At 40.0% G+C, this 72,089-nt stretch overlaps 2 protein-coding genes across 2 annotated transcripts; both read left to right on the top strand.

Annotated features, from left to right (window-relative positions):
- Positions 1–40,925: 40,925 nt before the first annotated feature.
- Positions 40,926–41,756, top strand: LOC149028984 (uncharacterized). The gene is made up of 2 exons (XM_089138525.1): positions 40,926–41,547; positions 41,653–41,756. The coding sequence occupies exons 1-2, from the start codon at positions 40,926–40,928 to the stop codon at positions 41,754–41,756; spliced, it is 726 nt and encodes a 241-aa protein (XP_088994651.1).
- Positions 41,662–71,613, top strand: URH2 (uridine-ribohydrolase 2). Its single transcript, XM_089139886.1, has 9 exons — positions 41,662–42,085; positions 42,301–42,416; positions 42,560–42,619; positions 57,534–57,719; positions 57,802–57,906; positions 62,163–62,259; positions 70,575–70,682; positions 70,769–70,904; positions 71,334–71,613. Exons 1-9 carry the CDS (start codon positions 42,034–42,036, stop codon positions 71,440–71,442), a joined length of 969 nt encoding a protein of 322 aa, XP_088996012.1. The 5' UTR covers positions 41,662–42,033; the 3' UTR covers positions 71,443–71,613.
- Positions 71,614–72,089: the final 476 nt, after the last annotated feature.

Raw genomic sequence — 72,089 nt, 5'->3', positions numbered from 1 at the left:
TTTCGATCGATTTTCATCAAACTAACATCATAGACATGAAATTCCAAGTATTGCGCACATGCTAGTATGTTCAAATCAAATTTCCCCCAAATTTGAAATTTTCCGAAAAATTACGAAAATACCCTTTTGGCTCAAATCTTAAAATAGCACTAATTGGAATTGTCTCTTGTCTCTTTCACAGATACACTATGCAAAGGGGAGGGCGAGGACAAGGTAGAGGTCGTGGTCGCATCGTAGGTGCTCTTAGGGGCAGAGGTCAGGTTCCTTTCGAGCCTAGACGGGAGGTTAGGAGACCGGACATGTTTGACACACCTCGGGCCGAGTTCTGTCCGAGGCCTACTTCGATTCTTGCAACATCGAGATGGGACGTCTACTTCACTTACGCCAGCTCGAGCCTTTAGGATTCGGCGGAGGTTCGACACATTGCGGTGGACTCATCTCTTCACCGAGGATCTGCCGGTATACCGGAACTAGTGAGGTTGTTCTTCAGCAACCTTACTTACACGAGAGGAGGCTCGAGGCCAAGGACATCCACTTAGACTTGTCCTCGGGAGCGGGGTCTTCTAGACTCGGATTCGCTTCTCTACCCGGACACCGGCTGAGATCTTGCGGGTTCCTTACTATCCACGAGCGGTGTGTGTGGATACCTGCGGAGCAGATCCGGACAGCCATCCGATGCCGTACGAGCTTCGCGAGATATGCTCTACGCTATGGGATAGCCGTCGATGCTTCACACCGTGGACTAGCGGACGGATGACGGGTTCTGCACGTATTATCGGTCGCATAGTCGGCCGAAACATCATGCCGAAAGCCGGACATCACCATCGGGTCACGGTGATGGAGGCCTTAGTCATCTACCGCATCTACATGGGCTTCGAGATCGATCTCTCCTACATCATTCAGCGGGTCATGCTTGGACTTAGTTCTGCGGCCTAGCATGCGGAACCTTTGCTATGGGAGGCTTCGACTTTGATCTTCGGGCATTTCGGGGTGAGTTTCGAGGATACACCGGTGGACACTAGATCACGGGGATACCCTATTGGGACTCGGACCATTCGTCGGATGAGACTACAGCGATCGAGAGAGATCTCCTGGTCCGGAGGGTGAGGATGATGATGAATCGGAGGATGAGGATCGGGGGTCGAGAGGATGGAGGAGAGGATATCGGTCCCGATAGTGATGATCAGGCCGGAGATGATGCAGATATGCGCGAGGCTGAGCACGTGCATCACGAGTTTCCTTCATCACACTTCGAGGTGGGTGGCCCTTCGCATGCGGTTCCGGAGACTTCGGATCTTGGTGCACGAGATGAGATCGATGACTTCCATGCTAGAGAGAATGGAGGTCGGACAGGAGTAGATGTATGAGAGGATGGAGTCACTACGGGATAGGATAGAGCATCGGGTGACTCGGCTAGCGAGAGGAGTTCGAGCATACGAGAGATCGGAGCGGATCACCTAGATAGACCGTACCTTAGGATTTCCATTTATGCATTTCAGATGTAATCGTTGTAAAAACTTTTGAAATTAATGAAGTTCATTTTGTTCCTCTTTAATTATTGTATGTTATGCAACTTTCTTTTCCTTGCATTAGTGACATTTGTTCAAGTATAATTATGGTATGTTATTCGAAATGTTCTGTTATGCCTCAAAGGTCAAGTTTCTAATTCGGTGTTCTATTATTCACTTCTAAGAGTAGAAGAGTCATTTCAGATCAATGACTCGGGAATGTTCGGTTGTTGTCTTTTGTGGTTAGGATCTCCTCGAACCTTGGGCTCGATACCAATCATCACGCCCTCCCGGCCGGTACCCTATCCGGCATACCCGAGAGTGTGATCCACAGCCCGAAGATCAGGTATTGAGTGATCAACCTCCCACATAAACAATAACATAATCATGAACAATCATAACATGAGTGCGGAAGATAAATCATAGATCCAATAAAGAAAGAATGAATCATAAATGAATCAGAATACTAAATATAATCAGAGTATCAAACAGATAAGTAAAGCGAGGCAAAAATCCCACTTTACAACCAGCGGAAAAGTAGCTCTAAAAGAATAAACTAGACAAAACCTAATCCCGATAACAAGTACATTGGGTAACTAAATTGTTCTCCACTTTATAGACAACATCCTTGTAAGTGTAAATCTCATAAATAGCACAAGGACGCTTCCACTCAATGGTCGGACTAAGCATCGTACGGAGCATAACCACTCGCGGAATCTTCAGAGTAATTGTGGTAACCGCAATCACCTTCCTGGAGATATGTCTCTTCGCCTTGCGCTTCTTCGTAGGGACCGTCATAGTACTCAGTACATGCAGGATAGTCTAACAACATTGTACAATAAAGGAATGAGTTTCAAAGAAACTCAGTAAGGCAGTTAAAATCCATAATAACATAAATGGCAGAATTCCAAAACAAACATAAATGCAATATGATATGAGACAAACAATGAATGAATGAATCTAACTCTATGTATGCTTTGGTCTCTATTGGCGGACATGCTTTAAGTCATAGCACCGTACTTCTTTAGGAAAGTCCACTCACATCCTCAACCATTTAAGATATCTTGGATTCTCTCACGGATCATTTCACCGGTCTTGAGCAGCCGATTGGTAATGGGTCCTTCATCCCTCGGGACAAACCTTGGCGGGGGTTAAGTCAACACACTCTCTCACAACCATTTGGCATAAGTACTTGGCGCATGTCGGGGTAAAACCTAGCCAAATGCAAGTCTTCTACTTAGTTACATCAAGTCGAGATCCAGATACTTCCATTCCTCGTCCCCGACGATCCTTTCCGGTATCCTTCACACTAGAGTCGGCGTATCCTATGGCACCGACCAACTCGGACTACGGACTCATCAACCCTATTGATCATCCACATATGGTAAACGGGAAGCTCTCACGTCCTCTCACGGGTTGGTTACCGGTCTTAAGCGCCCGTGAGCCCAAGTCTAATCATATGCAACCCTACCAATAAATGGCCCCCACAATGTGATTCCTGTCCTCTCACGGGTTGGTTACCGGTCTTAAGCGCCCATGAATCCCCATTGCTACCACGGGTCGTTCGGTCTCAATACCCCTCCGATTAGGGTCTGACATAACAGGACATCCTAGCCAAACACTACTAGACAATTCTAGATATGTCATCCAACAGTTTAGGAAGGTGTCCAGAGGGCATCTCCGAAAACATCCCATAATATTCCCGTAGTAGTCCAAGGACAGAAGTGTCGAAAGGACACCTCTCCTTTCCAAACCATACTTAAGCATACACATGCATCAATTCATATCATCACATATATGGTAACTTCATATATGGAAAGAAATCAGTAATTACAATCACTTGTATAACATTGGTAAGTAAATCATACATGAATCAATTTAATATGAATAAGTAATGCTACTGTAATCAAAGTTATGCAACAGTAGAATATCATTGTAAGAATCTAATTTAGGAATCATATCTATGATATTCAAATATAGAAACTAGATTCATGCTATCTATGTAATTAAGGAAATAACCATCCTTACCTTTTATAACTCGCAAAGGAATCCTAAGAAATCAAGTAAGATCTCGGCAAACTTGAGAAGAAGGTCCTAAACAAGTATATACAACATATTAGGAAAGATCCCTAACAGAAAAGATATCAAAACATCCGAAACAGACCAAATCTGGAGTTGCTGTACTCATTGGTCGAGTGGATTGGTCGAGTGGTCCGATCGACCAATCAGTCGACCAATGCGACGATAACCTATAAAATCAGAGTTTTAAGATATGAAATCCGAATTTGGTGGTTCAAAAGGGTACTAATCAAGGGGTAGACTACATCAGTAGTATTCTAACAAATAGGGGACCTCAAAACACTAATCCAATCAAGGTATCAAGATCCAAATTAGGAAACAAAAAGTTACCATAATTAAATCAACCATGGATCTTGATGAATTTGAAATAGAAAACAAAGACAAGAACAATAGGAGGATGGATCATTGCTTTCGGTAATGGTATCATGAAAACATACATAGATCTTCATGGAATAAGGCTTAGAAGTATAAATCTAAATAAGGAAATAAAACCTACCATATATGTAACTACCATGCATCATGAAGAACACATAGTATGGTAGAAGAGAACAACTAGAAATCTATAGATTATGGATCATGGAAAGAAAACACAGTAATTAACTACTAACATGATCAATATCGAAGATCCAAAGAGATCAGAATTCAAATCAGAAGTTTAACAAGATTAGATCATGGTTTGATCATGATTCCTTCAAAAGCTTGCAATGATCATGGTTAAGATCATTGTTCTAGCCTCAAATCCTTAGGATGATCATGAGAACATGTTCGAGAGATGTTTGCAACGAGAGAATGCAGCATCTCTTCTCTTGTCTCAACTCAAAAAGGAAAGAAAAACAAAGGTGGAGGAGAAGAAGAGAGAGTAGACATACCTTTCGATGCAAAAAGAAGAGTTTTGACGAAGATCCGTCAAGAAAACACCAAGGATGCAAAAGAGATGACTTGCAGAGGTCTTTGGTTCGTTCCAGAGAGTTTGGAGGCAGCAAATACGAAGTGGACTCGAGATTGGACTTAAATAGAGCAAGAACAACCTAATTGCCAAAGACAGCACTCATTGGTCGAGTGGATTGGTCGATCGGCCCATCGACCAATCAGTCGACCAATGCTTGACAAACAAGACCAAAACAGGGAATTGAAGGTCCAGATCAAATCCAATCTTAAAGGGGTTTTGCACACAAGTCAAGTGACTTACCTAATAGGTAGAAATGCCTTCAAACCAAGATAGAGAGCACTCCAAGTCCATCAACTAATTAGATCTTCATCAGGATTCAGTTTCCATAAATAGAACCTCATCATCAACTTTCATGGATTCAAAGCCAGACACCAAGTCCTCTACTGGGATGGCCCAAAGCTGACTTCTTACTTTACTTCGGGTTATCGGACCTACAAATAACAAGGTTTCCGGGTCAAGGTTAGGGCTGGGTTTTACAATGACCCTAAAGTGAAGAGGATGAAGACTGAAGAAGTAGAAGAGCCGACTGAAGATGTGGATTAGATTCTCTTGTTTCTTCTAGACTTTTATTTTACTTGTATTAGCTTAGAGCTTGCTTTAGATTTCGATCTACCTTCCGCGTATGTTGTGGGGTATATTTCCGCTATACTCTACAGTTGTCTTTTGATTTGGCATCTTTTTATTCCGCACTTTGATATTCTTTAGTGATCCTTCTGTGATCCTTTATTGACTTTTATTGTTAACTTATTAGAATACAATGATTTGTTCTTGCTTTTCATTATGTTATTGTGCTAAATGGATATGATCGTTCCTAAACTTGATCTTTTGGGTTGTGGATCACTCCCTCGGGTAACCCAGATAGGGTATAGGCTGGGTGTATTTGGGCGGGATGTGACAGTAGGTATTGGTAGTTGGTACTAATTTTAAGCTTTTTTAATTATGCAGCATATTTTCTAAACCCTAAGTATCAATATAGTCAACATTTAGGGTTGGACACAAACCTACTGGATGCCCTGCTACAGGTGATAACGTAGTTGGAGCCAGATGAGATGCTCCAATCATTTTGCCACAATGAGGTGAGACATTGGGAATTTCAAACGATTAGTGAGTTGTATTTATTGTTTAAATAATTTAGATAACCAATCAATACTAATGATTGTATTATTGCAAATCAAATTGTTTAGGGATGCATTTGGGTCTTTTAGTGGAGCTACTGTTGTACGGGGCAGAGAAACCAGTGATCCAGGTTAGATACTTATATAGTTAGATCCTTAGATGCATAAATGTTTTGAGTCTTTTGACTTTTGAGTTTCTAACTTAATGTTTTTGTGATAATGCAGCTGAATGGTGGTTTCTCTATGGCAACAGTGCATCAAACTTGCGAAGATTGGCAATCAGGATCTTGTCTCAGACTTGGTCTGCCTCTGGATGTGAGAGGAATTGGAGTACATTCAGCATGATCCACTCCAAGAGGAGGAACCGGTTGGGAAGCCAGCGTCTAAATGACCTCGTATTTATTCACTATAATATGAGGTTGAAGCTGCAATATGCCAGGGAGCAGGCTCAGAATGATAGGCAATACATCAATCTCGATGATATATTTGATGCGGCCGAAGATGAGCAAGATCCCCTCACTCAGTGGATGTTGGACAGGGGTGAACCGGTATTGGACCAACCTGGAGGGAGGCCTGACCCAGAACTAGCTCAAGCTGCAGGGGTTAATATTGATGAGTATATGGCCACTCAAGAGGGTCAGGCACATGCAGAGGTAGCTGCCACTACTGATGAGGATTGGATGATGGCACCAGGCACAGAGGAGCGGCAGGACGACAATCCCGATGACACACTCCCGCCTAGTCAGACTGGTCGAGATGATGATGATGATGGTGGTGGTGGTGGTGGAGGCATTGGAGAGCGTCTACATGTTCCATTACCAGAGACACAGCAGCCCCCACCCAGATACACTGGGGAGAGTCATTTCGATCATGCCACCCAAGATTATGATCATAGTGGTGATTATCAGCGTGGTCGTCAATATCCTGATACGAGGCCGAGCCACCATCAGAGGGGGGCTGGCCATGACGGCCAGCAACAGCACAGAGGTGGTTAAGATTATGTTAATCCTTGGGATGCGGCAATTGCATCAATGGGGTCCATGAGCTTGGATGAGTCCGTAGGCTCCACAGCAGGTTATTGGCCTACCGGTAATTATGGTGTCCCTCTCCCTCCTTCACATGGACACTATGATATGGGAATTAGTAACCCCTCTAGTTCTTCATATCATGGGAGCTATGGTGTCCCCTCTAGTTCTTCGTATCATGGAAGCTATGGTGTCCCTCTCCCTCCTTCACAATCAGAGTCATTCGTACCAACAAGGGCATCTGATGGCATGCGGAACGTCCTTGGCCCTATTCTCACTTCCCTCAAATTGGAGTTCTCATGGGGGCGGAAGATGACCGCTATAGAACTACAGTTAATGATTACTTAGACAATTTTCAATATCGTATGAGATGGGATGAGTATGTGAATTTGTTGGGGGGGCATCACTGGAGACAGTCTGAGTCACAGGAGTTCGATCCACCTAGGCACAGTACTTGGTACTGAGAGTTCCAGATTTTATATGGTTGGATGAATCTATGTATTTCAGTATTTGTACAATGAATTGTAGACTTTATATGATTTGGTTTTTATGAGTTTTTAGGTTTTTAGTTTCGAGGCTTTCGTCTGCGTATAGTAGGACATGGGTCGATTAAGAACATTAGTTTAGGTAATGTTTTGGGTCAAAATAACACTCCCAATGTGTTTATTGGCCTCAAATTAGGTTACACATAAAATTTCAGGTCAAAATGACCTAAAATACCCATCGAAACAGGGGTTCGATTTTTCATCAAACCCCAACCAAAAGTCATCGACTTTCGGCGATATGTCGATCATGTCGCCGTGTCGCCAAGGTCCGACAAGGCGACATGGGTCGACATATCGAACCTTGGTCCCAACTGAACACAATTCATGCAATTCAATCATTTAAATACGAGAGTATGATAATTCCACATTTAATAAGCATAAGCATCATTTCAAATTCATAATTAACAGTTCAAGAATACTATCAGCATTCCAATTCAAATAGTTTAATCAAGTCATTAAGCTGTCACCCAATCCCATGCATTTTTGTTCAATACACAAAGACATCTATCATGCACTTTACATAAATTGCGTCAACAAATAAATACAATAGATTATGTAATCAAGTGAACGGTACACATCTATAAAAGGGAATCATCCACTTAACATACATAGGTTGGTCAGTATCACTTACTTGTTCCCATTCTATAGGTGTGTGTGTCTTGACCCTGGTTCCGTTAAAATTCGCTCTCTCACATCACCATTGGTCTAAGTATTGGCGCATGTCAAGGTAAAGCCTAGCCAAATGCAAGTCATCTACTTGGTTATATCAACTCAGGTTCAGATATGTCCATTCCTCGCCCCAGTCGATCCGTTTCCGATATCCTTTTCACTAGATTCAGCGCAGTCCCGAACTACGGACTCATCAACCCTATTGGTCATCCACAAATATATACAGGAAGCTCTCATGTCCTCTCACGAGTTGGTTACCGGTCTTGAGCGCCCATGAGCCCAAGTCTACTATTTGCAACTCTACCAACAAATGGCCCCCACAATGTGATTTATGTCGTCTCACGGGTTGGTTATCGGTCTTGAGCGCCCACAAATCCCCATTGCTACCACTGGTTGTTTGGTTTCAATACCCTTCTAAATCGGGTCTGATATAACAGGGACATCCTAGCCAAACACTGCTAGACAAGCCCTATGTATGACAATCAATAATTCGGGAAAGTGTCAAAGGGCACCATCGAAAATGTCCCATACTATTCCCACTGATGTCCAAGGACAGAAATGTCAAAAGGACACTCCCCAATCCCAAATCATACCTATTCAATTACATTTCCAATTAAATCATAACATACAAAACTGATATCTCATCATATAAGAAAGATGCATATAAACATGATCAATCGCATATGTAGATGACAAGAATAAGTATTCATAATAACAGAAGAATACATGAACATGGTACTACTGTACTTGAAGTACTACAACAGTAATATAATATTAAGAAAATACAATAATGGTAGTGAATCTAAGAAATTCCCAAAATAGAAACTAAGATTCACGCAATCTATGTAATTATGGAAACAATTGTCCTAACCTTAAATAGATTCGAAGATATTCCGGAGATCAAAGAAATCAAGTCCAAAGTTAGCTAATCAACCCTAGACAGGCATAGATACAACATTAGGAGAAAACCTAGAAAATCAAAAGTCGAACGGATCAAATCAGACGAAAGCATCAATGCTGTCCACAGCTGGTTGACTGGCTAGTTGACTAATCCAGTCGACCAGGCAGTCAACCAAGTGAATAGTAACCGAAGCCAAAACTGAAATTTTGATTCGAAACCATACTTCTGGGATTCAAAACACTCCGAAATTCTAAAGGAATCTGAAGAACAGTAAACTAAGACTATCTAGAAAAGATTAAGCATCAAACAAGGATCAAAACATGGACTTTCTATTTTGATCAACATCATGGTATTCAATGAAAACCACCATGAATGCAAAGAGAATGAAGGATTATGTCAAGAGGATCATAATCAAAAGATCAGAGATGAATACTAACATATAATCAGATCTAGTATACTAGAGAAATCAGATTAGAAGAATGATCACACTTTAATGAAGAAAATCATATAATCATGGCTAGAATCAAGTATGTGAATCATAGCATTCATAGAATGAATGGAGATTCATTCTAACTTGAAGAAGACAATAGAAGAGGTGTTTGCAAGGTTACCTACTTCACAATCACAGTAGCAAGAACAAGATCAAACATGAGTAAATCAAAGAGAAAACAAGAGATTACTAACCTTGAAGATGAACTTGAGGAAAGAAACTATTGATCTTCAAAGAGTCCTTCACAATCACCAAGGAGAGGCTTTGGAGGAGGTTTCCCACGTCCACAATAGGTTATGGCAGCAAGGGAGACTTTAGAATACAAAGTGTACTTAAATAGAATAGCAAAAGACCTAAAAGCAATATTTTCTCGGATCTTATAAATTAGATGGCTGACTGGCTGGTTCACTTGCCAATCGACCATGCAGTCGACCAGGCTAGGAAAGCAAGCTAAGTCAGGGATTTTGGAGGCCTAGATCAACTCAAATTCAAGTGGGCTTCTTCCTACATCTCAATTGACAAGTCTAGGATAGAAAAATACTTTCAAATCATGATCAAGAGTGCATTAGGTCCATTAACTAATCTCTCCTTCTTCAAGGTGCAGTTTCTTACCAAACACTACCAAAGCTTCCAAGTATGGAGCACCATCATCATTGTCCATGGGTTCGGGGTCAAACACCATGTCTTCTATTGAGAGGGCCCATACTTGTCTTCTTCCTTTTCGGGTCTTCAAACCTACAAACAACAGGGATTCCGGGTCAAGGTTAGGGCTGGATTTCACACTGTCAACCAATCTATTCCTAGAATAATATCAAAGTTTTTCATATCAAGGAGCACTAAATTGGCTTTCAGATTCTTTCCACAAACAAAGATAGAGCATTCTTCTAACACTTTATCTAGTTTCACAACAAATATAGTAGGGGTACTAATCATCAAATAACTAGATAAGTTCTTTGGTGTCATGCCAATCTTTCTAACAAATGCAGATGAGATGAACGAATGAGATGCACCCGTATCAAATAATACAAATGCAAGTATAGAATCGACTAGTAATGTACCTGTCACAACATCATGATTCCCATCTTGTTCAATACTAGATATATTGAAAACTCTTCCTAACAGAGGGGCTAGAGCACTCTTTGCTCTAGGGGTAGGTGGCTGATTTGTCTTCCGGGGGCAAGTATAGGCAAAGTGTCCGGTCTGCTTACAGAAAAAGCAAACGGGATCCTTTGGCATAACTGGAGGCACTACCATTGGAGGCTTTTGATTCACTAGTCTAGGATTCGCATACACCGGTCTAGCAGCTGGAATATTTACTACTTGTCTATTCCCACTGAACTGGCTTTGCTATCTAGCCTGTGCACTTCCTAACCTCTATCCTACACTCCTAGGCTAAATGTAGGAGTAGGATAGGGTGTAGGTCTAATTAATCTTTGTCAGATCTATCAACCAAACCAAGGTTTCTATTCTGCCACGATCTCTACACACAAGCACTTTCTTTCTCAACTTCTTCCAACTTCTTCAAGTTCTGCACATCTGAGCATAGCTCTCTATAGGAAGAACAGTGAGGTAAGCCCTGATTGCAGGTCACAATCCTTTGAAGAATTTCTTTGCCTTAGCTCGGTCTGGTCTCATAGAATTAGCGGCAAAGAAGAGGAGTTCTTCAAACTTCTACTGGTATTCTAGCACAGAAAGAGGTCCTTGAGCAAGAGCCATGAACTCGGCTTCCTTCGCATCTTTCACAGCTCCCGGGAAATAGTTCTTACAAAATGCTTCTTTAAATATTTCCCAAGTAACAACACCAACATGCAGGTCTTCAAGAGTAGGATGAGTGGAGTTCCACCAGGCATCAGCTTCATGCTGGAGCTTCTACTCAGAAAACAAGATCTTTGCATTGAAGATTCCGAAAAGCTTTCTCCAATTCCCGCAACCACTTATTCGAAAATAGAGTGTTTTTCGAAACTCCAGTGAAAGTTGGCACTTGCAACTTAAGGAAGCTCTCCATCAGTCTAGTATGGGGAGTTCCTGCCAATCTTTCAACATTTGGCACAGTGGCTTAAGGATTTCCATGTGCAACAGTATGGGTCTCATTATGCAAGGTCATAAACCCGTCATCATCTGATTGAACTAGGTAGCTTCCTGCTACATGATATTACCCATGATGTTGGTAATATCCTGGAAATTTCATTTTCTTTCCTTGTTGAATTTTCTTTTGTAGACCAAGTTTTTTAGGGATTTTTCTCAAACAAACCACCCTAACATGTTATTCCAAGTATTATTCACATGCTAAATTTTTCTACAAAAAGCACTAACTCAAGTTTCTTTGTCTTCTTAATAGATACTACCATTATGCCACCACATGGATGGTGCTTAGGTGCTAGGAGAGGCAGGGGTGGAGGTCAGGCACCACTCCTAGAGCCACGAGATGAGGTCATACACGGGGATCTGTTCTTCTTACCACAGGCTGAGTTCCTGTACGAGGCATACTTTGAGCATTCTCCCATAGAGTACGGCTGCATCTTATAGTTACGTCAACTGAGCACATTCCGGATCCATTAGAGATTCAACACGATGCAGTGGACACATCTCTTTACCGAGGATCTACCAGTTTATCCAAATCTAGTGAGACAGTTCTTCAACAACTTGTCTTACTTCTGGCGAGGGCGAGGTCGGGGTACTTTTCGGCTAGTCATTGAGGGTCAAGTTCGGGACACTTGGATCAGATTCTCCACGAAGATACTGGCACGCATTCTTTAGGTGCCATACTATCCAGATGAGTGCAGATGGATACTTGTAGATGCCAAGGTAGACTCATTTCTTCTTCCATATGAGCTTCACGAGATCTGTTCCACACTCTGGGACAACACTAGGTGTTACAGTCCATGGAATAGTGCTAGGATGACCCCTTCTGCTAGATTCAACCGTCGCATTGTAGGCCGAAAAATCATACCAAAGGCCAGGCATCATCATAGGGTGTTAGTGATGGAGGCCTTGGTAATCTATCACATCTACATGGGATTCCAAATCGACTTGTCCTACATTATCCAGAACGTCATGATTGATGTTATTAAGCATCCTAGAGTTTGGAACCTTTGCTTTGGTCGGCTTGAGACACTTGTCTTCAGGCACTTCAAGGTGAGCCTGGAGAACACAGAGATGCTAAAGATCTGGGTTACGACATCGTGGCCAAGACCATCGGACAGATGCAGCTTAGTCATGCTGAGAGGTCTGAGAGCGAGGATGATAATGAGGATGAATCTGAGGTTGATCATGCTACAGAGGATGAGGAGGATGCTGGTCTAGATAGATGACCAAGAAGGAGAGGATGCGGAGATCCGCGAGGTTGATCCAGGTCATGATGAGATTCCTGCACCACCACACTTCAAGATTGGGGGTCCTTCTTATACAGCTCCTGAGGCACCAGATATGTAAGCTTAGATGCTAGCTATGACTTCCATTCTGGAGAGGATGGAGGTCAGACAAGAGCAGATACATAGCAGACAGGAGATGTGAAATCTAGCCCTAACCCTAACCCGAAAACGCTGTTGTTTGTAGGACCTAAGACCCGAAGTGAAAAGGAAACTATGGGCCATCTCAGTAGGAGACATGGTGTCTGATCTAGAACCCATAGATATTGATGATGGTGTTCTGTATTTAAAAACCCTGTCTAAGTTGGAGAAGAAGCTGCATAGTGATGAACTAGATGTTGGACCTAAAGCCTATCTGGACATGGTTTGAAGACATCCCTCAGTGCTAGGTATGTTGTTTGAGGTGTTGTATGAAGCCCATGCAAAAATATTGAAGTCTCTACCTTCATTTCCCTATTCTGGAGTTGTTGTCCTAGTTGGTCGACTGATTGGTCGATTGGCCAATCAACCAACAAGGTTATTTTGGTCTTTAATTGAAATCCTTGCAATTTAGGGACTTCTTATGCTATTTAAACGGGGGGAACTCTGTGTTTTTCACTCACAATCAGTTCTAAACTTCTGGGGAACAAGAGAAGAACCCTAGAGCCTCTCCTCAAAAGCCAAGGAAGATCCTCAAGCAACTGTTCAAGTTTCTTCATCAGTTCTTCTTCTAAAAGGTTAGTAATCAATTCGTTTCTTCTTTGATTCATTCTTTCTTATTTACCTCTGATCTTTGGGAGGGAACTTTTGGTAACCCTCATGAGAGGTAACCAAATTAGGAAACCCTAACTTTCTTTTTATTGTTGGGTCCTCCCCAAAGCTTTCCTAAGAAGTAGTTTCGTACTCTTTTATTCCCTAGGGTGAATCTTTATTCACCCTAGCCTTTCCATGAGAGCAATGTTTAGTATATGTTAAAACCCTAAATCTTTATGGCTCAATCAAGAACCTAACTTTTGACCATGACTTGATGCTTTGACCTTCTTAGATAGTCTTAATATGTTCTAGGAAGCTCTCCTTCGAATTTCGGACCAATCGGACTTCAAACAAAGAAGTTATGATCAAATTAGGGTTTGCAGCCCCGTACTGTCCCATTTGTCAACCAGTTGGTCAACTGGGCCAGTAGACCAACCAATCGACCAATATAGATAGTAGTCTTAAAACTGCTCTGTTTGCTTCCGTTTGACTTCTAATCTTCTAGGTCTTATTCCTAATCATTATTATATGCTTGGTTTAGGTTTTAATTGCTAGTCTTGGACCTCTTCTTCATTAACTCTACAGAATTCTTTAAAAATTACTTAAGGTAAGGATGGTTGATCCCTTATAACCTAATATGCATGTCTACTTGTATTTGTGTTAGAATTACATGATCATATAACTGATGTAATTATTTTCTTATAATTATATGGCTTATGTAGCTCTTCAACTATAGTAGTACTTGGTTTATGATTCAATTGTTATTTCGATTATGAATGATCACTTACTTATGTTTTCTATTATCGGTTGTGCTTGTGAATGACTGATTGGGAATGTGATTGCCTAGGTTGTGATTGGGGAATGGGGAATGCCCTTTTGATGTTCCTGCCTTTAGACACCAGTGGAGGTGGTATGGGACATTTTCCTATGGTGCCCCTTGGCACTTTCCTTGATTACTGGTTGACATACCTAGAGCATGTCTAGAAGTGTTTGGGTAGGATGTCCCTGTTATATCAAATCTGATCGGAAGGGAATTGAGTCCGAGCAACCCGTGGTTGCAATGCTGATTTGTGGATAATTAATAGTGTCACATCCTCCCAGCCGGTACCCTAACTGGCATACCCGAGAGTGTGATCCACAGCCCCGAAGATCAAGTATCGAGGAAATCATCCTCCCACATATGCAATAACATAATCATGAACAAAAATAAATCAAGGTTTAATATTATAAACAAGGTTCAAAACAAGAAATGAACAATCAGAATAATCAGAGTGCGGAAAGATACCAGATATCCAATGATATCAAAAAGGAGTGAAGTGAGGCGGAAACTCACTTTACCAAAATAGCGGAACGTAGTATAAAAATCAAAAGGGATTACAACTGAAACAAATGTACTAATAAATAAACTAAGATCAAGCGTCTTCAAGTTTATAGATAACGTCTTCATAAGTATGGACTTCATCAATCCAATGAATCCGTTCTAACTCTATGCCGTTCTCAAAAGTAGTACGCAGCTTGATCCGCCGGGGGATCATCAAAGTAATCTTGATCGTTGCCAGCACTTTGCGTGTAATACGCTTCATCAGCTTGTGCTTCGTTGTACTGCTCGTCATAGTATTCTGTACCTGCAGGATAATCTAACAGAAAGAAATATACAACAGGGATGAGTTTCGAAGAAACTCAGTAAGGTAGTTAATCCATAACATCATAGATAACATGTGGCAAAACATAACATGATGCAATGCAGTATGAAACAAGTAATGTATGTATGCATCTAAACTCTAGGTATGCTGGTCTCTATGGCAGACATGCTTTAAGTCATAGCACCGTATTTCTTTGGGAAGGTCACGCATACGGCTGTTGTTGGTAGTGGGTCCGAGCATCCCTCTCGGACAAACCATGGTAGGGGGTTAAGTCAAACACTCTCTCACAACCATTTGGCATAATTACTGGCGCATGTCAGGGAAAAACCTAGCCCAATGCAAGTCATCTACTCAGTTACATCAAGTCAGGTCCAGATACTTCCATTCCTCCCCTCTCGAGATCCTTTCCGGTATCCTTTCCACTAGAGTCACGGATATTAGTCACCGGACTCATCAACCCTATTGGTTATCCACATATGGTAAACGGGAAGCTCTCATGTCCTCTCATGGATATAACTCACCGGTCTCGAGCGCCCATGAGCCTAAGTCTAGCCATATGCAACCCTCCAATAAATGGCCCCCACAATGTGATTCCCGTCCTCTCACGGATATAACTCACCGGTCTTGAGTCCCCTTAAACCCCATTGCTACCACGGGTCGTTCGGTCTCAATACCCTTCCGAATCGGGTCTGATATAACAGGGGTATATCCTAGCCAAACGCTGCTAGACATCCCTAGGTATGACAACCATTGATTCGGGAAAGCGTCGATGGGCATCTTCGGTGAACATCCCATACTATTCCCTCTGATGTCCAAGGACAGAAGCATCAAAAGGATACTCCCCAATCCCAAACCAAACTTAAGCAAACACATTCTCAGATCAGTCATGACATACACAACCAGTAGTTCATCATATAAAAGAGAATGTAAAAGCAACATCAGATTAAAGGTAATAAGTAATTCATATAACATAAACAATGAAAAGATGATATAAATAAGTGCTACTGTTCCCACAGTAGGAGATCAGAATTAAAATACAATAACAGTAGGTAATCTCATAGTTTCATAAAGTAGAAACCAGAGAACAAGCAATCTATGTAGTTAAGGAATCAACTGTCCTTACCTTCTAACTTGAATGGAATCTTAAATAATCAAGTATGGTCTTGACTAAACCTGAGAAGACAATCCTAAACAAGTGCACACAACATGTTAGGAAAGATGCATAAAGGAAAAGATCATAAATCAATCGAAACAGACCAAGATTGAGGTTGTTGTACTCATTGGTCGATTGATTGGTCTGCTGGACCAGTCGACCAATGCAGGACAATGGCACTGCAAAGAATCCGGATTTTGAGAATCCAGAACCGAATTCGATGGTTCAAAAGGGTACAATTAAGAGGGGAATTATCATGGTAGTATTCTAGGGTATAGAGGATATCAAATCATAACTCAAAACAGTTCTCAAGTTACAACCTAGAAATCATGAGGTTAACCTGATTAGGGTTATCATAGGTTAGGAGGGGGAAAAAATAGAAAGATTAAAGATAATGAACTAGGATATGAAAGAATTCAGATCTAGTAAAGGAAACATAATAATTGGGTTACCATGATTAAACTAGAGGTTCTTGATCTTACCCAAGAATTAGGGTTTTACCCTTTTTGGTTCCCTCGGAAAATAATTGTGAGATCTGGATGAAGGGAGATAAATTGTTAGCCAAGAATAACAAGAAGGGTCATTCAATGATGAAGTTTAGGTTAACACAATATTACTCAAGAAGATTTTCCTTCACAAGGGAGGTTACCAAAAGTTCTCCAGACAATCACACAGATTAGGGTTTCAAAGAATTAGGGTTAGGGTTTCCAAGAATTCAATAGGTAGGGTTTAAGAACATGATGATGATCATGAGTCTTAAAGAATATGGTGAGATCAGAGAATTGATGATTACAAGAATGCTTCATCACCTTTCTGATCTCAATGAAAACAGAATAAAAGAAAGAAAATCAGAGATAGAAGAGAGAGTGGTTGAGATCATACCTTTGCCGTAGAAAGATGAAGAATTCTTCAAGTCTTTGAAAGAGATCACCAAAGAATGCAAGGGAATGGGTTAGATTAGGGTTCTAACTCGTTCCAGAGGCTTAGGAGGCAGAGGAGGCGGAGTATTCCCTAGAGTAGACTTAAATAGAAGTGACAGGATTCAAATTTCAAAAACAGAATCAATTGGTCGATTGATTGGTTGATTGGTCCAATCGACCAATGAGTCGACCAATCAAGACAGCAACTTCAAAACAGGGAATTGAAGGCTCAGATCAAGTCCAAACATCAAGGGGTTTTGCACACCTCTAGAGTGACATACCTAGGAGTTAGAAATGCCTTTGAATCAATACAGAGACCACTCCAAGACCATCAACTAATCCAATCTTCATCCGGGTGCAGTTTCCACCATTGGAACACTAGCATCAACACTTATGGATTCCAATCCAGCCATCAAGTCTTCAACAAAAATGGCCCAAAGATGACTTCTTGCCTTACTTCGGGTCACTGGACCTACAATAAACAGAGTTTCCGGATTAGGGTCAGGGCTGGGTTTCACATTCTCCCCCCCTTAAAAAAATTTCGTCCTCAAAATTGAAAGCGTACCTGTGCTTCCAAAGAGATGAGGAAAATTCTCCTTCATATCTTCTTCTTTCTCCCAAGAGGCTTCTTCAGGGGTATGGTCCTTCCAACGAATCTTTACCAAAGGGATGGTGCGATTTCGCAATTGCTTGTCCTTCTTATCCAAAATTTCAGCTGGCTCTTCATCATAGGTAAGATCAGCACTGAGCCCTTCAGGTGCCTGCTGTAAGACATGTTCCGGATTTTCAACATATTTCCGGAGCATTGAAATGTTGAACACATTATGCACAGCAGCAATAGACGGAGGTAATGCCAATCGATAAGCAACGGGTCCAACCTTTTCCAAAATTTCAAAAGGTCCAATGAAACGAGGGCTAAGCTTCCCTTTAACATTAAATCTCATCACGCCCTTCATTGGTGAAACCTTCAAGAAAACTTTCTCTCCAACTTGAAATTCCAGATCAGTCCTTCTCTTGTCGAGATAGGATTTCTATCTTGACTGGCGAGACTTAATCCTTTCTCTTATCATATCCACCATTGCGCTCGTAGCTTCAATCAAATCAGGACCTAAGACTTTTCTTTCACCCGTCTCACCCAATACAATGGTGTTCTACAAGTGCAACCATACAAAGCCTTAAACGGAGCCATGCCTATCGTTGCTTGATAACTGTTATTATAGGCAAACTCAACCAAAGCTAAGTGTTCATCCCAATTTCCACCCATATCCACCACGCAAGATCTGAGCATGTCTTCCAAAGTTTGAATTGTCCGCTCAGACTGTCCATCTGACTGTGGATGATGAGCTGTACTCAAGTTCAATTGGGTTCCCAAGGCTTTTTGTAGACTGTTCCCAAACCTTGAGGTGAACCTAGGATCACGATCGGACACAATACTCATCGGCACACCATGTAGACGAACCACATTATCCACATAAAGTCTAGCTAGCTTATCCAGAGTATGAGTGATCTTCATAGGAATAAAATGGGCTGATTTGGTCAACCTATCAACAATCACCCACACAGTGTCATTGCCTTTACTTGTCCTAGGCAAGCTAGTCACGAAACCCATGGAGATATCTTCCCACTTCCAGTTAGCAACAGGAAGGGGCTGAAGCAATCCAGATGGAGGTTGATGAACGGCTTTCACACGCTGGCAAGTCTCACACTTGGCAACAAAGTCATCAACATCGGCCTTCAAACCAATCCACCAAAAATGTTCCTTCAAGTCCTTGTACATCTTGGTGCTTTCGGGTGTATCTTTAAAAAGATTGATTGGTGTGCTTCCTTCAATATTTCCTTCTTAAGATCTTCATTTGCTGGCACACACAATCTACTTCTAAACAATAAAGCACCATCCAAAGATATACCAAAGTCGGGATCTGATTCAGGATTCGAAGAAATCTTCTCAACTTTGTCCTTAAGTTCCGGATCGAACTCGCAAAGCAACAATCTTATCTCTAAGACCGGACCTTGCCGTCATAGCGAAAGAACAACAACAGAGAATTCTTAGGAACAACTTCCAAATCAAAACTCTCAATAGAAGACAACAAGAGTAGACTCAAAGCATTCAAATCCAAAACCTTCTTCCGAATCTTCCTACTAAGAGCATCAAGCAACAACGTTTGCCTTACCAGGGTGATACTTGAATATCACAATCATAATCGAGACTAGTTCCAACCATCTTCTTTGCCTCATGTTCAACTCTTTCTGAGTAAAGAAGTATTTCAAACTCTTATGGTCCGTGAATATGGCAATTTTCTCACCATAGAGGTAATGTCTCCAAATCTTCAAAGCAAAAACAACAGCGGCAAGCTCTAAATCATGAGTGGGGTAATTCCGCTCATAATCCTTCAATTGCCGAGAGGCATAGGCTACAACCTTACCGTGCTTTGCATTAGTACACAACCCAAACCAATCTTCGACGCATCGATAGATAGACGTCATACCACCGTAACTATCGTGTATAGTCAAAACCGGGGCACTTGTCGGTCTATCCTTCAATTCTTGGAAATTCTTCTCACAAGCGTCAGACCAAACAAACATCTCTTCTTTCCGGGTCAACTTAGTCATAGGAGCAGCTAACCGAGAAAAGTTCTCAATAAACCTTCTGTAGTAACCTGCCAGACCAAGAAAACTTCTTATTTCCATTACAATCTTCGGTCTTTCCCAATCAGCAACTGCTTGGACTTTCTCAGGATCAACACGAATACCTTCAGCAGAAACCACATGGCCGAGGAATACTACACTCTTTAGCCAGAAATACACTTGCTAAACTTAGCATAAAGTTTCTTTTCTCGCAGTCTTTGCAAAGTGAAATCTAGATGCCTTTCATGCTCTTCTTCACTTTTTGAATAGATCAGAATATCATCAATGAAGACAATTACAAACTTATCGAGCACATCATGGAAGACTCGGTTCATGAGGTCCATGAACACAGCAGGAGCATTAGTCAAACCAAAAGGCATGACTCTAAACTCATAATGGCCGTACCTTGTTCGAAAAGCTATCTTGAAGACATCACTTGACTTCACTTTCAACTGGTGATATCCAGACCTTAAGTCAATCTTTGAGAACACAGCTGCACCCTTCAATTGATCAAAGAGATCATCAATCCGGGGCAGCGGATATCTATTCTTGATAGTCAACTTATTCAACTCACGGTAGTCAATGCACAGACGCATACTACCATCTTTCTTCTTGACGAACAAGACCGGAGCTCCCCAAGGTGACACACTAGGTTGTATGAAACCTCTTTCAATGAGCTCATTTAACTGATTTTGCAACTCTTTTAACTCAATAGGAGCCATCCTATATGGAGCCTTAGATATCGGAGCGGCACCAGGGACGAGATCAATAGAAAACTCAACATCCCTATCTGGAGGCACTCCCGATAGATCATCAGGGAAGACATCAACAAAGTCACAGACAACTTTGACTTCGTCAACTCTTTTCTCCACTTTTCTCTTGCCTTCAAAAGAAGCATCATCTACTATGGTGTAGATTTGCATCAGTGCGGACAATATCTTTTTACCAACCCGTCTTTTCTCACCTTGAAATTCAAAAACTGAACCTACGCAAGTATTGAATTGAATCTTTCTCGAGGAGCAAAGAAATACAGCTTTGTGGGCTGTTAACCAGTCAATTCCCAAAATAACATCGAAGTCTTTCATATCAAGAAGTACCAAATTAGCTTCTAAGTTTATCTTACCAACCAACACCGGACATTTAACTAATCCTTGAGAGGAAACGGGAACTACCTATTAGCTTGACGTAATTAACCAATAGGGTTGATGAGTCAGTAATCCGACTTGATGGCTATCATAAAGATACGCTGACTCTAGGATGAAGGATACAGGAAAGGATCCCGTGATGGGAAGAATGGAGGTATTTGGATCTAAGTTGATATAACTAAGTAGAAGACTTGCATTTGGCTAGGCTTAACCCTGACACCCGCTAGTACTCATACCAATGGAGGCATGAGAGAGTGTTGACCTAAACCCCAGCCATGGAATGTCCGTGAGGGATGCCTTAACCCAATTTCCGCGGAGAACCCAACAGACGTGCATCAGAGCTGTGAAATCCAGCCCTATCCTAACCCTGACCCTGACCCTGACCCAGAATCCTTGATGTTTGTAGGTCTGAAGACCCGGAGTGGAGGAAGGAGAGAATTGTTGTGAAATCCAGGCCAAACCTAGCCAGGACACCCTATCTATTTTGGGTGAAGAAAGGTTAGTTTAATGTTACACCTTGAAGTTGGACCTTGATTTTAGTGTTTTATCTCCTTCTTCTCTCTTTTCTTCTTCTTACTGTTCTATCTTGATGTTTTGATTGTGGAGAAGGTGTTACACTACTATAACTACCTATTCTCTAATCTCCTTATGTCTTAGAGTGAGCCCCCAATCCCTCTATCCATTCCTTGAAACCACATGGTGAATCTCCTCAATTCTTCACTGATTTTGATTGAATTTTGGACAGCATGATCATTCTACTGTAGCTTCTTTTCTCATTAATGTTTAACATGTTTGATCTTAGCCTTTATTGCTGTTCCAATGTGTTTCATCTCCTTGAATCAATTCCCCTTTCTTTCTAGCCATTTTAGCCTTTTATGTTGACCATTGATATAAGCATTCTAGTAAGTTTCTATTTTTGATTCCTCTCATTCTAGGATTAGTATTCTTTTGATTTTCTATTTAGTTATTCTTGCCTCTGATATGTTCTTGATATTCCATTAGAGTGAAGCCTTGTTCTCTCTAATTCTTCCCTTGAATCCATGGTGAGTTTGCTATGAGAACCATGTTGTTTCCAATTTAGAAACTCATGTTCCCAATTTATAAAGTACTGATTTTTGGACCATGGATGATGCCCCATTCATGCTAGATAGTCTTAGTATTTTTGTGTGAAGTTCCCTTTCGAATTTCGGATCAATCGGACTTCAAACGAAGAAGTTATGACCAAAACAGTGCAATCTGTACCTTGCTGTCTCCATTGGTCGACTGATTGGTCGACTAGGCCAGTAGACCAATCCAATCGACCAATGAGATCTATTTTCCAGATTTAGGTCTTTCTTGCTCTATTTAAGTCCAATCTCGGGATTACTTCGTCTCCTCTGCCTCCTAAGCCTCTGGAACGAGTCAAAACTCCATTCCAATCAATTTCCTTGCATCCTTGGTTGATCCCTCGCAAGAACTCAAGTAATCTTCTTCCTCTTGCATCAAAGGTATGTCTACACTGTCTTCTTCTTCTCCATCTCTGTTTTTCTTTCCTTTTTGGGCTGACATAGTAGAGAAGATGCTGCATTCTCTGTTGCAAACATCTCTCTACTCATCCTTCATGATCTTCCTAAGGATTTATGGCTAATGCAATGATCTTAATCATGATCAATGCAAGCTTTTGAAGGAATCATGATCTAAATCATGATCTTGTCTTTGTACATCTTTTGATTCAAATTCTGATCTTCTTAGATCTGTTTTATTGATCATATTAGTAGTCAATCGTTGTGTTTTCTTTACAAGAGTTGTAACCTATCAATCTCTAGTTCTTTCTTCTTGATCATACCATGCTTTCTCCAAGAACCATAACTGATACATTTATGGTAAGTTTTGTTTCCTAATTTAGATTCATGTTCTTCAGTCTTAGATCTATTTTTCTTGAAGATCTATGCATGTTTTTCATGACTTCTTTATCACAATCAATGATCCATCATCCTATTGTTCTTGTCCATGATTTTTACTATGAATTCTTCAAGAACCATGATTGATCTAATTATGGTAACTTTTGTTTCCTAATTTGTAAGTTGAAGACTTGATTTGATTAGTGTTCTGAAGTCCTCTATATACTAGGATACTTTCATAGTAGTTTCCCCCTTGTTTGGTACCCTTTTGAACCACCAAATTCGGTTCTATATTCTAAAAACTCTGATTTTGAAGGCCACCGTCTCTATTGGTCGACTCATTGGTTGACTGAGGCAGTAGACCAAGTCAAGCGACCAATGAGGACAGTAACCTCATATTTGGTCTGTTTTGGATGATTTGATCTCTTACCTTCTAGGTTTCTTTCCTAATATGATATATATACTTGTTTAGGACCTTCTTGCCAAGTTTAGGAAGATTCTCCTTGATCCTTGGAGATTCTCTTCAAGTTATATAAGGTAAGGATGGTTACTTCTATAATAGCATAGATTGTGTGATTTTAGTTTCTATATTAGAATCTCTCAGATTTGTTACCACAATTAGATTCTTTTATGAATATATTATTGTTGTATTTACTTCAATTACAGTAGTATTATTTACTTGCTTTCTTTAGTTTATGAATGTCTTTATTTGTCAACTATATATGAGATGGATCTTATTATGTTATATTTTCTATATACTGTAAAAGTGTATGATATGATTGATTTGTGATTGTGATTGATTAAGTATGGTTTGGGAAGGAGAGGTGTCCTTTTGACACTTCTGTCCTTGGACATTGAAGGGAATAGTATGGGATGTTCTCCGAAGATGCCCATTAACACCTTCCTGAATTATTGGTTTTCATACCTAGGGCTGTCTAGTAGTGTTTGGCTAGGAATACCCCGTTATATCAGACCCGATTCGGAAGGGTATTGAGACCGAACGACCCGTGGTAGCAATGGGGATTCATGGGCGCTCAAGACTGGTAACCAACCCGTGAGAGGACATGAATCACATTGTGGGGGCCATTTATTGGTAGGGTTGCATATGGATAGACTTGGGCTCACGGGCGCTCAAGACCGGTAACCAACCCGTGAGGGGACGTGAGAGCTTCCCGTTTACCATATGTGGATAACCAATAGGGTTGATGAGTCCGTAGTCAGGGACTATGAGGACTCTAGTGTGAAGGATACTGGAAAGGATCGCCAGGGGCGAGGAATGGACGTATCTGGATCTGACTTGATGTAACTGAGTAGGAGACTTGCATTTGGCTAGGCTTTACCCTGACATGCGCCAGTACTTAGACCAATGGTGATGTGAGAGAGCGGTGACCTATACCCCCAGCCATGGAATGTCCCGAGGGATGCCGGACCCACTACCAAAAGGCGTTGTGTGATGAGACCTTCCCAAAGAAGTATGGTGCTATGACTTAAAGCATGTCTGCCAATAGAGACCAGCATACATAGAGTTAGATTCATACATTCATTGTTTGTCTCATACCATATTGCATTTATGTTTGCTTTGTAATCCTGCCATTTATGTTATTATGGATTTAACTGCCTTACTGGGTTTCTTTCGAAACTCACTCCTTTTGTACCATATCTGTTGTTAGACTTCTCTGCAGGTTTGGAATACGATGACGGTCCATATAAGGAAGAGCAAGGTGAAGAAGATGAAGACTAAAGATGAAGAAGAGCCGACTGAAGATGTGGATTAGATTTCTCTTGTTTCTTTTAGACTTATCTTTTACCTTACATGTATTAGCTTAAAGGTTTACTTAGATTTCGATCTACCTTCCGCATATGTCTGTGGAGTATATTTCCGCTATACTCTACAGTTGTCTTTTGATTTGGTATCTTGTTATTCCGCACTCTGATATTCTATAGTATCCTTCTGAGATCCTTTCTTGACTTTTATTATAAATTACTTGAACATTATGATTTGTTCTTGCTTTTGATTATGTTATTGTGCGAAATGGATATGATCGTTCCTAAACTTGATCTTTAGGGCTGTGGATCACACTCTCAGGTATACCAGTTAGGGTACCGGCTGGGAGGATGTGACAATTGTGGACCCTCTTAGTTGAAGACTTGGTGTTCGATTCCTAGCCCATGGACATTGACGATGGTGCCCCTTACTTGGATGAACTGTTAGTGTTTAGTGAGAAGCTGCACCTAGAAGAGAGGAAGTTCAGTTGAAGTACCTAATGCGCTTCCGGAATTGATTCGAAGGTAATACTCTGATCTAGACTTGTTGATTGACTTGTAGGAGAAAGCCCAATCGAATTCGACTCAATCTAGCCTTTCAATTTCCTTACCAAAGCTTGATGTACTAGCTTGGTCGACTGGGCCAGTCGACCAAAGGATTTACAAATCCGAGAATTTGATGTTTTTTGGATATTCTCCTCTCTACTTAAGTGAACCTCATGATTAGAACTCTATTCTAATAATTTAGTCTCCTGAGAACGAGGAGAGAGCTTCCCAAGACATTCCCTTGGCAGTGGTGAAGGATTCTTGCATCAATCATTGCCAATCATTGTCTTTCATCCCCAAAATCATCTCCAAGGTATGTGTTCTCTCTCTCACTCTCTATTCTACTCTAATCCCTTCTCTTACTTGTTGTTGAAAACATGAAGATGGTGTTGCAACCTTGCAACCAACACTTCATGTGTTCTTTCCTTGCTAATGCATAAGCCCCTTTCATTTCTACCTATGCTACGCTCCCATTTTGATTCTTGTCTATACATTTACATGATTTTCTTCATAGCAACTTGTTCTCTTGTCCTAAACTGAATTATAAAGTATGCTAAGTCTGATTCAATGCTAGCATTTGATTATAATCTAGTAATTATCATTCCCTTAGCTGATTCCCTAATTTTCCTTGCAATTGCATTTGATTTCATTTACTATGATTCTAGTATATAGAACCTAGGGTTTCAAATTGGGGGTTCCTAATTAGACCATTGATTTATGTTAATTACTTGCTAGATAGTGTTCTTATACTGTTCCTAACAATCCCTCCAAATTTCGGAGTGATCCGAGCTTCAGAAGATAGGTTTCAGACCAAAATTCACTATTCAGCCCCGCACTGTTCACTTGGTCGACTGGGTCAGTCGACCAAGCCAGTCAACCAATTGATTGCTGCATTGTGTATTTGCTCGATTTGGTCCGTTCGACCTCCGATTTTCCCGATTTCTTTTCTAATCTTTCATCTATGTTTGTTTAGGGTCTAAGTACTATCTTTGGACCATTCTCTTTTGATCATTGGATTATCTTCATCTCAACTCAAGGTAAGGATGGTTATCACCATATTACATAGATATGTGAATCTTACATTGATGTTGGCAACTTAGTATATTCATCTTCTTTGTTGTATTTGAACATCATATGACTATTGTATGTACTTTAAGACAGTAGTACCATGTTTATATACTCTTTGGTTATCATGACTATTCATTTTTGTCAATGACATATATGATTGATCATGTGATGTTATGACTTATCTTTCAATATGATAAAGTATCATGTATGTATGATATGATGAAATTGAGAATGTGATTGGATAAGTATGATTTGGGATTGTGGAATTTCCTTTTGACAATTCTGTCCTTGGACATCAGAGGGAATAGTATGGGATGTTTCCGAAGATGCCCATCGACGCTTTCCCTAATTATTGGATGTCATATATAGGACTTGTCTAGTGGTGTTGGCTAGGATGTCCCTGTTGTATCAGACCCGAATCGGAAGGGTATTGAGACCGAATGACCCGTCGTAGTAATGTGGTTTGGTGCGCGCTCAAGACTGGTAACCAACCCGTGAGAGGACATAAATCACATTGCGGATACTCGTTAGAGGCCATTTATTGGTAGGGTTGCAAATAGCTAGACTTGGGCTCATAGGTGCTCAAGACCGGTAACCAACCCGTGAGAGGACGTGAGAGCTTCCCATCTACTATTTGTGGATGACCAATAGGGTTGATGAGTCCGTAGTCAGGGACTATGCTGACTCTAGTGTGAAGGATACCGGAAAGGATCGCCAGGGGCAAGGAATGGAAGTATCCCGATCTAACTTGATACGACTTAGTAGATGACTTGCATTGGGCTAGGCCTTACCGTGACATGCTCCAATACTTATACCAAATGGTTATGTGAGAGAGTGGTGACTTAAACCCCAGCCATGGATTGTCCCGAGGGATGCAGGACCCACAGCCTACCGGAGCCGAGTGACCAGACCTACCCAAGAAAAGTATGGTGCTATGACTTAAAGTATGTCTACCATAGAGACTAGCATACATAGAGTTAGAATCATATTTGCATCATCTGTTTCATATCATCTTACATCAGTTATGTTTTGGATCATGTGACTTATGTATTATGGAATAACTGCCTTGTTGAGTTCTTTCGAACTCATTCCTTTCTGTGCAAATGTTTTGTTAGATTATTCCACAGGTACTGCAGGATCTGATGGCACATACTCCAAGGCGACCCCCGATGAGGCATACTACCCTCCGGGTACTGGCTACGATGAAGATTATTATGAAGATTCTGAGGGTGATTATGCTACGTTCCAGAATTAGTTCGGCCCTGGTGTGGGAGCGGTCGTGCCTATTCTCTTATGTTTATACTTATGAAGACATTTTGTATAAGACAGAGGAAACAATTTTTTAGATATTCATTTCGTTATTCTCACTTTTAAGACTTGGATTTGTAACCTTAACTATGATTTGATCTACTTTCCACTACTACTGAGGGAGTGATTTCCGCTCACTCTCTTTCTTTAGGATTATATACTTTGGTATCTTTTATTTTTGCACTCTGATTATATTGCTCTTATTCTTATCGTGATTTCATTGTTTATATGCTATGACCTTGATTATATTTTTGTTCATGATTGTGTTATCGCATATATGGGAGGCATGGTTGTTCGATACTTGATCTTCGGGACTGTGGATCACATACCCGGGTATTCCAGGTAGGGTACCGGCTGGGTGGATATGACAAGAGCCGTGAGGGAAGAGTGACTGAGACTACCCAGAGGAGTATGGTGTTCTATCTTAATGAGTGGCTGCCAATAGAGACCAGCATACATAGAGTTAGAAGCATATTTGCATTGTCCATTTCATATCATTTTGCATTCTGTATGATTTGCTTCCATGTGTTATTATGTTATTATGGATTGAACTGCCTTGCTAAGTTCATTTGAACTCACTCCTTTTTGCAATATCTTCTGTTAGACTTTTCTGCAGGTAATACTATTACTGTTGACTATGATGGTCAGTACTATGAAGACCAAGTTGATGACTCCTACAATACTGGCTATGGTGACTACATTGGTGAAGACTATCAGTACAAGACTGATACTTATCAGGAGTAGTTCGGCTTTAGCACTTGTGTGCCAGCGATGGGATATCGTTCCATCCTCTTTTTGACTTTTATTAGCTTCGTTGAGACCTTAGTTGTTCATTCCCCTTTTATTTTGGAAACCAATTGTAACCTTCCTTTTTGATCTACTTTCCGCTACTATTGTGGAGTGAGTTTCCGCCTCATTCTACATTTTGATTTATTCTATTGGTATCATTTTCTGGCACTCGATTGTATTCTTGAACCTTATCTTGATACTTTAATAGATAAAGTTAACATTTGATTATATCTTGTTCTTTATTGTATTATTGCGAATGTGGGAGGATGACTTCCTCGAATACTGGATCTTCGAGACTATGGATCACACACTCGGTATTCCAGGATAGGGTACCGGCTAGGTGGATGTGACAGGAGAGGATGGAGTCTCAGCTCACACAGGTTGTGGAGGATGTTAGAGTACTCAGAGATCAGAGATGGTTTCTTAGATAAATTGTACTAGGATTTACTTTTTATGCTTTTACTGATGTAACTCTTTTGTAAAAAATTCCTAGAAATTAATGAAGTTCATTTTGTTTCACTTTCTTATTGTGTATTATGCCCTTTCTTTTTATTGCATTAAGTTATGCTTGTTCAATCATAATTATTGTGCATTATTCAATAAACATATTTTGCTTTATTATTTATGTTTCTAGTCCAAAGTTCTCTATTATTCACTTCTAAGGAAATTTGATTAACTTCTGAATCTATGACTCAAGAATGTTCCATTATTGTTTTCTGTGGTTAGGATTGTCCTTGAACCTAGCTCTGATACCACTCTGTCACATCCACCCAGCCGGTACCCTATCTCGCATACCCGAGTGTGTGATCCACAGCCCCAAAGATGAGTATCAAGGAAATCAACCTGCAACATTTACAATAATATAATCATGAACAAGACTAAATCAATGTTTAACTAAATTAACTGAAAGATCAAGATAAGATTCAAAGAGAAAATACATTATAATCAGAGTATGGAAAATGATACCAATAGAATAAATCAAATGTAGAGTGTAGAGTGTAAAGGAAAATCACTCTACAGTAACAGCGGAAAAGTAGATCAAAACTAAGAAGATTACAATTGATTCCCAAAAGTAAGGAAAAGAAATAAACAAAATCTAAACTAATGTTTCTTTAAACTTAAAACCAAATCCTTCTATGAGTATAAGTCTCAATGTCCCAGTTTCGCTGCACTAGCATTAGAGTTGGACTAATCTTGATACGCTCCACAGTCACCTTGGTAGTCCTCACCCTCGTAGTCACCACAGCTAGCACCTTGGGAGTAGTATGAGTCATCCAGAGCAATCTCATATAATTGTCTGTCATAGTCATCAACACTTGTAGATAGGCCTAACAAAGCTGTTGCAAGAAGGAGTGAGTTCAAAAGAACTCAGCAATGCAACTCATTCCACAATAACACAATATAGCATGATAGCAAAACATAAAGGATGCAACATGATATGAAACAGACATGCAAGTATGATTCTAACTCTATGTATGCTGGTCTCTATTGGCAGACATGCTTTAAGTAATAGCACCATACTCCTCTGGGTAGGTCTCAAATCATTCTCCCTCAACCATCTTGGTATCTTGGGTTCTCCAGTTGTAATTGAGTCCTACATCCCTCTCGAACATTCCATGGCTAGGGTTAGGTCACTGCTCTCTCACATCACCATTGGTCTGAATATTGGCGCATACCAAGGTTAAACTTAGCCCAATGCAAGTCTTCTACTTAGTTATATCAAGTCAGAGTTAGATACTTCCATTTCTTGCCTCTTGGGATCCTTTCCGGTATCCTTCTCACTTCATAATAACAAAGAATACATAAACATGATACCACTGTACTTGAAGTACTTACAGCAGTAATACAATATTCAGAAATACAACAATGAAAGTGAATCGAAGAAGTTCCCAAAATAGAACTAAGATTCACACAATCTATGTAATTAGGTTAACAATTGTCCTTACCTTAAATGGAATTGAAGATAATCCGGAGATCAAAGAGAATGGTCACAAAGTTAGTAATTGAACCCTAGACAAGCATAGATACAATATCAGAAGAAAAATCTAGAAAATCAGAGGTCATACAGATCGAATCGGACGAAAGCACCAATGATGTCCTCAGCTGGCTGACTGACCCAGTCGACTAGGCAGTCGACCAGATGAACAATAACAGGGCCAGAACTGAAAATCTTATCCGAAACCTAGCTTTCAGGACTTGGGTCACTCCGAACTTTGAAAGGAATGTTAGGAACAATGAACTAAGACTATCTAATGAAGATTTATCATTAAACAAGGATCAAACCATGACTTCCCATTTTGAAACCCTAGCTTTCTACTTTGATAAAATCATGTTCTTCAATGGAATCAACTATAAATGCAAAGGGAAATCAAGGATTCAATCAATAGGATGATGAGCAATAGATTAGAGATCGTTACTAACATATAATCAGACCTAATATGCTAGAGAAATCAGATTAGGAAAAGAAATCATGTTGTCATGAAAGAAATCATAAGAAAAACAAGGTTAAGAATCATGTATGAGATTTATAGCATTGATAGAATGAAAGCGGGTTTATTCTAATTCAAGAAGACAATAGAAGAGGTGGTTGCAAGGTTGCAGCACCTTCTTTATAGTCCCAATAGCAAGAACCAAATCAAAGGAGAGTAAATTGAAGGGAGAGCAGCAGATTTCTTACCTTGAAGATGAACTTGAGAATGAAAAACTAAGAATCTTGCAAGAGCTCTTCACCAATACCAAAGAGAGACTTAAGAGGAGGCTTCACACATTCTTAGACAATCCTAGCAATAGAGTAGGCTTATAGCTACAAAGTCCACTTAAGTTGAACCTAAAATGACCTAAAAATCAAATATTCTTGGATTTATAAAGCAGCTGGCTGACTGGCTGGTTGACTGGCCAATCGGCCAGGCAGTTGACCAAGCACTGATAGCAACTTAAGACAGGGAGTTGGAGGCCAAGATCAACTCAAAATCAAATGGACTTCTTCCTACATCTCAATTGACTAGTCAAGGTCAGAGAATTACCTTCAAATCATGTTCGGGAGTGCATTAGGTCCATCAACTAATCTCCCCTTCTTCAAGGTGTAGTTTCTTATCAAACACTGACAAAGCTTCCAGGTATGGAGGACCATCATTAATCTCCATGGGTTCGGGGTCAAACACCATGTCTTCCACTGAGAGGGCTCATAGTTGTCTTTTTCCTCCACTTCGGGTCTTCAGACCTACAAACAATCAAGGTTTCCGGGTCAAGGTTAGGGCTGGGTTTCACATTGACATTATGGGGAAATTCACTAAAGTTTCTGGCGGTCAGGAGTACTTGATCCTGGCGATCGATTACAGCACCAAGTGTGAAATCCTGCCTAATCCTAACCTTGCTACTGTGTCAAATCCATACCTACCATATGCATTATTCGATTAATTCTCTGTCGTATGAGTTGCCTAGTTCATTTGGTAGAAGTTTACCCTGAAGCTGATCTATCCTCTCTACGATTTCTTCTTGTGCCTTCTATTCCCTTTGATAGGAGGGTGATCTTAAGTCATTCCCATGACTGATCCTTCTATCCCTACTGTTCTAGAGTGGATCTCCATACACCCTATAACCTTGTGAACTCTCCACATGATGATTTCTAAGAGAAATCAAGTGTGATCTTCATGATTTGTTATCCCTTCTAATTGTTTCAAGACTTCAAGCTTTTCATCTCCTGTTCCTCAATCAAAGGTTAATAATCTCTCTTGTGTTGTATTGTTTTACTCTTACTATGTTTTATTCTTTGTGACTGAGATTTAGAAGAAGATGCTACATCCTTGCAACCATCTCTTCTATGATCTCCTATCATTCTTAAGGTTTTATGATCTTCATATTGATCTTCGCCATGATCCTTGTGAAGTCTTCATGAAACCATGATCATACTTTTGATTTGATTTCAAAGCATGTTAGATTTATTCCTTGTCTTATAAAAGACTTATTGTTAATTGTTTTCTGAAGATTTTGGGATAAGAAATGTCAAGATAAAAGCAATGTCCTCCATCTCTTTAGAAGCCTAGTACTCTCTCAATTTCGAGGACGAAATTATTTTAAGGGAGGGAGAATGTAACATCCAGCCCAAACCTAGCCCGGACACCCTATTTATTTTGGGATAAAGAAAGACTTGTTCAATGTTAGACCTTAAAATTTGGACCTTAATTTCAATATTATTATCTTTGAAAACCTTAGGAAGCCATGTCAGACCTTTCCCTTAGGGTAGATCTATAATGTCTGGCCTTATCCTAACCTTGACCCGGCCAAGGACCTGTTATGTTTGTAGGTCCGAAAACCCAAAATGGGGGAAATGAGACTTGTGGACCCTTTTGGTTGATGATTTGGTGTCGGAGCCCAAGCCCATGGACATTGACGATGATGCCCCTCACTTGAGAGCATTGTCAGTGTTAGTTTTGAATCTGCGCACCGAAAAGGGGTGAATTAGTTGAAATACCAAATGAAATCTTGTGCTCAATCCAAATATATATCCCAAAACTATACTTCTTGATTGACTTGTAGGAGAAAACCCCACTCAATTTGACCCCATATAGCCCTCCAAATTCCTATCCGAAGTTGCTGAACTATGTCTGGAAAATCCTGCTTGCGCATCGAAGAAGGTGAGCTTAGTTGGTGGACCTAATGAACTCCCATGCTTGATTCAAAGGTATTTTTGGAAACTAGACTTCTTGATTGACTTGTAGGAGAAAACCTCACTCAATTTTACCCCGTATAGCCCTCCGAATCCCTGTTCGAAGTTGCTGAACTATTTCTGGATTTTCTGCTGAAATCAGTTACCTGTTTTGGTCGATCCTTTTGGTCGATGCCATCAACCAAGACCAACGACCAAAGTTACCCTGAATCGAGAAAAAGATGTTTTTTGGATATTCCTTCATCTATTTAAGTGAAACCTCGAACCTAGAACCATATTTCACTCATTTCAACATCTGAGAACGTGGGAAAGCTCCTCTTAGGCTCCTCCTTGGCTTGTGTGATGATCTTCTACAAGAATCATTGTCTCCCTTCTCTAATCTCTTCTCCAAGGTATGTAATCTCTCACTCTCTCTCTAATCTACTTCTACCTCATCTTGTTCTTGCTACTGAGTTCGTGAAGAAGGTGCTGCAACCTTGCAACCGCCTCTTCTACAAGCTCTTTTGCTTTGATTAAACCTCTCTTCATCCTTTCCATGCTATGATTCTCATACATGATGTTCTTACTTCCTTATTTTGATTTTTCTCTTCCTTACAACATGAATTCATCTCTTAATCTGATTTTCTCTTTCAATTAGGTCTGATTATATGTTAGTATGTATCTCTAATCTACTGCCCATCATTCCCTTAATTGAATTCCTAAGTTCTCTTGCAATTGCAATTGATTTCATTGAAGAACATGATTCTTGCAAGTTTGAACCTAAGGCTTCAAATTGGGGGTTTTCATTTGGACCATTGGATTGTGATAATACTTGCTAGGTAGTGTTCTTACACTGTTCCTAGCATTCCCTCCAAGTTTCGGATCAATCCGAGCCCCGAAAGACCAATTTCGGATCAAAATCCCCAAAATCCACTATTCTATCCCGAAGAGAATTTTGGTCGATCCTTTTGGTCGATACCATCGACCAAGACCATCGACCAAACTTGTTGCTGACAGCAACCTTGCTCCGTTTTGACCCGTTCAACCTCCGATTTTTTCGATTTCTTTTCTAACCTTTCATTTATGTTTGTCTAGGGTCTTATTATCATCTTTGGATCATTCTTTTGAGATTGTTGGATTATCACCATCACGACTTAAGGTAAGGATGGTTGTTACCATAACTACATAGATTATGTGATTCTTGCTTCTATGTTAGAGACTTAGTAGATTTACCTTCTTTATCGTATTTCCTATAGTATATGACTGTTATAAGTACTTCAAGTATAGTAGTGCCATGTTTACATATTCTTTTGTTATCATGATTATGTATTCTTAATAAATTCATATGTAATTGATCATGTTATGGTATGTATCTTTCTATATGATGAAATGTCATTTATGTATGATATGATGGAATTGAGAATGTGATTGAATAGGTATGATTTGGGATTGGGGAGTGCCCTACTGGGACTTCTGTCCTTGGACATCAGAGGGAATAGTATGGGATGTTCTCCGAAGATGCCCATCGACACTTTCCTGGATCATTGGATGACATACATAGGACTTGTCTAGATGTATGGCTAGGATGTCCCTGTCGTATCAGACCCGAATCGGAAGGGCATTGAGACCGAACGACCTGTGGTAGTGTATGGTTTGATGGGCGCTCTAGGCCGGTAACCAATCCGGTAGGGGACATAAACCATGCTACGGATACCCGAAAGGGGCCATTTATTGGTAGGGTTGCAAATGGCTAGACTTGGGCTCATAGGCGCTCAAGACCGGTAACCAATCCGTGAGAGGACGTGAGAGCTTCCCGTTTACTATTTGTGGATGACCAATAGGGTTGATGAGTCCATAATCTGGGATTACGCTGACTCTAGTGTGAAGGATACCGAAAAGGATCGCCGGGGGCGAGGAATGGACGTATCTGGATCTGACTTGATACAACTAAGTAGATGACTTGCATTGGGCTAGGCTTTACTGTGACATGCGCCAGTACTTATACCAAATGGTGATGTAAGAGAGCGATGATCGATTCCCCTACCATGGTTCTTTTTTTTTAGATGACTTTACCGAACTTCCCCGGGCAGACCCAAGATATCTTGTATGATTGAGGGGGAGTGACTGACAACCCAAAGAAGTACAGTGTTATGACTTAAAGCATGTCTACCATAGAGACTAGCATACATAGAGTTAGAATCCTAATTCCATCATGTGTTTCATATCATATTGCATCATGCTATGTTTTGTATCATGTATCTATGTTATTGTGGAATAACCTGCCTTGCTGAGTTCTTTTGAACTCAGTCCTTTTTGCAACATTTTTGTTAGACTCTACTGCAGGTACTACTATCGTTGACTATGATGGTTAACACTATGAAGACTAAGTTGATGACCCGTACCCCACTGGTCACGGTGTACAAGTTGATAAAGACTAGTAGTCCGAGATTGGGACTTTTCTGGAGCAGTTCGGCCTTTGCACTTGTGTGCTAGTGTTAGGATATCGTCCCATTATCTTTTTAACCTTTTTATTTGATTTGTTGAGACTGTAGTTTAGTTCGTTCCCTTGTCATTTTGGGAACCGGTTGTAACCCTTAATTTTATTCGATCTACCTTCCGTTAATCTTTTCCGCACTCTAATGTCTTTTGTGATCCTTCTGAGATCCTTTCTTGACTTTATTATTAAATGATTTGAATACAAAGAATTGTTCATGCTTTTAATTATATTATTGTGCTAAGTGACTATGATTGTTCCTAAACTTGATCGGCGGGACCGTGATTCACTCCCTGGGTAATCCAGATAGGGTACCCCCTTGGTGGATTTAGGGCGGGATGTGACACCACCCAGCCGGTACCCCATCGAGCATACCCGGGTATGTGATCCACAGTCCCGAAGATCAAGTATCGAGCAACCATGCCTCCCACATACTCAATAACACAATCATGAACAATAATAATCAAGGTGAAATCATATAATAAAAGAATCATGAATAAGATAAAATAGATAATCAGAGTGCGGAATAAAGATGATGCAAAGAGAGAGAGAGAGTGATCAAAAGTCACCTCCTTAATGGCAGCGGAAAGTAATAAAATCTAGTTAAGTTACAGAACCAACTTCTAAAGAGTAAATCAAAGAAAGTTAAATTACAGATCCGGTCTTAAGAAGAATTCAAAATATAACACTAAAAAAATGTTTCCTCGGTCACATATAGTATGTCCTCATAACTATAAATATCGAAGTCCCAGCACAGCTGCTCCCACACCCATGTCGGGATAATCCTGGTGTGAAGCATAATCCTCTTCTGTACCCTCACCGTGATCTTCGTAGTAGCCACTACCCTGAGGGTAGTATGACTCATCGTAGGGTGCCTTGAAGGATGTGCCATCAGTCTCTTCAAAACCTGTGGAATAGTCTAACAAAACAATTGCACAAAAGGAATGAGTTCAAAAGAACTCAGCAAGGCAGTTAACCCATAATACATAAGCCATATGATACAAACCATAACATGATGCAAATATGATTCTAACTCTACATATGCTAGTCTCTAGGGTAGACATGCTTTAAGTCATAACACCATACTTACTTGGGTAGGTCTCAAATCACTCTTCCCTCAACCATCTCGGTATCTTGGGTTCTCCGGTGGGAATTGGGTCTTGCATCCCTCAGGACAATCCATGGTTGGGGTTTAGGTCACCACTCTCTCACATCACCATTGGTATAAGTATTGGCACATGTCACGGTAAAGCCTAGCCCAATGCAAGTCATCTTCTCAGTCATATCATGTCAGATCCAGATACGTCCATTCCTCGCCCCGGGCAATCCTTTCCAGTATCCTTCACACTAGAGTCACGGATATTACTCACCGAACTCATCAACCCATTGGTCATCCACAAATAGTAGATGAGAAGCTCTCACGTCCTCTCACAGACTCCATTAGGAGCCACCTCCGGTTCAAGCACTGGCAGAGAAAACTTCAAGGCAAGCATCATTTCTGAAGAACACCAAAACAATGTTATGTCACTCTCCCCGTGGTGGATTGGAAAATACATTATGCACTTGGCATTGGAACCAATCCCAGAATGTAGGGAGAATATCTCACTTCCACCAGTCATTATTTGGAGCCAACTGAGAGGAATCCGACCTGATTGTCTCACCTATAAAGGTGTTCTATCTGCTGCGGCTAAGGTGGGATGAATTATGAAAGTTTAGCTGAATCCCAGAGAACTGGGTCTACCCAACAACTTTGTTGCATACCAAGAAGAAGAAGGTTAGAGATCGAGAAATGAATTTGGGAAAGAAGGAGAAATATATACAAAGGGACTTACTTGATTGAAGAGTTGATGAACTCTTCATCTGAGGCAGCATCAAGGAACTTGCATTCTGCCAACATCCGAGCATTTATCGCCCAATCTAGCACCAATTTTTGATTTGTGGAAACACGGTTGTACACCGAAAGCTTCCATGGAGGAATGTGGGCATCCTTAATCCTCATCTTCTTGGAGGTAGCATCATCAAGGAGGTCCTGCCTCCTCTTCGTCAAGATGACATCATCGTGAGTAGACTCAGCAATGTTGATTGAGGCCTTCCTTTTTTTGAGGACCCCTGGTGAACCTTCAATACCCCCTTCGGCGCCGAAGAAGGCGCCTTCGAGGTTGGTTGGGCTGGTGGCTCGGTCTCTTTTCGTTTGACCCAAATTGCCCTCTCCTCGACGGCTTCAAGGTCCTCAGAAGCCTTGGCTGGATCTCTTGACATGCCTGAATTGAGTTTATCGTTCAAAAGGTGTTGTCCTCGTTGGGAGATAGGGCCAGAGGGCGATTTACCTGAGTGTACGAATCTTGGCGACTCCAAGCAATTGGGAAATTTAATTCCCCAGGGGGCGCTCGGCAGAACAAAAATTGATGGCACCACCCTTTATGGTTAGAGGGGCAAGTACCCTCTACAAGGATACCACGTGACCATCCCAGTTCATGTTTGGGATTTTAGAGAAGAAAACCCAACTGGGAGGGTTGGATTTGCTCAAATAGTAAAAATGAGAAAAAAGGGGAAGAGAAGGAGCTATTTCTAACTCAAAACAGAGGCCGAGGAAGCCAATAATATGGAGCCAATTTTTCGGAAGCAACATATCGGGGCACAGGTCTCAATGGTTAAGTATTTCAACAAAAAGAGGAGAAAAGAAGGGGAATTGAACCCCACTCTTGAAGGTGTCAATGTATATGGAGAACTCCTCAGCAAGGTTAGAGTTAACCCTCTCGTCAGGGTTCGAAACCCTGAGAAGATAAGCGAGTGGAATGAAGAATTGGTTGGTAAGGTCATCCACTTCGTTGGCACGAAGGTGGGAGACAAAGAAGGAAGGGCCATTAAAGGGCCTCTTGGACAGACGGGAGGTTCTAGTGCCTACTTGCGGAGAAGGTTTTTGCTTTCAAGAGCTAGGAGGAAAAGTGGTGGTTTCTTCCCTCATACGATTCCTCGAGGGCCCCCTACGAGGTGATTTGGCAAAAGGACCAAACCAACGATTGGTGACTCTAACATTTCTATCACCAGAGAGTTCTACGGAGGTAGAAGAACTGGCCTGATTAGTTGAATCATCACCTTCAACCATGCGGTGGATGGTGTCATCTTCAGTGGTTCTACCGCTACCCATGGGAAGATAAAACTAAGATTTGAAAGAGGAAACTCAAAGGAAGAACCTTAGGTTGGGGGATGAGAACAAAAGAAAGTGCAAATTCCCCAAACCCATTAATAAAAAGAAAGGAAAAGAAGAGTAGGGAGATTAGCAAGAGAATGGAAACTTACTTGTGAGAGTACGAAGAAGAAAAGCCTTCAACACTTGGAGCTTGTAAGAAGACAAAGCTTGCAGGAGATGCAAAAACAACAATAGTTCATAGAAGAAGTAAAGTGAAGAAATGAATTGAGAAAAAGAGAGGGTTTAAATAAGCATAGTAACAAGGATGAAAGAACAAGAATGATTTAGATCAATGGATGCGGACAAAAGATGGTTCGTGTATAAACTTTCAACAAACCAAATTAGTTTGAAATCAATGGCTAGAAATGAATGACAATTCAAAGGAGGAAAGCACAATGATGGCGCATGTTTCCCACGAACACATGGCAGCAAAGGGCACAATGTACGAAGCACAAAGGTGGCTCAATGAACTTACCATTGTGTAGGCGTGAATAATAAATGCGATGTTTGAGAACAAGAAGACGTTTGGGTTTTTGGCTACCATGTTCGATGATTGCGATCAAGAAAAAGCAAACCAAGCCATTGGTTGTTCCATCTTGATCATTTGGTCTGGGTGGCTCATGATAAGGATAAATTTACACTGAACAGGGTTTGACCATGGTCGGGTCAATAACTCCGGTCAGGACTGGTTCAGAGGTTGAACCATCAAGTAGTGTGAGGATGAAGGAACCCAACAGTTATGAAAAGAAATGTGTTGAATATTGGATACACGATCGTACCATACAAGGAAACTAACATTGACTCCGAAAGATGGGGAAAAACCCTATGATTAGGCGGCTACAAAGAAAGATCGTGAGTTGATCCAACAGTCAAAGATGGAAGGTAAACCCTATATAAACTAAAGCATTATACAAAATTGAGGTATCTGAATCGTTTCCCTCCATTAACGTTATTCAATTAAGCTTTGCAAATAGTCAGAGCTCTATAGTGATCCATTGCTAACTTAACCTTTAGAGGTGGCTTCCTAACTGCAGAGTCAAACATTAAAGAATCCGAGGGCTAAAACAATTTTTGGACGCATCAACCTGCAATCATTTCGATGGGATGAACCAACCAATTGTGGATTCCCCAGTGCATCGTGGCTTCTTTGTGTCTTGGGATATTTCTATTTCTTATTACCATCAACAAGAACAGCGATTCGTTTGGCAACGTCCGGCAGAAACTAAGTGGTTGTTAACTATGACAGTTCTGTCACAGCCGTAACATGGTGGGTATGGGGTAATCGGTCGTAACTCTGATGGTGGTGATTTATACACCATTACTGGTGATTGTCAGTGCTCTAGTGTTCTACATATGCAGTGATTTGGCTCAGGCGGTTACTCTCCTTGATCACCCAAGTGTGGCTCCCTAGTTTGTTTGAGATCTTCTTGAGGATATATGGACTTTGCGCAATGGTTTTCACAAGTGTGCGTTGTTCATTGTCTGCGAAAAACCAATGCAACGGCCAATTTTCTTGCTAGTTTACTGAATCTGAAATTTCCTTTCTTGTTTCTTAGTTGCTCTCTCGTCTGAGTGATATTGTCCTTGACGATCGTAATGGGCATGTCTACTTCCGTCTAGACCTGTAAATGGATAACCGAATCCGCCTTCGAGTTCGCATTCGTATTTGTTTAAGGGTGTTTGTATCCGAAATTTTTCTTACCGAAAAATATCCATATCCATCCGCTAAGCAACTAGATTCTAATTCGGATTCGGATAATTGCTTATTGGATCAGATAATATCTGGATAGAGTAAAATATTTAATATTTTTCCCTAAAAATAAATAATAATTGGATTCGGAAACCGGAAATCAGTAATCGGATAATCGAAAATCGAAAATTATTCGGTTAGAGTAAAATATTAAATATTTTTCTATAAAAAAGGAATTAATATTAATCAGATTCGGAAACCGGTAATCGGTAATTAGAAATTGGAAATCAGAAATAAAAAATAAATAAATGACAATCACCAATCAATAATCGGGTAGTTTATTGGATTGGATTATTATCGGATATTCGATAAAGTTCCGATTCGAATTCCAGATGCCTTCTCTAAATTTCTGCCAGATTCGGATTTGAATCCAGATTCGGATAACGGTTTTGCTATTTGGATTCTGGTGTATCCAAGCTGAATCCGATTCGTTTACAAGTTTACTTCCGTCTATGATTGTATTTTAAATTAATCATATAATATAAAGCGCCTTCTTTTACCTTAAAAAAGTGAAACGATTGTTTTTTGTTTTTTGTTTTCTTTGGGGTAAGAAACACATGAAACTCCCCACCAAAAATTAAGCACATGTTATGGAGGGCTTGTTCAGAGGCTTTACCTTCAGCTATGGAGTTGGCAAAGAGAATTGAACACTTCGATCTCAGATGTAGCAGATGCGGTGAACTGGAATCTACTGATCATATTATGCTGGACTGTCAATTCGCACGAAGGGTTTGGTTCGCCTCTCCTTTGTCCTTCTTACCACCAGCCAATCCCATGCTACATAAGTCGATTGGTGAGTGGAAGAGTTGTTTGCCGAAAGACAAAAAGGGTTACAGAGAAGCTTCATCCCTAATTGCTCATACCTGCTGGAGAATCTGGAAAGCAAGAAACGACCTGATATTTGAAGGAATACAGTGGCCTCCGGAGAAGGTAGTTGAAAAGGCGGTGGCTGACTCTTTGGAGTTCTCAAGATGCTCCATCGTGCATGGCGACGGCGACAACTCCGTTCGAAGAGATGAAGCTTCGGAGGATCTCAGGCGATGCCGATGGTCGTGCCCTCCAGTCGATTTTGTGAAGATTAATGTGGATGCCGCTCTCAATAATGTTGGAAGTGGGTTGGGCCTTGTGAGTAGAGATTCGGATGGAAAGCCCATCAAGGGTTTTGCGGTCCTAGCCCATTTCGACATAATTTTAATTGGTGAGATTATGGCTATTCGTGAAGGGATTTTGTTTGCTCTGGAGGAAGGTTATTGAAATGTCCTGATGGAATCAGATTCTGCGGAGGTGATTGATTTTGTGACCAAATTGGAGTTGATTCCAATGGACATTCAAAACTTTGTTTGGGATGTAGTGATTCTAGCATCTAGCCTCCAGAGTATTTCCTTTTGTCATGTTAAAAGGGAGTGTAATGCTGTTGCAGACTTCCTTGCTGGTCAGGCTGTGTCTGTTTCTTGATTTGTGTAATCTTGATGCCTTGGGTGGGTGACGCTTAATATATAGACCTATTTCTACCAAAAAAAAAAGAAACGCATGAAACGATTAGATTCCTTGGAAGGTCGGGAAAATGTTTTGAGTGCCACGTCAATCGTTTCACTGACTTGCGCCTCGCGTACCAATAATCTCAGCACTTCCACTAATTATTGTAGTTGTTGAAATCCCTTCGACTCGATCAGAGACTCAAAGATTTAATTTATTTGGTTTTAATCTGATTTTTCATCTTTGAATCGATTCCATGGCCACTGGAGAATTGAAGAAGATCATCATCGATACTGACCCTGGTATTGGTATGCTTTCTCCCAATCCTGTAGTCATTTCCTACTCAATTTTCTTTACTTTCTGTGAAATTCCATATCAATCTGGAGGTCCTATGTCCATGTGTTCCGTTATGTTTCTGCAGATCATTTATTGTCAACTCTTCAGTTCCTTTTCCTTTTCAAATATCCCGTATCTTACTTCACTTATTTCTCTTTACTCGTCTCTGATCCTTCGATGCATGCAGATGATGCTATGGCGATATTTTTGGCGTTGCAATCGCCAGAAGTGGATGTGATTGGGTTGACAACAATATATGGTAATGTCTATACGACATTGGCCACAAGGAATGCTTTACATCTGGTTAGTCAGTTGATCCGCTTAAATCCATAATTTTGTTTGAATCAGGTTAGGAATAAGTTACATTTTAGAGTGATGTGGCAATTCTGAATAATATTTAATTCGTTTTTAACTGGAAAATTTATCATTTTTCTCTTCTGGTTTAGTTGGAGACCGCTGGGAGGACTGATATTCCTGTGGCTGAGGGTTCTCATGTTACAATCACAGTATGTTTAATTCTATTTGTAATAATTTTCTTCCGTGAATTTCCATTTCCTTTGTGATAAGCGATTAATTTTTCATCCAAGAAGAAATATACTTCCAGGTATTTTTAACTTCTTTGTACTGAAGTTTGATGACAAATTAATGTTCCTTAATCAAAGAAGTTGATGACTTTATTCACAAATCTGGCTGTAAACATAAGTCTTTATGATGTCTTTAGGGATGGGTTTCCAGCTCCAATAACTGATTGAAACATGTATTTGTTTGTTACTTTTCAGTTGCCATCACTGTTTATGACAATGTTTTGGACCAGATTTCTTTATAAAAAAATTAACGTGATGACTGACTTTTAGATGATTTTGTAATTCGGTATTAATGGATATCACTACTAGGCAAAGCTTGAACTATATAAACAAGAAGGATTTTAAGAGCCTCCATTACCAAGTTTCTGTATTCAAAATCCTGTTGATAAAAATTCGATTATAGTTAAAATAAATGGGGAGTAAGAAAATATTTCCTTTCCCATTATCAAACCTAGCACTTTATTTAATGGTATAAAAATTGGAGGAAGTGTTGTTCCAGCTAGGAAAATCTCCCCCCCCCCCCTGACTTTGCTTCTGTGGAAGCCTTAGGCATTGGGTTTGCCCTTTTTACTAGATCCAAATTGACCAATTTTAATGCTTTTAATTTGTGTTAATGTTGTTGGTAGATTGTTTGTCCTATGGTTTATACCCTAACTCATTGGCAACTAGGGATGGAATGAACACTTCGTTCATATTGTCATCACACCATGCTAATAATTTTATTCTTATTTGTGTTTCAATGGACAAGATCATTTGAGAATCTTGAATAAACTTTTGTCTATTATTTAAGAAAATGGTTCTCTATTATAATCTATGATTGGTCCTTAGATCTTAGAGGTCCTTATCTTTCGCTCAAAACATTGTGGACTTTGGTGTACTAAAAGTCATGCATTTTGGTCTATTAATGCACTGGATGTATGATGCTTGCTATAATATATATAAGAGATGCTCGATATGGAATCTGCTCTCTGCAGTAGGAAAATATAAATGGCAAATTATCAGATCATGATTGGATGTAATTCTGGGCATAATGGTATGTGTAAATAGTTTGCTAATGATTTAATTGCAATTGTTATTAATAGTGGGAAAATTTTGTTGCAATCAGGGAATTGTAAATTGTTACCTTTTTAACTTTTAAGCTCCCCATTTTATGATAACATGGTCTTTTTTTCTTTCTTTTCCCTGTGATGGTAAATCTTGACATTCTGCATATAAATCAATTTCAAGTTTCAGTGTACTTGAAAAACCTGTTTTTCCCTGCCATAAATAAATTTCGGGATTAAGATAAGACAAGGTCCGATCAGAAGAAGGTTACGACTATTCAGTTCACCTCTTTTGTACACAAGGTGGAATCCATTAATACTTGCATTTATATATATAGGAACTGATTTTATGTCCAATCCATGGTCTAGGTTCTCTTTGTCATCATCTAGTGGATTAGGGTGGAGACATAAATAAATCAACAGTCGTAAGTCCATTCTTTGAAATCCAATATACGAGATTACTTGGGCCCAGCGGTTGACTGTTTAATTTGTTTAAATAATGACAAACTATCCCAATAACCACTGAAAATGTTGGTTACTTTAACACCATTATATGAATGGGTATCCAGTTGTAGGAAATGAGGATTGTTCAATTGAATGGTCTGGGATTAGGTTAGTCGTTCTTTAGGTTCAGCAGTGGAATCTTACCTTGAATTTTAGCAGTTAAGAGTGATGATGTCTATTGATGACCTTTGCCCCTGATTAGTCAACAGGTGACAACATATCGTATATTAGAAGGTAAAAGAGTCCATATTTGGTTAATGCTTGGAGGGAAACATAAAAGCTAGCTTGATGGTGATGTTTATGCTGAAAATGTATATGATAATTTTCTAATTAAAATATGTTTTGTCAGTCATGCCAAATTTGGTAAGAGCAGTGATGCAAATTGGTTGCATCCTTATTTAGTTTTTTTCTTTTATTTTCTGCTGGTTTGGTAGTACATATAGTTTTGGAAGGGTTCTCCCCTTCCCCTCCCTAATATTTTCTTCAACCATTTAACTAACAAATTTTAAAAAGTAAAATAAAGTGTCCATGTAAATATAGAAGTGGGAGATGGAAAACAGCTCTTTGTAAGAGGTTCATTCCTTGTGAAATCTTAATATACAGCATATGACAATGATAAAGGTGGATAACATAGTTTGTGCTAGCTTTGTCTAGCTCCTGCAATCTAGGACCACGGCAAGGATTGGAACCTCGGTCTTGAGGCAGGTTTCAACGTGGGCATAAGCCAAGATATGGTGGTTTCAACCAAAATGTTGGTCGAAACTTGAAACTTTTCCCTGCAAGTCATAATGGCAATTTGCAGCCCCTTTTTCTGATGGTTTTTCATCTAATTTCTTGCCTACTACCTATTTAAAGCATAATGAATACAATGGAATTGATATTTGCAAAAAGAGTAAGGAAAAGTTATTATTCAAGTACACTAACATGAGAGGCTGCAAGAAATACAAACTTTGTAAATTAGAACCACGCAAAATCATTGATCATAGCCCTAGACTAAAGATATGTTAATCTCATAGCGATATAAAACCATTTTTAAGCCTTCAACAAAGCAAATCAGAAAATGTTAAGTTTGGAATAACTCTTGTTAAAATCTTCCAAAATCCCCGAAGGAGGAGCAAATGGTGTGATGGAAGGCAAGGAGTGACTGAAACTGGGTCAAAAATGTGTTGAAAGCACAAAAAATAAGAAAAAAGGGGTTGGTGTCTAAACAGCCTCGGCGAAAGTTGCAAAACTAGGCGAAACAGTTGAAGCCTGTGAAATCTCGTATGTTTTGATTCAACACAAGTTTCATCTTGGTTTTTTAAAAAACAGAGATTTCGACCAAGATTTTGGTTAAAATTTGTACCATCATGGTCTGAAGTTTCGCTAACACTAGTGGTTTTGCCCCCTGGTGAATCTGGCGAAACCACGAAATGTCAACGAAATTTGGCCGACATTTTTGGGTGGTTTCGGTTGAGAAAAAAGGTGTGGTTGGGCGAGCTAGATGGGAAATGTTTAGGTTGGGCTTGGGTGATATTAATTGCTTTAGTAGGGGGGGTTCAATTTGAGAGCAATGAGGACAACTCCTCATATTCGGGGTGGGCCGTGGGTCTAATTGAGTTAAGGCCAATTGGGTTATGAACTTGGCAAACTAGGATGGGCCTATGGGCCTTGTGAGATTTTGAGTTTTTCCATGATGTATCATTGAGTTAATCGAATTTTCGACCATTCACCGAGATTTAGAGTTTTTTCACAGATATATCACTGATTTAATGCTAATGTCGTTTCACCTTTTACCAAAACAGCAAAATATTGCCGAGTTTCAGTGATATTTCGCCGAAACTTCTTGCCATGTGTACCATGGACAATGGACACCAAAGTTTTTTAGCGCAAAACAGTAATTTAGCCACTCATTATATCTAGGAATATAACTGCATGACCCTCTCTTCTTGAACCCGTGTATGGAAGCATGATATTGATATGGTCCACCTCAAGATCAGTCTCCGGTGTGAAATGAGCTACTATGAAACTTTCTGGAACTGTATTAACGGCCATTAGCTCAACTTTTGTGGTATGGTTTAGTCATTTCAGCTGTGCTATCCTCCTTATAGTATTAACCACTATGTTTGATTCCTGTCTAACAGAGTAGAACTTTGCTACGTACATGTCCTTAATCTTGGAGCTACTGTCCATAGGTAACTTCCCATTGTTGTCAGTAACAATAATAGTAGTAACGGAGGGTCATCCAGTAGGTAATAGAGGTGTTAGCACTACCACTAGGATTTTCTTACACAACATTGACTGTAAACCTTTTGCTGTAGTGTCCCTTCGTAATAAGGTTGTTTCTCCTACAACCAACATGATGTAAAGCATACAAAGGGGCAGGATTATCAAACTTGGGAGTCCCTTCAAAGACGTCTTTGTCGTGCAAAAAAGGCCCATAGGCTGCTCGGAGATGGAGTTGGTAGGGAACAAGTGACGGAGAAGGGGCTGGCCAAGCTATATATAAGAAAATTGGGTAATCCCTAATCAGAAGGAAGCACCGGAATGGCTGGAGAGGGGGAGACGAGAACGAGTGAGAATGGGGGGAGGAGAGGGCATTAGGAGGAGGGTTGGGGGAATTAGATGGGATCAAAAGGGTTAATTGGGAGTGGGGTCAAGCTGGTAACAGGGGGGGTGAATGGGTTGGTTTGCGAGTTGAGGGGGAGGGATATGGGCTATGTGCTGAGGGGCTAGAAAGGGGGTAGGGGAGGGAGGGTTGGGATGAGAGAGTGGAAGGGAGGAATGGGCCTGGGGGTAGACTGGGTCACAGGTTTAAGGGATTGAGTGGGTGGGGAGAGGAAGTGGGGGAGAGAGATGGGGAGATGGGCCCAGGGTTAAGGTGGAGGGCCGAGGGAGAATGGGCCACATGGAGGGGAAGGAGGTGGTGAGGGGAGGCGGGACCAGAGTAATGGTGGGTGTAGGGATCATGGGCCAAACGGAGAGGGAGCTAAGGTAAGAAGGAGAAGGAAGGAGGAAAATCGAAGTTTAGAGAGAGGGAGATAATAGGGAGTAAGTTTTGGGGCCTGGGGAAGTAGATGAGGGAGAAGCGATCTCACCTTATTGGGGACCATTGCAGGATAGGGCTTTAGGGAAATGCAAAGGTGGCAAGGTATCAGGAGCTTGGTCAGTGCATAGGGGGTCTTCGAGCTCAGAAAATTTGCAGCTTGCTGAACATGGACATCAAGGGTTGCAGAAGCTGTAGGACTTGAAAGGAAATACCAGAGCTGGTAGGGCAGGCGAAGTCAATCAGGTCTACAGCAGAAAGGTAATCTTTGAGTTTTGCAATGGTTTTAGCAGAAGGGTCCAGAGAATTGACAAGAGCAGAGGACTGAGCATTGTAAGCAGGATGCAACTCTGAGGATGGACCAGCGATCTGAGCAGGGCTTAGGTTAGATGAGGGACCATATGTTGTAGGTCTTGGGAAATCTGCCTGGGAGCTTGGCAGAGGCCAGCCAGAGGCTAGAAAATCTTCGTGTCCTCAGCAGCAGTGGAGACAGAGGGGAAAAGGTGCATTGACGGCTTCAGCAACAGTTTGCAGTGGCGTTGGAGTACCAGCGGCTCTAAGAGGTTTTCCATAGCTTAGAGGAGATGGGAAACCGAAGAAATGACAGTGGACACAATTTTCTTTTCTTTTTTTTTTTTTTTTTGGGGGGGGGGGGTGAACGCAATCCTATTTCCGTTGCACAGTTATTTAACCATCTCTGTCTTTCATGGTGACAAAGGAGGGGTGGGGAGTTTTGCAGAGAGGTACACAAATGTAATGGCATAGGATAGACTGTCCATTCTGAGGGTGCAGGCATTAGACTGAAGAGGGGTTCCAAAACTGACCTGGTGCGACTAATGCATTCCTTGTTCAGTACTCTAGAGGGAGGTCAAGGAGGGTGATCCACAGAGGTAATGAGTTGAAATCAAGATTGTGGAGCTTGGAGGATGGTTCCCACTGTTGAAGAAAAGGGGCTTATTTCCATCAAGCTAGGGGGCTTCATCCAGTGCAACATTTTTGTTAGTCAATGAGTGAAATTTGAAAAGGATGGGTCATTGTTGAGGAGGAAGATGCATGTAGGTACTAGATAAAAAAGGTAACTCCAACAGTTTCTTTGTCCTCAACACCTCTTATTTCGAGGAATCAGTCACTTCAACAGTCTTTGATGGTTATACGGGTATCCAAAGTACGAACGAGATGGATGTTTTCTGTCCTAACCATAATTGTTAGTCCCGATCCGATAAGGTAGGGGGTATCTAACAAAGTTTTTTGTGTTGTTGATTCCTAGATGTAGTGCTTCTTTCCCCCCAACCACCTATTAATACTATTGAAATAGGATTGACCTGTAGGAATAACCTTTTGCTCAATACTAGAATCAACAATCGATGCATCTGAGGCTGCATCAATCGGGGATACAGGCTGCCCTGGACTTTCCACTCCTTGGAGAGAGTGAGGCCTTAACAATTTTGAAGGAGGGCCTGGTTTCAAGGAACTGTTGGATTAGGGCGGAATTCCAGTATATGATTCCAGATTCAAGTGCTGAAGTGGGGTATAGGGCTAACAAGGAGGAGCCATCAGAGAGGAGGGGAATAAAACAAAGACTAAGGTCTGAAGTTGGCGGTGTAGAATTTTCAATTGTAATTTTGATTTTCTGCTGTTCTGTTGCAGCCACATGATGTAACCCAGACCAGTGGCCAATCTTCAGGACCCTTAATTTAGGGTTTAAACGCAGCTGTTGGGCAAGTTTACAGGTAATTTTCCAGTGGAAAGGAGCTGTTTTAGCGTCTAAACACCCTGCAGTTGTAGGTTTAGGGCTGATTTGAAGATTCTAGGGTTTTAGAATGGGTTGGCAAGTGTTCAGAAGACTACGGGTCTAGGATTTGATGATTTCCTGATCTGAACCCTTTTGTTAATAAGGTTAGAAATGAAATTTCAGGTCTAAGGTTTAGGAAGTTTAAGGTGTTTAGAATTTATCGTGTCTAGGGTTTTGTGAATTTAGGGGATATGGGGCTCCCTTGTGATATGGGTTGTGAAGGGATGATTTCCTAGCAGGAAAGCTTAGGTTAATGTTTTGGTCAAATATTTTCTAAGAATGTCAAGGATACATTACCCATCCCATGGGAGATATGGGGTAAATTCCTTGAGATGGGAAACTGGGGTCTACTGTTGTCAAGATGAGTTGAAACTTTGAAGGAATGTAGGTAATACTACGGATATGATCCCCCGAAGTTTCTCGGGGTTTGGATGCCTAAATTAAAAGATATTAAGGTTCTTGATTTTAGGGCCCTTGGAAGTACAAAACTCTAGAACACAAGTATATTTTGAAATCAGACAGTCAAAATGGGGTCAAACTTGGGTCTAAGGTCCCTAAGGTTGGGGGATAAGGTTCCTAAAGTTTAGGACAGATCTAACGATTAGATTGGCGTAGATCTGACCTTTGGTTTTGGGTCTTCAGAAAAGTCAAAAAATTCAAGAAAATCCAAGAAAATAGAAAAGAAGGGTGCGATGGAAGGGGGTAGAAGAGGGAAGGGTAGGAATGTTTGCTTACTAGTTTTAAGAGAAGGGGAATGCAGAATTTGCTCAAGAAGGCATTAGTCCAATGCTGCCACGAGTGAGAGAGAGGGAGAAAGCTTGTGAATTGCGGAAAATTAGTAAACTCTAGAAGCCGTGGGCTCTCTCTCCTTGGGAACCCATGGCTTCAACCAATTCCTTCAATTAATTCTTTATTCAATAATAATCAACCGTCTGTTACATATGTGGAGGGATACATTTAAAGCCTTTTACAAAGAAGGAAATCATAATTCGACTCAACAAATAACATAAGAATACTTGGACTAGAACTCAACTCCTATTTGGATAGGAATTCCTTGTCACACTAAGACTCGACTCAAAGAACTAGAAGGGGAATTTTAATTTAAAACTCCTAAACGAATAGTGACTTGCAAAATTAAGCTTCCTACTTTATAAAGGAATCCACTTGAAAATCAGATTCCAACTAGGATTCCTGAACAGACTAGGACTCTAACCAATTACTCAAATCAGAAGCAAAAAGGTAGATCTTGGGATGTAATAAAATGCTGAACTTTTCGGGGCCAGTTGGGACTCCAAAGGGACTCCAAAGGGGCTATCAAAATGAGCCCCTTGTAGGGATTGGCCACCCTTTAGGGCTGCAGGGAGGGTGTTGATTTGGCCCTCCTTTCTGCCTTGCCCTATAGGGGGCAATCCTGGTTACATCACAAGATGGCTGAACTGCTTGATTATATCAGTTTATGCTGGTATTTGGAGGTTTCAATCCATCTGTATTTCCATACATCAATGGTAAATATCACTCATTTCATCACGTTGTGGCTGTTAGTGGTCTCAGTCTTCTATCCTACTTCAGCTCTGCTAGTGGTCTCAGTCTTCTATCCTACTTCAGCTCTGCTAGTGGTGTCTGTGATTGAGTCATATTGGCTGCCTATGTCTGGGGATATTTGTATATTTTGGAACTGATGAGCTATAATGTATGGTGCTGAATGTTGGCAATTAACTAATTAAGAAGCATCATACAAATAAATCGAGCATAGAAAAGATGAGTATTTTTTTTTTAAAGCAAGAGAGTTTTATATATAGGGGATGCGGGTATTACATATGCCGTCTGCAAGGGTCGAACTCGTAGCCTCTTTACTAGGAACTATGAGTCGTTACCACTCTACCACCCTGCATTGGCCTCAAATGAGGATGTTGAAATGGGTGCGTGGAAAACTTAGGAAGGAAAAAGGAAAGCTCATATTAGAGCTGATATAGGAGTAGCTCGGATACATAAACTAAAAGAAAGCCGTGTTAGTTGGCACTACTATGTTCAGCAAAGGCCTTTGTGTGTTCTAGTATGGATTGACAATTTATCCAGATTGAAAGGAAGTGAAAGAGCTAGGGTCTGACCCAAAATAACCTTAGGAAAAATGGTGAGGAAAGCTGCATGGCTTAGGCCTTGTGTCTAGTATGGCCTTGAATAGATCTACTAGAGGGCTAGGATATATGTTGCCAAATGCCAATCCCCTTTGCCCCATTTAGTTGGCATAAGGCTGAGGAGTTGTTTTTGTTGTTGTTGTTTAAGAGTTCCAAACCCCTTCCCCCCGTTTAGTTGGATCTCTGTACATGGTTTATTTTACCAGGTGGAGCAATCACTTGATTATTCGAAGAATTGTTGGGTAGATGGGGTATTCTTTGGACACATAACGTGTTAAATTCCGTTAGAGAATAATGATATAATATGAAATAACACATCATGGTTTCCTTATTGGTTTGGGTCTTATGGTGTTAGTTGTTTCCTTATTGGATCTATGGTTATTAATATCTTAGTCTAAGTTTTCTATTAAGATTTAGGTTTAATTAGGAAACTATTAAGAGTTATATTTGAAATTCCTTTTGTAATCCTATTTCAGTTTATTATAAATATGTGCTTGCTGGTACGGCAGAATACACAGATTCTATCCCCAGCCTGTTCTCCAATTATTCTCTCTTCTCTCCCTCAATCTCTTTTCTTCTTTTCTCTACCTAGTACTTGTTACAGATATTGGGATTGTCTACAAATTTGATTGTCCATCTCAACTATGTAGTACACCATATATATTGCTTCTAGTTTGTTTCTTCAATAGTTCAAATGAAATTAATTTGTCAAACAATTTTTTGTATAAAATCGGTATATTGATTATTGACATGTGGGCTGGATGGGATGTAAGAGATGATGGTGAACAACATGGCTACTTCATTCCAATTAACGAAACTGCCACTTGCCCACCTCCCACCTCCCACCTCCCACCTCCCACCTCCCACCTCCCATCCCCCAACCCATTCTTATTTCTTTTCCAGTGCCTCATATTGCAATGCTGAGGAACATGCCCAGTTATACAAAACAATCTGAACACAATTCTTTTTCTTCTCATTTTTCCATTAGGATTCATGACTCAGCAGTTTCTGCCCCCAAATCCCCTCCTTAATCACCAATTCTCCTATGAGAAAAAAATGAACAAGTCCTGTAGAATTGGACATTCTCCTATCAAGTCCCACATTTGAAGGCTTTGATTTATTTTTCTTTTTAATTGGGATCAGATGATGATAAACTCATTCATATGAATGCAGGGATAAAGCATTTCTATCAAAGTGGGAAAAAGAGAGTGAGCATGTAGTCTGACACTGTCACATGAAATAGAACAACCATCTATAGATCTGATTTGGCTTGTCCTTTTTGTTTCGCTGGTACATTTGGCTCTTCTGCTGAACTCTTTACAGTAGTCCATTGCTAGAATCTGTAGCAGTGGAACAGAGTATAGACCCGCTGCTAATTATCAATTGTTAATAGATAGTCTTCTTTTTTTTTGGATGAATAGATAATCAAATTAAACCAGCAACATGCTTACAACATAGGGAAATAAAGCAAGATTACATAGCACTGAAAAGCAAATGGGCAGGACCCAAAAAGGATGGGCCGAACAGGGCCAAAGAAACTAGAAAGTGGATTATTTCTTATTCTTCTTTTTCTTTTTCTTAGAAGACTTGATGTCGACTAAGAAGTCGTCACCGAAAGGATTGAACCCCTTAGAGGATCGAATACTTCTCCTGCACTCAGCATGATGAGGATCCAAATCAAGCTCGGAAGGGGTTGATTCCCGAGCGGAACGAGGGGAGAAGGGCTTAGGTCCGAGCGCCATAGGGCCCAATAAGGAGTGTTTAGGCGAGCTCAAAGGGGAAGATGGGCTGAAGGGTATAGGCCCATGGGCCATGGGGTTTAAAAGGGGAGGATTTGGGGGGTGCAAAATGGTCAAGGAGGTGTTAAAAGGGGGATCGGTGAGAGCATTATCGATTTTTTGGGTGATGTTCGTCAAAATAGGAGAGAGAGGCGGAGATGTGGAGGCAACAATATCAACAAGAGGGGTTTCATGGAAGTGGAAGGGAGCAGGTCTAGGAGCAAGGGAGAGGGGCAACGTCTCATTAATGTTTCCGGAAATGGAAGGAGGGTCCTCGGCAACTGTGAAATGGTCAGGCCTCCAGGCTTCGACCGTGGTTGCAGGGCATACGACAACAGTTTGAAGGCAGAGATCTGCAGAGGACCGATCAACAGGGGGAACTATGCAAGGAGCAGTCACCGAGTGAGTAGGTTTAGGCCTGGATTTACCTCTCCGGTAGGTATAGGTCACCAGCGGCCAGCGGGAGATAGTTAGAGATTCGGCAGGTGCAGAAGGAGCACTGATTTGGGGATCAAATGGAAAGGGATTTTCTTAGGGCTTAACGTGAGAGAGGCCTAGGGATTCAGAGGGCAAAACGAGAAGGCTTTTGTGGAGGTGGGAGGCAGTAGCATCTAGAGACGAGCAAGGGTGAGTGGAGGCCAAGTCATGCTAAGAGAGTTCGGGCGTATAAGGAGATTTTTCAGGCAAATCAGGAAGCAGAGGAGACATAGACGACAGTATCGGCAAGAGAGAAGAGTCTTCAGGGGGAAGCAGCAACCACATCAGCGTTGAATCACTATCAGATAGCATCGATTTCATCAATCATCTTCGACTCTGGAAATTTTTTCCAGCTTGAGATAAAGAAGACGATTTTGAGGAAGCTGCAACAATGTCAATTGAACATTTTTCAAGCCTGTTGTTGATTAGGCGAGTGGAGTCAATAGGATTTGCCGGAGGCGGCATCATCTCCTAAGTCGGCAGCGGCAAGCGAGAAAGCGAAGAACCCAACTGAACAAAGGGCACACATTCTTCAGGAAGCGGCAAGGGGAGAGAAGTCTTTGGGCAAGAATTTGCCGGAAAATTCAAGGCAGCAACACAGCTCGCTTTGTCATGACCGAAAGAGGCACAGATAGAACACCTATTGGGTATCCAGTCATAAACAATAATTTGGTCATAGCGGAGGCCAAAGTCATCCTCGATGGAGATACAAGGGGGAAGTGGCTTGTCAGCAGGGATATCCACACAAAGACTAGCATAAGAGAGCCTTTGCGGGTTGAGGGTCTTAGGATCAGCGCAGAGGGGGTGACCAATGGCCGAGCCAATTCGGCTAAGGCAATCTAAACTCCAGAATTCAAGAGGGAGTCCGGGGAGGTTAGTCCACAAGGGAAGGGAGTAGAAGGAATCCTTGCGAAAAGGCATTGAAGGTTTCCAGGACTTGGTGAAGACAGGGGTTTTACCGACAAACCAGGGGGAGCCTTCAAGTGCCTTGGCTTTGCAAGAGGGAGAGGGGAGCTTAAACAAGAAAATGTGATAGAGCCCTGGGATCACAGTATTATGCTATATTGGGAGAGGAATGATTTGCTGAATATTTGACGAACAACAGTTAGAGAAAGAAATTAGATCTGGTCCTAAGAAGGAGGTTGTTGAATAAAGAATGATTTACAGAATATTTCAGAATATTTACTACCGAATAAGAGGGATTTGGGGACAGGCAGAATATTGTAAATGATTTGCAGATATTTACTACTGAACAAGAGGGATTTGGGGACATGCAGAATATTGCAGAATATTCACTACTGAATGAGAGAGATTTGGGGAGATTAGGGTTGATTAGGGGTATAAATAGGGGTAAGATGTAAGTAGTAGAAAAGGATTATTTATGTGAGTGTTTGGGCAGCCATAGGCTGAGGGGCAGCAATGTGCTGTGAGGGTGACTGGCACCATTGTAACCAGTTTATCATTGTTCATCATTATTCTATCAATTAAATAATATTAGTTTTGCATTCGATTCGTGGGTTCTTATCAAATTGGTATCAGAGCACGTTTTGATCTGCGGGAAGCAATGGAAACCGGATTATCCATGTTTTTTGGGGAAGGGAATGTGCAGGAATGGCTTCTTGAAGTTTTGTTATTTTGTTGGGAACACTAAATCGATGATGAACATAGATTGGGAGTGGCATTGCAACATTTAGAAGGAGAGGCGTTAGCATGGCTTTACCAGAAGAACTGGTCGAACTTCAATTGGTCAACCTTCAAGGAAGCCTTGAAATTGGATTTCAGTGTTGAGCAAGCGACTGAAGGAGTAGGAGAAGCAGAAAATATCAGGTTTGAGCAAGTTAATGGCATCACAGTGTATGAACCATCAATAAAGGAACAAATAAAAACAGCAAAGGCTGAAATCACAAAGAATGCTTTGAAAATTTTCGGAGCCATCCAGACAAGGAGTGACGGTATTGCAAATAGTAATCATGGCGATGAAGCATTGGTAGAGAATTTAAAGGAGGGTGAAAAAGAGGCCAAAGGGGAAATTGCTGCAAATGACGGTATGACAACTAGTGCTGCCAATCCGTTGCAAGTCCTTAATTCATATATTGACACGAAACTTAAGGGAGCAGGAGTTGTGCTTTATATGGGTCCATATGTTATTGTTGTTCAATTGAAGTCAATTCCAATGGCTATTCCTAGTGTACTCTTTAATTCAGCTGAAATTTCCAAGGTTTTTCTTCATTTGGGTTGCTTGGAGTTATGTGGTTATTGGTTCTCAAGGAGGTATGTTGTGCAGAACGTCGAACTAGCATGGTTGTGTGGCAAACATGTAAAGACCAAGCTTCCAATTTTCCATCACCTTGAAGACAAGGTGATTTTCGAGGGGCCGGTAGTGATAGAGCCCTGGGATCACAGATTCACAGTATTATGCCATATTGGGAGAGGAATGATTTGCTGAATATCTGCGAACAACCAGTTAGAGAAAGAAATCAGATCTGGTCCTAAGAAGGAGGTTGTTGAATAAAGAATGATTTGCAAAATATTGCAGAATATTTACTACTGAATAAGAGGGATTTGGGGTCAGGCAAAATATTGTAAATGATTTGCAGAATATTACAGAATATTTACTACTGAACAAGAGAGATTTGGGGACATGTAGAATATTGCAAAATATTCACTACTGAATGAGAGAGATTTGGGGAGATTAGGGTTGATTAGGGGTTATAAATAGGGGTAAGATGTAAGTAGTAGAAAAGGATTATTTATGTGAGTGTTTGGGAAGCCGTAGGCTGAGGGGCAGCAATGTGATGTGAGGGTGACTGGCACCATTGTAACTAGTTTATCATTGTTCAGCATTATTCTATCAATTAAATAATATCAATTTTGTATTCGATTCGTGGGTTCTTATCAAAATGCTAGATTCAATGGCAAAAATTTCAAGAGAGCCTTGAGCATGCCATTTCTTTAAGAGGAAGCACAGATGACATTAGTAGGAGGACAAAGGCCAAGAAATTAGGCAATGATGGCCAGTTTCCAAGGGAGGGCGCCTGGGTTTGGAGAAGAGGAGGGGCAGTGGGTAAGGAGCGGAAGGAGAAGGAGGGATGAAGGATAGGGAATAGTCGGATGAAGGAGGAGTAGGTTGGGAGAAAAGCGATTTCCAGGGTTGAGAGGGAGGCGGTGGAGGAGGAGAAGGAGAGGGATTACCGGCAGCTGGGGTATTACCAGAGGAGGAGGAAGGGAGATGAGACGGGGAAAGGGAGACATCGGGAGCCATTCTCCGGTCACTTCTTCAGTTGCAGAGGTATGGCTCTCATCTCATGTTGATCACTTTCTCTCCCTCCAAAATTAATAGATAGTCTTCTTGTTCTGCCAGAACACAGAAAGAGGCCCATATTGGATATATCTCTCTTTCTCTGGGTCTGTATATGACTGGGTAATGCCAAAAACAGTTCATGAATGCATAGATGAGTGAAATAGTAACCTGACCAGTGGTTTTGTTCCATTTGGAGAATCCTTTTCAGATTCACAATCTAATATCTAACTTTCTTCTGTTCAAAACTGTTAAACATATAATACGATGGCTGATATTTCTGATGTCAGAGTAGATATTCAAATATTAATCTCAGTATGCACATTTCTTTGGCAATAAGATTTAAAAAAATATTATTCATCCAAAAAAGATTTAAAAAAATGTTGTAAGTGAAATTACTTTGGAATGTTGTAAATAATCTGCTTTTGGCCTTTTGGTGTTGTCAGATTGCAAGAATCAACTTCTTTGAATTAGTTATATAATCTGCTTTTGGCTTTTTGGTGTTGTCAGATTGCAAGAATCAACTTCTTTGAATTAGTTATCTTTCAATATATGTCGGGAGAAGAAGAGAATATTTGCCGTTGACTTCTATCTCATAGACTTCATATTGTTATTTGCTTGAATTTTAGATTTTATTGATCATACAGAAATCTCATTGTTGCTATGTCAGACATCTATTCCACCCCACATTCATTTGCCTCCGCTAATGGCATAAGCATAACAGAAGCTAAGAGTTCAACAGTTTAATGGTGCTTATATTTATTATTTCTTTGACTGTGTAAAGAAAGGTACAAAGCTTCGTATTGCCGACTTTGTCCATGGTTCGGATGGACTAGGAAACCAGAACTTTCCTCCTCCTAGTGGAAAGCCTATTGATCAGTCAGCTGCTGCTTTCCTTGTGGAGAAAGCAAATCTGTACCCAGGAAAAGTCACTGTGGTTGCTCTTGGCCCACTTACAAATATTGCCCTGGTCAGCTTCTGGATCATTCAATATGAGATTTAATGATTATACTGCTCATCATATTTTTATAAGATGTTCTTTTTTGGCACAGGCTATTGAATTAGATCCTGGATTTTCAGAGAAGATTGGGCAGATTGTTATTCTTGGTGGTGCATTCTCAGTAAATGGGAATGTTAATCCAGCTGCCGAAGCCAATGTAAGTGGCTTTATGTTTTAGCTATGTTCAGGTTCCTGTTTAGGCCCCATTTCGGCTGTAGGGGAGTTTCATGGGGGTGGGAATGAATGGTGAAATTTTGTTGTTCTCACCAATTAGGATTGTTGGATGATGGCATTGGTGGGAAAGCTTTGTTGGACAACAAAATCTTTTTCTCCCCTTTGTCCACCTTACTCCATGCTCTATAAATCTTATAGAATTTAATGGGATTTTGAGTTAAAAGTTGAGGGGATTCTTTTTTTAAAAGAAAAAAAGAATGAAGTCCAATCTCAAAACTTTCCAACAAGTGGGCCCAACTTTCCTGCCACTAAATGGGGACTTATATTATATATTTGGGTGCTAGATTATTATATATTTGGGTGCTAGATTTTTAGTATATCTTTTTCTTCTTTCTTCCCCCCCCCCCCTCCCCACTTCAATTTTACAAGTAGACTAAGTGCAAGTGCTGCTTTGATTTTTACTCCAATATAATATTTTTGGCAGTGTTTGTTAAAATTTATACGACCTATTTCTACTTAAAAAGGGCTGAAAAAGAATACAAAAACCAATGTTTTCTATAGAAGTCATTTTCAGTTGTTTTTAAAAAACATGAGCTTAATTTGTAAGTGAGGACAGAATGTTAAATTCATAATCTTTTATAATCTTCTTAACCCTTTGGTAACCTAGCTTTGTTGTGGGATATCTCTGAAGCTGCAAAACCAATGAGGCTGCTCCTTCTATATACTGAATCAGCTGAAGAGAAATAAAATTGACCAACAATTTTGTGTTCAGAAGAGGAGACTGATGTGAACACAAAGACCTCCTGGCCGAAACCCTCAGTAGCACCCCGTGGATCTGGCCAAACCCCTAGTAGGGTATTTAGGGCATTTTAGCCATCTTTTGAGAGTTGGATCTATTTCTAGAGTTTCAGTTTATTTTTATTTCTGAAATTGAGTTGGTTTTGAGTCCTTAAGTCATTAGTCTAGCACATGTTAATTAGAGTGCTAATTAATTAGAATTCAACATGTGCTAATTAGAGTTTTAAGTCACTAAAAGTTTTATTTCATCATGTGCTTTTGGATGGTTGAGATTAATTTATGTCGTGGTATCCTAATCTATGAAAAAATCCCACCTAGAGTTAAGGTCTTTAATTAGTTAGATTCCAAATCAAGAGTTCAGGTCAAGTGGTGAGATCATTGTCTATTAAGGATTCCACATAGTGTCAAAGTCTTTTAAAGGGTATAAATGGCCAAGTTTGCTTTGTAATTCTTTAATGAATAAAGTTGTTAAGGATCATGGTCTCCTAGTTGAGGGGGCCATGGTTGAGTAAGGGATTTTGTTCAAGATCAAGCAACCTACCATCAATTTGCAGTCTTTCTTCTTCATTCCAGCAGACTTCAAGCAGTCAAACAGCCTTCTTCAAGATCTACAGCACTAATCAATTAAGTCCAGTATTCCCGACCTCATTCCCTGCCTATTCTCTCTCACACGAGACCACCTCAACACTCTCCTGTTTCTACGCAACCTTCTCCCCACCCCTCCCCCTTGCTGCCGCACCAAACCAGCCAGCTGTCCCCCACGACACCCCCAATCCCTCCCCTACCTCCCATACCTCCCCTACTTTGTTAGACCCCTCCCCCATTCTACCCCTACCTACGACCTCTTCCCTTCCCCTCCCAACCCTCTCAGACTCTCTCTCTCTCTCTCTCTCTCTTTCTCGTGGCAGAAAAAGAAAACAAAAAAACAAAAAAAAAAAAGAAAAGAAAAGAAAGAAAGAAGAAAGAAACAAAAAAGAAAGAAACAAAAGGAAAGATTATTTTCCCTTTAGATTCAGCCCATATCCTTTTTGTTAAGCCTCAAACTTAATTCCCGTTGATCCCATCTAGTTTGTTAACCCGACTTTAGTTCTTCAGCTTTGTTTAATCCTTTCCCCATTATTTTTGTTACATCCCACGAAGGTTGAAATAATCAATTTTACATTTCCTCCCAATTACCCTACCCACTAGTTTTTTGTTAAAACCCTCCAAGGGCCTTCCCATATAATTTCAGGTTGATTCTTTCCATCCCATAATAGTCCTAAAATCATCTTTGGTTATTTGGATCTTTTCATTAATTTGCTGGAAGATTCTGGGCAAATCCCAAATTCCAAGGAGATCCTCTTAGAAACCCTAACCCTAGAATTGGATTCACATCAGAGACAGTGGGAGGTCTCAGATGAACCAGAACAAGAAACTTGAATCGAAAAAGAGAACAGTAAATCTTGAGCTGAAATTGTTTCTATGGCTTTTGGTGTTGGTGCATCCATGTTGTGAATTCCTACGTTGTTTCCCTTCTTTAAAGTTCTTCGTCAGAGTTAGGAATCTTCACAAACCAGTCATACAGTTAAACTGAGAGAAAATGATGCACATTATTGAATGATAATGGAGGAGTAGATGAAGGAGAAGAGAGATTAGATGCACTGGGAGAAGTAGTAGCCGTGATTAGGAGAAAACTCAAAAGGAGTGGTCCAAAATTTACAAAACACACTCAAATATAAATCTGTAGGAATGAAAGACTTCAGATCTGAAACGAAAAACTGCAGATTTGAACTCAAAGATGAAATCTGCAGAGATGATTTGTCTAAAAGATGCCGAAAAATCAAGAACAGAGAGACAGGAACCCCCCCCCCCCAAAAAAAAAAAAAAAAAAAAAGAGAAAATTCCCCAAGAAACAACGAACAATTCAAGAAAGAAGCAACAAACATTGATGGGCCAAATGAGGTGAACCTAGATTACCTGCTCGATGATACCATGGGATGGTAACTGAAAATGAAATGCAATCAGATAAACCCCAATGAGTCATCAATAGTTTATTATGTAAGAATCCTCATGTTGACTAATTACAAAGTACCCAGATTACCCTCAACAAATCAAGATCGTGCAGCAGATTGCAGTCTTGATGTGCAAAGAAATTCTTCCCTGTCTTAAATCCCTTTTGGAAACCATAGAAAATGATCTCAAGGAGAAAAACGAGGCAATATGGAATTGAGAGCATTGATTCCGTGTGGAAGCCATTGGGAGGGGATTTGGTCACACCATTGGAGTGAGAAGGTATTGATGCCTTTTCTCAAGGCAATTGGGTTTGTTCTTCCTCTTTATGAGTGCAAAATCTGCTAATTCTAATACAAAAGAACTGATGATCAGTCTTATTCGGTATTTTAAAACTTCAAATGAAGAGATCAAGGAAACTGTGTTAACAAGGTGAAGCATTGTGTGAGCACAGGAGTAGAGGCTTACTACATTTGCAATACGATTGTGCCTTATGTCTTCCCTAATTTTGGCTAGAAAGAAGGCGGTATGTCAGAAATTTATGATAAGCAAGTTGTAGATACCAACTGTGGAGATTGCAAAGAAAATTGGTGAGTGAACCATTTAGGCATATGATGACGGAGACAATTGGGAAGGTCTTTAACAACTGGGATGTGTCTTATATTGATCAGCAGCTGGAATATCTTCTTTTTAGTGGAATTGTAGATGCTTTCAAAAAGCAGAGTAGTGAAATCAGTGATGACATTAAAGTGATGCTCACTGGGTTTGTAGCTGTGGTTAATGCTTTTGGATTCAAAACAAGTTCTCTTCCCCATATGATAAGGAGCCCTGAGAATTTTGAGAGTCGGAAATTCATGCAGCAGACATTAGACTGATGATCGGTTTATATCTTCTGGGGTATGAATTAACTGATGATCAGTTGATATGTTTTGGGTTATGTGTTAATTTTTTGTCTTATTCTACTTGATATTACATATGATTGATGGACTCCTAAGTTTAGTTTTTACATGTTGTTTGGTATTAAGTTTTTGAAAGAGCAATATGAATGACCTAACATTCATGGTAGGAGAGGAGATATATATATAGATGTATATAAATATATCTATATATTTATATATAAATATATATATATATATATATATATATATATATATATATATATATATATATATACCAGGATTGGGGAGGTGAGGGTGAAATCATAGGAGAGTGTGTATATATATATTACATTTCTTTATTATAAAATCTATTTTACATATTGCCTACCAAACGACTTTCAAATTTTCATCCAAAATGATTTTCAGTAATGATTTTTAGATAGATAAAAATAAAAAATGAAAACTATACCAAAGAGAGCCTAAGCCTTGAAGTACATATGCTTTACTCAGAATCCTCCCCCCCCCCCCCCCCAAATTTTGAGGGTTTCTAAGACTTCTTTTATTGAGTAACCAGATTTTTGGCGATCCAGATGCTGCTGATATTGTTTTCACGAGTGGTGCAAACATTTTGGCTGTGGGAATAAATGTTACCCATCAAGTTGTTTTAACAGGTAACTAATTTATCATTCTAACATCCCATATCAACTTTATAAATGGATGCAGATTTTTGCCACTGCAATTTTGGATATGCATATACATTTATCTCATTAAAGGGGCCAGCCTTAGAGCTATGGTCAGTGGACCACAGTTGTAGCCCCAAGGTCAAGGCACCGACAAAGCCTCTCAGCAAAAATTGTTGGGGGTAAGACTGTGTAGGCACCCAGACTGAGTAGACTGATGCTTATGAGGAAGCCTCGGCACTGGGGTTGCCATACATCTATTCCATTGCTTCCTGCAGATGGACATTATGTTTACATATTTATGTAATATCATCAGTATCAATTCTTTCATTTCAATGCTTTTGACATTTTAGTGTTAGCCTTGGTTTGATGTGGATTCATATGATAATGGTCTAAAAATAAAGATTGGATGTTGTAACGGTGTCCGATCCAGTTCTCTCATATATCAGTATCGCTATTATATTACCCTTGTGACAGTATCCATACTGAGTTCGGCATGCTCTGTGCACATACTGAATTTAACATGGTTTGACTATGGTTCCCTTTTACAATTTGCTGCTCTGATATGGCACAGTTGAATCTGTGCTCTTCTCTGGTCATCACCACTATTTCAAGAGTCTGTTTATCTGATCTTTGGCTACTTGTTGCTTGAAATGTTTTCTGCCTTTTGGGGCTGAATATTTTCAAAAGCAAGAAATTTTTGTTACACAATTTTTGAATCTTCATTTTCATGGTTGCAGTCATTAAGTCATCAGGTAGATCACGTCAGTATGCAACTTATATGGTTTAGAAGATTAAGCTATTTAAAATTTGGAACCATGATTTACATTTATCCATGGGAAGCAAGTAGATCTTGTACTAATAGGAAGTTAAATTTTAATGCAGTCTGTTCCACATCGTAGTTAAAAGCATGTGGATTCCAACTGCACCACAGGCCCACATAATAAATGATAAATCAGGAAAGGGCTTTATTGATTTTTTCAAAATCAGATTTAATTCATCAGTTTAGAACAAAATACAATGATTCTTATGGACAGACTAGCAGATTTGATACACTAGTGTAATGAGAATACTTGAGAGGTTTATAGCAGAATACAGAATTGAAGAAGACTAAGGAAAAACAAATCTGAAACTAAGTATTTCTGCTGACAGGATGAAGCATAAAATTCACCAACCTGTTATTGATGAACTAGATGCAGAAAACACCTCAACACTTGTGGCAGATGAAATGATATGAACAGAGAGAAGGAAGATACAGTGCTGCAGAAAAAGAGATTAAGTGAAAGAAGGAAGGGAAAAGCCATGGACCAGATGGAGCAAATTAAAGCGAAGAAAGAAAAAGAAGAATCTGCTGGTAATCAGGTTGCCATAGGTGGAAAGAAAAGAAGAGAGATTGTCAGAGAAAGAGAGAGGTGGACAATAGGATCACAGGGGTAGAGACTGAGACTAGAGATTGAGAAGATAGATCAGAATTACATTTTCAAAACAAATCAATTGTCTATCACCAACTGACTTTCTTTTGCCTTTTTTTTTTTTTTTTTTTTGGGGGGGGGGGTTGGGGAATATATATATAACTCTTAAAATCCACTACCTGCAAGGATTCTAGATCTACTTCTATTTTATAATTCGGATCATTCCTTCATGAGTTATGATAGAATCCTTGTTGGATTCAGAGTCCTTAATCCATTAGAATTCTTTCTTTATTTTGGTTTATAAGTTAGAGTCCAATCTTAAAGGATATTTCTTCTTAATTAGGAGCCCTTATGTGTTTGCACTTCTATTTAAGAGTCTTCGTTTGTTTTGTTTTCCAATTTGAGTCTAAGTAGGTTTCTTAAGTTGATTCCCAAGTTGGTTTTCTTTTTGAGTCCTCGTTTAATATTCTTTCAACGTAAGGCTATAAATAGAGCCACCCCCTCATGTAACTTATCAGATTGTGATGAAAAAAAGAAGAAGAGTTGAAGGAAGATTGAGTGGAGTCATGGGTCCACGGCTGATCTTACTGACTGTTTTTCAGCAATTTTGAGGTCTCTTCATCTTCTTCTACTTGCGGCAGCTAGAGAACATCCCAATTTCGGCAACCTTCGATTGGTCTTCCATCCCAATCAAATAAGTACAACCCCAGCCCCCTTCCCTACCCTTAGCCATCCTCCCAACCCCTAAAACCATAACCCTAATGACCCCATCACCCTTTTTCTATTTTTCTGGGATTTTTCTGTTACTTAAGGACTTTTTTTTTAAATCTAAAATTCAAGGTCAGATCTAAGGTAATCTAACCGTTAGATCTGTCCCAAACATTAGGAACCTTAGTGAACTTCCCTTCCAATTTCAGCCCGATCAGACCAACCCAAACTCTAGTCCAACCTTAATCCTATTTCCACTGAAACTCTCATAACTCCTGAACCCCCCCAATCAAACCATAAACCCTTTTAAGGTTACTTTCCCCTACACATTCTCTACCTCCCTCCAAACCCTAATGCTAACTAAGAGTCCTAAACACATTAGGAGACCTAATTTTACTAGGAAGATTGTGCAATTGCAAATTGTTAAAAACACAATATTGCTTTTGATATTTCAGACCTAATTCAAGTCTAAACATAACCCCAGACCTCCCCACACTTGGATCCAAGTATTTGGAACCCGATCAAACCTAGCCGCCGGGTCCTTGAGAGTTTTGAGAGTGTTTTAGCTGTTTTTTTCTGAGTTTTAACCCAAGAGAGCTAGGGTTTAAGACCTAGATTGCTGCTGGTTCTATTTGAGAGGATCCTGAAGACCCTGGATTACATCAAGAATTGCTTCTTCAAGTCTTGATATGTCTGCATACCATCAGGATGCACAGTATGTGGGCTGTTGTGTGCTTCCATCATTAGTTCTCATTCTAATTCTTCATCATCTGATACACAAAGTCTGTCTTGACCTCATAATTCCTTTTGTATCAGAAGTTAAAATCTACCTGCTTACCATGTTGCATTCTCTTCGTAACCTAGTTCAAGAACTCATCATTCTCTAGTTCCTCTCTTTTTCTTTCAAGAATGGGGGGTTGTACAGTTAAGATTGCCACATAAGCTGTGGCAGCATAGATCAGAATTTTGACACCCAGCTTTCTAGCATCTTCGCTGATGTGAGGCTGGCTAGTTATCAATGCTGCAAAAAATCCTTGTGACTTCCGGCTCAATGTCTCAGCCACTAAATTTTCTTTGTTGGGGGTGATAGTTTATATTACAGTTAGAATTTTTCAGTAATTCCATCCATTTCTTCTATCTCAATTTTAACTTTTTTTGAGTGAAGAGGTATTTGAGTCTTTTGTCATCAGTATAAATCTCACATTTTTCGTTATGTAAGTAATGCCCTCATATCTTTAAGGTGAAAATAATTGCTGCTAGTTCCAAATCATGAATTGGGTAGTTCTGTTCATGAGGTTTTAAGTTTTAACTGCCTTGAAGCATAGAAATCACTTTTCCATGTTACATCAATACACACCCCGAGCCATTTTTGGATGCATCATTATAGATGACAAATCCTCTAGTTCCAGATAGCAAACTCAAAACAGGCGCAGTTATCAACCTTTGGTTCAGTTTCTGAAAGCTCTTTCCACACTCATTGGTCCACATTTCCAGGCCATAGACTTGGGAAAGCTCAAATATTTCTTGAGGATAGAAGTGGTCAGCCCAAGAGGGAATCTTTTTGACCTAATAAATATGTGATTCATTAACTATTTGAGATAGGGTTGCTTTGTTCAAAGCCTCAGATACTCAACTGGATTGAAATATAAAACTTATGCTGAAGATGGAGATGCTCTTAATGATGTAGAGAAGTATCAAAGGTTGGTTAGAAAACTAAACTATTTGGTTGTAACTTGACATTGATTTCTAGTCAGCTGTGAGTCAGTTTTTGTCTAGCCTTGATCCACTCATTGGAATACGGTTATCAGCATATTGAGGTATCTTAAGAGAGCCCCTGGACGTGGGCGTCTCTACATAGATCATGGCCACAGGAGAGTAGGGATCTTTTGATGTAGATTGGGCTGGTTCACCAAATGATAGGAGATCTTCTGCAGACTATTGTACTTGGCTGGAGGAAACCTTGTATCTTGGAAGAGTGGGAGGTAAAAAGAGACTATTGTACTTGGTTGGAGGAAACCTTGTATCTTGGAAGAGTAAGAGGTAAACAGTGATTGCTCGACCTTGTGCAGAATCAGAGTATCGTGTCGTAGAGCTTGTCACCTATAAGTTGATGTGGATTAAGCGGCTTCTGGCCAAGCTTGGCTTTGATAATGGGCCACCTATCTCTTTGTGGTGTGATAATCAGGCTGCTATCTATATTGCATCAAATACCATTCACAAATGGATGAAGCATATTGAAGCAAGGACTGATCTCCACTTGTCATGTTCGAACTCGAGAATTGGCTGATTTATTCACCAAATCTTTAGGGGCTGAGAGAGTTTCTACTGTTGGCATAAATAATTAAGCATACCTTCACATTGATGAGCCTAGGTGCAAAGTAACACCTCAAAATTTGTGACAGATGATATCATCTGGGCAGGGAGGGACCTGCATGTTGTTGGAAAAATAGAAATTGAAAGAGAAAGAAGAGGAAGCCAATCAGAGAGATTGATAGAGGAAATTGACGTGAGAAAAGAAGGATATGCTAGCAATCAAGTTGCAATGGATGGAGGAAGAGAGTAGGAATTTATAGAGAAAAATAAGGGGAGAAAGCAAATCTTGGAGAGTCATTTGTATCAATTTTGAATATTCATACTAATGGACCAATAGATAGGCCTTGGTTTAATGCCTCAAACTCAAAATCACAAAATAAAGCACTCGTGACTATTTTCTCTTCTTCTCTCTGGCCTAGTTGACTTTGGTTTTAGTCTTTTTGTCAGTGATTAGTCATTATGGTAGTCGGTTTCTTGGAATGACCACACTTCACATATTTTTAAGGATGAAATTTGTATAATTGGACGAAGATTTGCTTCCCCACATTTTGAAGTTAACTCTCGTGAAGTTATGGATGGGTGATCAAAAGATGTTCACTTCATTTGTCTATCATCTTCTCTTCGAATGATTAGCTTTTTCTTACAAGACCTCTGGTAGCACTTCTTGATTATCAGATGTACCTGAAGAGGGAAATCCTAAAATCATAGCCCTATTTGGAGGATGTGAGTGAAATACTGTAAAAAGCAATCAGATAAGAAACACACATAGGATTTATAGAGTTTGACGAAGGCCAAGTCTTCTTGCTAGTATGAACTGGAGAACTTTCACATGAGAGATTAGTTGACTCTATCATTGTCTTTGGTGACATATTTAAGGACCTAAATGGCTGTAATGATACAGAGGATTACAAAATAGTGTATGGATAAATGCCAAATCCAATAGCCACTCAAAGCTTGATATTTGTCACTTCACTAATGGGTCCAGCTGCTTCTGTCATTGTCATTCATACATCCATCGAGTAACCATAGGCCAGTGAAGAACTTATATGCTCTGATCGCCGACTTATTCATTTCTTCTAAACAACAATTGCATGATATCTGCAATCCAACTGGTGCTTTATCTGGAGAAAGAGAAAGGGTTAGAACATAATCGGAATTCAACCAAGAAAACATTTATTTATTTATAAATTTACTGTTGAGGGGAGGGTTTTTTTTTTTTTTTTGGGTGGGGGGGGGGTGGGTGTCACAAATCGTAAAATAAATACAGAAGAAGTAACTCGAAGTCCATTCATTTGGGTTGTTTAACAATAATAACTGATAAAAGATCAAAAATAAATACACCTAAACTAATCATGCAACTAGAATTGGGACACAACTTAGAGATAGTGGAGAGGATGTCGTCCTCCTCAAGACCCAAAAGTCTATAAATTTATTGAACATTGGAAGAAAATGGGTCTGGAAGGTGATGAAGGAAAAATGATGGAAGGTCTTGCTGCATATACATGCTAGGAACTTTGGGGAGCAAGAAACAAGCTATTGTTTGAAGGTTGCACAAGCTCACCACTGAAGGTGGCTTATCAAGCGCAAAGGAACTGGGAAGTGCACATGCAAGGAAGAATGAAAGGCAGGATTTCAGAAGTTCCCATTATGAAATCTAAAATTAACCTTCCCACTCAGTGGAGACCCCCAGAAGATCGTTTCATCAAGATTAATATAGACGCTATCTTAAAAGGGGGTTCTTCGGGGTTGGTTTTGTATTTAGGGATCATAATGGACTTCCATTAACTGCAGTCTCTGACCCCATTCCTTTTGATTCAGTCCTGTCGGGTGAAGCAGTGGCAATTAGGGAGGCACTTCTTCAAGCCATCTCTGAGAACCTTCAGCACATTTTAGTGGAAACAGACAATCTGAAACTATCCAACATCCTGAATCTGAAGACCAAAGCTCCTGTGCTAGTGGACGGGGTTATTGGAGATATTCTCTCCTTACATCCCCAATTGTGCTTTTTCTTTTATTGCCAGATGTGGTAATAGTGTAGCTGACCAGCTGGCTCGGAAGGCCTCGTCCGTTTTAGGCAGGGCGTGTTGGCCGCTTTCCACTCCTTGGCTTTAGGATCTGTGTCTGAGGTTGGGTGTTTGACCTATAATGAATGAAAGTTGATTTACCAAAAAAAAAAAAAAAAAAAAAAAGCTTAAGAGATAGTTTGATAGATTAAGAAAAAAGAATCAGATATTGTAAGAAAACCATTTATCTTATAAGAGCCATAAATAATTCTCCAAATAAATTAAGGAAGCTCATAGCTGAATAAACCCAGCCTTTCCCAACTTAATGGGGTTAGCTACATGAATCCAAGAAAAATAATGTAGGGAAAACTGAGTGTCTAAACAAGAAAGGGAATCATAATTTACTGACTAGTAATAAAATACTTTCTTATATACCCCTTATGGGTCATGGGCTCGACTGATATGTCAGACCGCTTGGGGTTTGGCTTCCAAATCCTACTAAATCTTTTCTGCCAATCCATGGTTACTGCATCACTTTGTTCACAAATAAATTGCATTTTTGTGTCATCATTGTGACAATCGTGGTTGTCACAGTATCTAGGAAATCCAAGACATTGGAGAGGGCCTTGGACATGCGAAACAACTTAGGAAGCTAGCATGTTGCCTAGGAATAGGGGAAAGTTTTGGCCATGATCTGTTGAAAAGATACTTGAAGTTTTGGTTTGTCTTGGATATGTCAAAAAAACGAAACATACCAAATTCACGTCATCATTAGGGATAGAAATGTCTGTGGCACTAGTGCCATCAGTTGCAATGGTTATGGTGGTTGGGCAATATCTCTGATCCATTTCAATTAACCTCAGGTGTTACGGACAAGGTTCGTTAACTTGCTCTGTTTTGGTGTTTCATCCTACTAAGATTCCTACTAAGATGACCGAAATACCAAAATTTCAGTGAGATTTTTTTTAAATATGGTACTTCTCCTCCAAGTTTCAGTGGTCATTTCTGTTGGTTTTATTCCAGATTAAGATTCAAAACTTCATGGAAAACCTATTTCAGGTTGTATTAATATATTCAAATGACCATTTTGCAAATTTAGTCACCTAGATTGATGTTTTATATTTGCACCTTTGATTGGTAGTATATTGTTGAACCCTTATGTATAATTACGCATTTATGTGTTGGTTAAGTACTCAAGGGCATAAATAGTAAGCGATTTAAAGTTTGAATAACTAATGAAGCTAATCATCAATACATATTGTTAAAGATTCATAATAATTAGGTACATAATTTTCAAGGACGTCATACTCTCCTAAAGTCTGGATACAATTGTATAGTAATTAGTGAAGTCTGATGGAATCAACATATGTTGTTCTTTTGGGTATCTATCGCGGGATATGGATAACCAGGATGTTAAGAATTCCCCTAATCCATTGTGATACAAGTCAAATGATGCCGTTGGTAGCATGTACAGCTGGTAGGATGGGTAGGAGAAGATCTTGTCCTCAAAACTCAATTTAGTTAATCCCTGTCAGTGAGAGTTACACATAATTTTTTTAATTTAGGAGATTTGAACCAAAAAATTTGAAATTTCTGAGATCTCACCCACAATACTCAAAGTTCTTGTCAGGTTTTGGTCCATTTTTGTTAGACAAGTTGTTTCATTTCGATGGGGTCGAATTTTTGAAATTTTAGTAAAATTTCACCGAAATTTCATACCATGGTTATGAAGTGGGAGTTAAAACTAATGTACAAAGAAAATGAGATTCTATGCTTGTTCAACTAGTCATTCTTTTCTTTTTCTTATTTATTTATTTATTTATTTTTCTTTGGATTCAAAATATCAAGACTTTTATCTGGTATATTGTAGATGCTGATCGAGACAAACTTGCACAGTCCAAAGGGAAGTTTGCACAGTATTTGTGCAAGATCCTAGACGTATACTTCTCATACCATCGTGATGCATATGATACAAAAGGTCTGTTCCAAGTAGCTAGGCGAAGCTCAGATTTATTGTAAGCATGTCTAATTGATTTCCTAATGGATGTGTTGGATTTTATGCAGGTGTCTACCTACATGATCCAACCGCTTTTCTTGCTGCTGTCGATCCGTCATTATTCACTTTTGCAGAGGGTGCTGTTAGAGTCCAAACAGATGGCATCATGAGGGGCCTCACAATATTTTATAACAAAAAGAAGAGGTAAAAAAGGAAATTCCTCTTGAATGAGATCTTAATGTGTAATTTGCATGAGAACACGAGGGAGTAAATTTGTTAACCAATTTCCAAGCTTTAAGATAGAAGTCTGGTTCTACAAAATTGGCAACCGGATTTCTATGAAATTGATTTTTCATCTTGTGTAATGTGGCCAAATTTCTTTTAAATTAATATTCTCTATAATCTTGAGATTTAGAATACTTTCTAATGTTTGTTATGTTCTAAAATTTTCATTTCTTCCGCTATCCCCCAACCCTCCAGATATTATATGCCTACTTTTTCTTATTTAATTGTTCATGCAATCATGATCTTGATGGTGCTTACATAGTCATAGATCCTGTTGTTACTTTTATGCTAGTCTTTTTATTGTCATGTTACTGACTCAGTAACACCACTTTTCTCATAAAAACCCAGGTTTGGTGAAGTCACTGAATGGTCCAACAAACCTACCGTGAAAGTTGCTGTCACTGTTGATGCTACTGCAGTCATTGAACTGTTAATGGAACGGCTTATGAACTCATAACAATGGAGACTAGAATTCACAAGTATCCACGGTAGACTTCAGCCATATCCTCAAATGATCAAGTTCCATTCAAGCATTGTATGTTTATGTCATTGGACCATTGGATGTTGGTCAGTGTATACATTTTCAATTACTGACATTATATATGTGAAGGCAGGTTGTTGTACAAAATCTGTTTTCATTTGCCAATTGCAATTTTGGGCTTTGAACACTTATTTTTCTTGTTCAAAAGCTTCAAAAGCTTTAACACCTCGCACCTTGCTCCTTGCCACGCTTTTCTCATGCTTGTTTCTCTACCATTGCTACAAGAGGACTGCATGCCTATTGATTGCCACCAGGGAGAGCAAACGATCTATTTTTTATATTCAAAAGCTTTAACGCTTTTCTCATGTTTGTTTCTTCCTCTGGACACAATTCAAGGCATGATATTTTTTAAGAAAAAAAAATGAATGCAACCATGGGTAGGAGGAATAGAAATTGAAGTATTACGGGAGGTAGGGATAGAAACTGAAGAGTAAAGACAACCGGTAAATGTTGCAACCTCTTATTTTCATTACACTTTTCGTTTCCTTTTGTGAAAGAGGGTTTGGGGGGGGGGGGGGGGGGGGGAAGGAAGTGGCAAGGCAGTTCACTGACCAAGGCTTGAG

The sequence above is a fragment of the Hakea prostrata genome, chromosome 1 (genome assembly GCF_041222555.1).
Source record: "Hakea prostrata isolate BN-2017 chromosome 1, UWA_Hpros_2, whole genome shotgun sequence".
Classification (NCBI taxonomy): Eukaryota; Viridiplantae; Streptophyta; class Magnoliopsida; order Proteales; family Proteaceae; genus Hakea; species Hakea prostrata.
This window is presented reverse-complemented; position numbering and strand designations above follow the sequence as displayed.

Excerpts from the sequence above, each read along its gene's own strand:
- LOC149028984 (XM_089138525.1), top strand. The coding sequence starts at position 40,926 with ATGGAGTTGGCAAAGAGAATTGAACACTTCGATCTCAGATGTAGCAGA. Across the intron at positions 41,548-41,652 it reads TTTGTTTGCTCTGGAGGAAG|TGATTCTAGCATCTAGCCTC; the intron begins GTTATTGAAATG and ends TTTGGGATGTAG.
- URH2 (XM_089139886.1), top strand. The coding sequence starts at position 42,034 with ATGGCCACTGGAGAATTGAAGAAGATCATCATCGATACTGACCCTGGT. Across the intron at positions 57,720-57,801 it reads CACTTACAAATATTGCCCTG|GCTATTGAATTAGATCCTGG; the intron begins GTCAGCTTCTGG and ends TTTTTGGCACAG. Across the intron at positions 62,260-70,574 it reads CCATCAAGTTGTTTTAACAG|ATGCTGATCGAGACAAACTT; the intron begins GTAACTAATTTA and ends GGTATATTGTAG.